Genomic DNA, 60,948 nt, shown 5'->3' on the forward strand with positions numbered 1-60,948 from the left:
TAAGACTAAAGCAAATAGTGCCATGCCCTTTTAGGCACTGCCCGGTTAAAACAAATGTCTACTCCACATTTAATTCTCACAAATGTATTTTATCATAATAATGCTTCAGAATTTGATGTATAGTGCAAAATGAGCCAGATATTTCTCATGACCTTAAAACTGAGCAAGATCCTTTAAATATATCAGATGAAGACGAAACCATACCAGAAACAGGTACCAGCACTGCTGGATTAGCAGAACAATTGCAGTATAATCTGGCAGCCTTCTTTTTGAAGTTGCAAACAATTCTGCATGTATCAGAAACCCTCTTGGAACTTCAAAGAAAATACACAAAGTTTGTGCTGTTTATTGGACATTGGCTAACCTTACACTCCATGCACCTAGTCATTTTATGTAATCCCAATGATGTATGCCAGTTTGGAGATGCAAAAGCATTTGTACCCTTCTTGAATGACCTAAAGACATTGGAAGAGGAAGGTGTCTATATCGAGACAGTTGGAAACTGTCTCAAAGGAACTGTCTACTCTGTTGTCGCTGATAACTTTGCTGCCCATGGGCTAGCTGGCTTCAATGAGAGATTTAGGTCTACATGCTGCTGCCGATTTTGCCTTGCTAGCAGGAATGACATACAGACATCAGATGCAACCACAGGAAGTTGCCAGATGAGGGCAAAAGAGCCTTATTCAAAGAACACATAACAGTGAAAATGAAGATGATTATGGTGTTAAAAATAGTTGTGTTCTCTTTGACTGTTTTATTTCCGTCCCATCACACGATTTCCACCTGACATCCTACATGATCTGTTTGAAGGTATTATTCCTGTGGAGCTTGCTCTCTGTTTAATAGATATGATAACAAACAAAATACTTCTCTCTGGAAGATTTGAATAGGGCAATAATTAATTTTCCCTACCAACATTATGACAAAGTTGACTGCATCCAATTCCACAAAATTTTCCCACTCAAGGATCAATTAGTGGGATAGGCATGAGAACCACACTCTCCTTAGACTACTCTCACTTCTCATAGGCTCAAGAATTCCAGAAGGGGACAAATTTTGGGAGATTTTAATGGAGTTAAAGGATATAGTAGAGTTGGCTGTGTCTCATACATTCACAGATGAAAGTATACAGTACATGGCTTGTAAGATTTCTGATCACAGGCAGCTGCTTCAGCATGCATTCCCCAACTTACAGTTGCGGCCTAAACATCATTATCTTGAGCACTAGCTTGAGCTCATAAAGTGCTTTGGTCCACTCATGCATCTGTGGACAATAAGGCTTGAAGGGAAGCACAAGGTTTTCAAAAAAATAGTTTGTGGCATGCATAATTTCAAAAACATTTTAAAAACCATGGCAGAGACACCAAAAAATTATGTCCTTCTACTTGACATCACCAATATTTTTCAAGCCACCAGTGCAGACATCAAAAATGGAATCTGTTTTTGTTGAATCAGTGCCTGCAGATGTACATGCCTTTATATCAAGCCTCACAAAAAGGAATAGTGTATATGGCACAAAGCAGGTAACCATTGATGGCACACCTTTTGTGGCTGACATGTTTGTATGTACAGGTGTCCATGGTGCCCTACCTGTGTTCAAAGATTTCAAAAGCATTTTACTTTAAGATTTTGAGGCATATATACGCAAATGGTATTTTGAAAATTAGCGATCATATGAGCTCACAGTTCATGAAGGAAAGGGCCATACAGTGAAATCTGTATGTCAGCTGAAGGACCAAACTCCATTGCTTGCCTACAAAATATCAAGCAAACTAATTCTCACAAATAAACATTTCATTCCAGTTTCTGAGTAGAATAGCAGCACCAGATCCAGCAACCATATTGTCTGTCTTAACACCTGCAGAGCTTCATAGGTGAGGTCTGTCTTTATTATTTAGTGACATGGGGCAGCAGATATATTTGTAAATATTGTGGGTATTTTCACAACTATAGGCCAACATTTACTCTGTCTCTTTCTGTTTTGTGCTTTGTTACAGGCTCACCTAATGCAGCTCAAATGGCAACACCTTTCATACTAAGAGTCATCCTTAATGATGAAAATGCTGAAAAACTGATTTTGCCTTCTTGCCGTTAAACTGTTAATGACCTTGTGTTAGAGTTGACCCATGATTTTTGGCTGCAATTTCAAGACCCTGATTTTGATAATGCCCTCTGCAATTTAATGAATATAAATGACCGTCCATCTAAAGCAATGATAAGGATAGATCTCAGTTCAACCAATACCGATGACACAGTGATGCTGTCAGATAATACAGATACAGCAGAGCGTCTCAATAGGTGGCCAGAAGTCTTCTTTGTTCCAACGTTCTCATACAAGGTGGAGTTTACTTTAAAAGAGGGCAAATGTGCATTTGAGAAAGAAGGGAAATTTCTGAGATTGACCAGGACCAAAAGTATAATGTTCTAGAGGTGATAGCTGCTGAAATATATAGACACAAAGCATATCCAAGTGGCAAACAGATACTCAAGGCAGCAGAGGCACTTATGAGTAAATATCCATGCCTGAGAAAAAGAGGTTCTAAAAACGGATATGATGGCTGGAAGAACAGCCTACGCTTCAAGATGGGCAACTACAGAACAAAACTAAGCAGAGTTAGTATAATTTGGTATATGTGGCAGTCAATGCAGGAATGCTCAGCAGGAGCACCCCAGAAGCATCAGCATCCCGGTCCAACATAAAAAGACCCAGAAAAGGTCAACTCCCTTCCAAATTATCTTTCTTGGGAGAATAAGGACATATTGGTGACCCTGAGTCTAGAAATGGTGGTAGAGTTCTTGAAAACTACGGCAGAAAGAGACACGATTCTCATTCATTAACACATGCAACACACCTTAGCACTTAGGCATGAAGAGATTGTGAATTCTACTCCTCCCATTTCAGAGCTGAAAGACAGATGGCCTGCCCTTCCACATGATCACCAATCAGAACCTGCCATTTTCCTTATTTGCTGGACTTGATAAATATACACAACAGCTTCTAAAGCTCTACAAACAGAAGACACCTGGAATATTTGGAGACAGCTCTTCTGATGACATATGAGGAGCAGGTAAGATTGTTATACATTCTTGTATTAAAATTTGTACATTTATACTTTCTCTACCTTTTATTCATTACTTACCTTGTTTCTGCAAATATGCCATTGTTCTGCATAAAAAAATGATGGCTATCATTGTTTGCTACTTTGAAGATGTTTTTTTTTCCCCCCACAGATGTTTTTCCTATCAGGTCCTTAGGCACATGACACCGCTTACACCTCAGTACATTGTCTGAACTTAACAAAACAACATTTCTGCTGCATTAAGTTTAAACAACAATTGTTACATACTACTTGACATAGATGATAACTGTGGACAGTATATGAGGTAGTGATGACAGCAGATACTTTGGCAAAAGCACAATAAGTTGAGTCAGTAACCTATGTTTGGGCATTATTTAAATATCTCATTCATTAATATGATTTGGCCCATCTTGAAGTCATTTCATTTTTTTTCTTATATGCAAAGCACCACTTGTTGCTGTGGGACTGGGGTTTCTGATCTTATGAAGGACTGGTGCAGCTGCTGTTTTCACTCCAACAAAGCGGGAGCACATTCAATCACTTGCTTAAATACTGAGACTAGTTGAATAAACAAGTGGAATCATGTGAACTCCTGCTTGTATAGGGTGAAAAATTACAGCCACAACAGCCCTTTGCAGACAAGATTGCTGCTGTAGGATAATTAAAATATAGAAAGTTCTGCTCATATTTCATACTGGTGTTGAGGCCAGTGTTTTTTCATCTGTATGATGAGCCTGTCTTAACTGACAGTATGGTTTCTTCTTTTAGGAGGAGGAGTGTGAAGAATTCCACAAGGGAACAGTGGCACTGGTGGCTATGGTAGATGAAGACATTGTGCCTGCAGTGATTCCATTTCACCCACTCAGTGTATCAGTCATTCTTGAGGATCAGGTGGTAATGTCCCACAGATCTTGGGCAGATGCCCTGGTAATGTTGTTTGGCTTAATATATGCTCTACATTTAAGCTATCCAGAGAAGCTGACTGGCTTCTTTGAGTTCATCCAGATTGTCATCTTAAATCCTGATGATGGAAGAAAGCAGCTCAAACCGAAGTTACAGGCTTTGAGGAGTGAGCTAGATTAAAGTTCTCAGACTGGATATGTTGCGACAGGTCAGTGCTGTGTGAATGTAACATTTTGGCTTTTAGCACAAGTCCAATGGCTAAAAACAACTGACCTGTCAAATATGTTTTTATTGCCAAAAAATAATATACATTTTCTAGAGAACCACGTCATCTCAATGTTTTTGAGGAAAGCAAATATCACTGTATCACTGTAGGCCGATAACTTAAGTTTGAGCTGTCCATACTCCATTGGCAAATGATAATTTTGCTTGAGGAGAAGCTTGTGGTGGAAAAAATATTGAAAAGTATAACCTTTACTTTGAGTGAAAAAGCATCCCATAATGAACATTAATGAGAATGTAGAAAATACTGTGTATGTAAGATACATCTTGCTGAGAATGAACTTTTAGAGTTATTTTTTAAGTAACATCTAAAAAAATGTACTAAAAATTCTGCTCTTCAGTCTTTTGCATGTGTTCCTTTGTAAAACACTTTATTGCTGCTGGTTGGTACTTTGATTTTATCACTGTGAGTTTGTGCTGAGTTTAGCACGACCAAAGGAAGAGACTGTAATGCTGTTATTATTTAAGTTGTCAGGTGTTCATTATTGATTTACTTGTGGAATTCAGATATCAGTAGCAGTAGGCACCTTGCCTGCACTGAATTTTGAGACATAGTCACTGGATTGTTTTTATTTTTCTTAAAGCAGTAATGTGTCAACTTTTATGGAAATTTTATTTTTTACATTTTACCAAACCTATTTGCTTCACGAATTTCCAAAAGAAAAGCTCTCTTTTAATTATTAATATTTTTATCATTTTTTTTGTGACAGCTGGAATATTCAGTAATCAGACTGAATAAATGTTTACATTTGAATGTTTTGGTATTGATTCTTTAATAAATTATTTGCATGTACAGCTGCAAATTTTTTTAAGTGTTTGAATTGAGTTAATGCTAGTTAAATTATTTAAGATAAACGGTTTCCTTAAATGAAATAGGTTGCTGCTGTTTGATAAGAAGTTGTTGCAACTATAGCCTTTTTTTAGCCTTATAAATGAAAATGAGTTGGTTCAACTTGATTTGCAGTAGTCATGTAAGGACAGTTCACTGAAGTTAGTGTAATTTCCATAAGTCAGACACTTAATTTTAATGATTTACAACAACTATTACACACGAGTTCAGAATACTTCAAAAGAAACTAAGATTAACACAGTGAATGAAGTTCAATTTACAATTTACTTAATTTACCTAACTGTATAACAATAAAACTGTGCTTTACTCTTACTCATTTACATAAATGATTTATGCTCAAATTATTTGAGTTATTAAACAAATGGTTTTAGGCAATCAGTTTTCTCAAATCATTTGAGTTTACTTAACTCTGAGGTTTTGCATTGTAGGCTGTATAACACCAATCTTTTTTAATTATAACACTAAGTAAAATGGCTGATTTAAAACTTTAAAGGTGTTCACTGAACATGTAATAGTCAGTTAACAGAAAAATGTGTGTTACATTCTGTTCTTATTATTTGAAGTATACTGTAAAAAAATAAATAACAGTCACAAAAATAAATCCTATTTTTAAACGAACGTATACGTAAAATATCAGTTAAGAGAATAAATATTTTTTGTTGGAAATGGACAAGAAATGTACATTATAATTGTAAATTATTTATTTTTAAACCAATATAAATAAGCCAGAACTAAAATGTTTAAAAAAAACATGAATTTAAATGAAAAGTGAATTATGAATTTAAATTACACCTTACAAAAAACTGTAACTAAAGGTATTTTTTGTGCAACAATATAAACGAAATATAAGTAAAAAAGACCATTTTTGGTCCGAAGCAGTAATAAACATGGTAGTAAATGCAAGGAGAGTGGTGGAAAAGAAGTGGGAGAAACTCGGGGTCAGGGTGAGCGTCCAACATGAACTGGACGTCGAAAGGCCCCTTTAACCTTTCACGGAAAAATTCATTTGGCTCGGGCTCTCCGAACTCACAGAAGCTGTAGTTTCTAAACTCGCGCATGAGCCGAAAACAACATATTCAGTTTGGCCTCTAAAGATCCTGGACTCTACGACAGTTTGTTGTAATGCAGCGCACCATTAAGGTGTTGAGCTTCAGGCACGTTTAATGTTTTAACAGACTAAGCAGATCTTTATCTTTAAATTATTAACAGGTAATAAATTCTGAGCTTTGCCCAGTCTTCAGTGACTCCACGCTGGCCTGGGATTTTGGGGCTATAAAATCACAAATATTTTTTAAACACACGCTCACGAAGAAGGTGCCCTTTTGCAGGTTGTTGACGCTCACGGCAGCTCCATGGACATCAGGCTAAAGTCTATTGCGTCTAAATTCCACATTGACGGTGACCCGCAGAAAACAATGAGCCATTCGTTCAGTTCACAGAAAAATGGTTTGGTAGCCTCAATCACTTCATCTATTATTTGTTGAATGTTAAGTGTTGTGTTTCTAACAGGCACTTTTGTCATTTTACCTTAATCCACGTTTTAGATAATTGCCCCAAAACAAGGCATTTTCCTCAAATGTATTCAACAAGAATAAGTTTAGCCTACCCACGCCATAAGTAACTGAAGACCATTCAGTAAATCGGAATTACTTCACCCTCTTTTAATAGACTTTTACGCCGTAATAGTCCATATTTCGTTTATGAAATATTTGTAGAGATGTGTTTTTTCAATGTTTTGCTGAACTCTGCGTTAAGTCAAACGCTCCCTTTGCGTCACTGCTTTGAGGCGCTCCGCAGTCCTTCACTGTCCGTGTGACTTCTGTGGGATTCTGGACTAGTTTGTAATAATGCTATAGGAAAATCCGCACAAATGCCAATTCTATTCCAGGTGTGTCACTATTCAAATTGCCATGAAAGAGTTCTGTCAAACACCTGCACCAGTGTGGAATAATGCACATATATCACAAAATATTACCTATGCTCAGAGGGTGAAGGCTAGCACATGCTTCCTCCAAGTCACCAAAAGCATCACCACATCTTTTCAAACTGCTGCTAATACAGAACTGAGCTGTACGGCTAAACATGCTTGGAAGAGAGTGATATCTGCCAGTGCAGTTAAGTCGCCTAATGGATGCCCACATTGGATAGCATCTTGCCCACCCAGAGAGAGTAAGGCCAAATTTTATCACAGGTGGCAGTGACATTGCCTGTTATCAAACATGAGCACTCCCAATGACATGGCCAATACTCAGACTGTATTCATTTTTAATAATGAGATGGTATAAATCAGTATAAAAGCCACTGAAATGATCAATATTACAACTTCGTATTCCTCTTACTAAAAACCTATTCCTCTTTGAATTTAAATTGTTTACATAAAACTTTAGATGCCTGAAAAAGCTATTCTCAGCACTCATGTATCTTGACTTTTATTGTTAATCACTATGGCTAAATTTTCCACAATGCCAGTACGGACCAATTACAGTTAAAAACTTTTAGTTCGGTTAAATACAATACTTTCATGAAATACATAATTTCTGTAAAAAGTTGAGATTCAGTGTGTGAAGTCCACCAATAAAAGTACCTCATTTGCATATCATTTACATGAAGCACAACCCATTTCTCAGTAGCATGTGAGCCTATGTCCTAGTAATGCACAGCTTTCCCTACTGACCTAACTTTATACATATCTATATACACTCATGTTCAAAACCCTTTTTCAACGCTTCCCCATAGAATATTCACCTTCAATACATTTGGAAGGGTAAGTAATTCATATGTGAATATGTCAAAATATTTATTTAATTAGACTGTAATATACTTACTGAAAATTGACCATTATGCAATCAAATAAAGCATACCACCATGAAAAAAAAACTGTTGCTAAATTCTTTACACTGATTTCACAGAGCAGGAAAATTAAAGTATCTTTGGAAGTTATTTCGAAAAAAATAAAAAATCTGCAGGAATTTTCATTAAAGTACCCTGACATTTGGGGAAAACTGTGCAAAGCTCTGTGTGTACCCAACACATCAACAAACAGATATCAGTTTAGATCGCCAAGATTGACAACAGGTCAGTAACATGATTTGGTATAAAAAAAAAAACATCCCAGAGAGCTTTTCATCATGCACATCTGTGAAGGCACTATTAATGCTGAATGATATATACATGTTTTGGCAACATATGCTGCCATCCAGACAATGTCCTTTTCAGGGAAAGCCTTGCTTATAGTTAACTTTGGCATTGCTCCATATTAAAAGAGTCCAGGTACTAATATGGCCTGCCTGCAGTCCAGACCTACCACCCACTGAAAACATTTGGCAGATTATGAAATGAAAAATACGACAAAGGAGACCCTAAACTGTTGAGCAGCTGAAATCCTATATCAAACAAGAATGGGAAAACATTTCACTTTCAAAACTACTGCGGTCGGTCTTCTCAGTTCCCAAACAATAACAGAGCATTGTTAAAAGAAGAGGTGATGAAACACAGTGGTAAACCATGTCAAGCATTTTCAATGAAAAACAGGGTTTAAATGATTTGCACTTCATTGGATTTTGTTTTCATTTACATTTTCATAGCATCCCAATGGCACGTTTTTGGAAATGGGGTTTTACATTAATGCTTTATTTAAATTCTAAAACTACATCCTGACAACATATCCATTACAGAAAATGATTAGGCACTGTCAGAGAATGATACTTCATGTGGGCTGGTGCCCATTTTGTGTATAGGGATGGGGGGTAATATCTCTTCTGTTTTTGATGAAAAAACATTTAATTAAGTAAGTTTTACATAAAATCTTCTACACTTAGAACGATATTGCAGTGCCTTTATGCTGGAATGAATGACTTTCCCCTGTTTTGCTAATTCCTTCACTATTACTTGTAGTTATTTTGCTTTTGAATGTTTGATTTAACTTAAATAATTATCTCAATTTTGCTATCCTCCTTGTAAGCCAATAATATCAGACCTGGGGAAGATCTCTGGCTCTTTGCAGTAATCAGTAGCCGAGCTGAAAACAGGCTTTTGGCTAAAAGCTCACTAAAATAAATATTAGACCTTATTCAAAACATATCATATACAGAGTGAAATAATGTGAAACAGAGTGAATACATTCACCTACAATATGGATTTGTGGCAAATTATGGTCAATATAGCTGGATATCTGTTCATTTGCTTGGTTGCATGGGTGTTGCTAGGCCAATTTTAGGGGGCCTTTAGTCCCTTAATGTTATTCACACCTTTGTATGTAAATGCACATGACTAGCCCAAGTCATCTACAGTTTTTTCTTGTTAAGAGTATACTGTAAAAGCAGGGGACAACCTGGGGGAGGCGCTGCTGCTGCTGCTCTAATGCAGTGCTGCCTCTGCTATTCCACCAGAGATCGACTAATGTAACATTCAGCCAATCAGATCAGACCTCATACATTCTAAGCTAATCATATCAGACTTCATACATCCTAAGCTAATCATGTCAGACCTCATATGTTGTAAGCCAAACATATCAGACCTGGGGGAGGGGCTTTTGTTATGCACTGCAAAGTTAACTGACCCGAAGACAGGATTTTGGCTAAAAGCTCAATAAATAAACATTAGGCCTTATTCAAAGTCTATAATGTACAGAGTGAAACAGTGTTAAACAGAATTATTCACCTACAATATGGATATGTGGATATATTCTCAGTACAGCTGGATATCTGTTTTTTTTTTTTACTGGGTGCTTGTTGTTAACTCTAGCTAGCTCACTTTAGTTAACTTTGGGTTTAAGTGAGGTAAAAAGAAGTTAGGCCAACACTGACATTAGCTAACTAGCTGACAAGCCACCTAGTTTAACCCATAGAGTCTGTGGTTTAACCTCACTTCATAGAGTGTGAACGAACAAGAGGTATAGAAATAATGTTACTGACAGCTCTTTATAGTCTTTGTTTTTAGACTTCTAGTGTTCCCTTCACTTTATAGTACTTTATATTATACACTGACCGGCCACTTCATTAAGGACACATCCGTGTATCTACAGTCTTTGTCCATTTTATAGAGTGTGAACGAACAAGAGGAATAGAAATAATGTTATTGACAGCTCTTTATAGTCTTTGTTTTTAGACTTCTGTTCAGTATTTGGAAACAATGACACCAGTATTTGTTTCTCTGCATACTTCGTTAGCCCCTTTTTACCCTGTTCTTCAATGGTCATGACCACCACAGAGCAGGTATTATTTGGGTGGCGGATCACTATTAGCACTGCAGTGGCACTGATGTGGTGGTGGCGGTGTGTTAATGTGTGTTGTGCTGGTGCAAGTGGATCAGACACAGTAGTGCTGCTAGTGTTTTCAAACACTGTGTTCACTCATTGTCCACTCTATTAGACACTTCTACCTTGTTGGCTCACCTTGTATATATAAAGTCAGACACAATAGCTCATCTACTGCTGCACAGTTTGTGTTGGTCTTCCTCTAGTCCTTTACCAGTGCCCACAGGACGCTGTTGGCTGGATGTTTTGGGTTGATGGACTATTCTTAGTCCAGCAGTGACACCGAGGTGTATAAAAACTGCTTGATCCACTCCTACCAGCGCAACACACACTAACACGCCACCACCACCACATCAGTGCCACTGCAGTGCTAAGAGTGATCCGCCACCCAAATAATACCTGCTCTGTGGTGGTCATGACCATTGAAGAACAGGGTAAAAAGGGGCTAACAAAGTATGCAGAGAAACAAATACTGGTGTCATTGTTTCCAAATACTGAAGAGAAGTCTAAAACAAAGACTATAAAGAGCAATAACATTATTTCTATTCCTCTTGTTCGTTCACACTCTATAAAATGGACAAAGACTGTAGATACACGGATGTGTCCTTAATGAAGTGGCCGGTCAGTGTATAATATAAAGTACTATAAAGTGAAGGGAATACTAGTGAATATGTATGTTTGTATTATTAAAACAACAATATTATTCACCACTTCTATTTCCAGGGATTTACCAAGGCCATGCATACACTTGTTGCTATGTGAATTAAACATAATAAATAAAATAATTACATTAAAAATAAATAAAATAAATGCCATAACAGCAATATTACTAATACAGGGTTAAAAGACATGGCATGTGGATACATTTGTGTCTTTCTGTCTTGCTTTTGCAATGCTGAAATCTGATGAGGAAAGATTACTGATTGAGATGATTTACCACACATTTCTATTTAATATTCCAAAAGCCCCCAAGCAGAAATTGCATAAAAACAAGCAGGATTTGCTTTGTGAAACCCCTAACGGCTTCAATGAGGAAGGACAACTGTCACACTTCCGGGTTCTCCTCCCTTGTCTAATGCTCTCCAGGACTCCAATTCCCATAATCCCAATCCTGATGATGTCACTCCGTCCACCAATCACAAACAGCTTCCTCGTTCTCAGTCACCTGAGTACTAATGCTTTACACCTGTGTTTTAGGCTTTATATAGTTCCTGGTTTGTTCTCCTCACTGCGAGGTATTGCCCTTTTTTGGACTACTGAGCGTTTCTTTGACTGTTTTTCTAATCTTGTGTATCAGACCCTTTGCCTGTTTCTGGATATTGCGTTTTTGTGTTTGCCCTTTTGCTCTGGTTGTTTGTGCATTTTTGTGTCCTCTGGTTTTCGACTTTGGCAAGGCTTTTTGGATTCCGATTTTTGGATTTGCCCCTATACTGTCTCTCATTAAACCATTTCCTTTTTAAGATCCGCGAGCGTCTTTCTGTGTTTGTGCAGCATTACAACAACAAATATTGTGTAATGCTTATTACACAGTGGCGTCTGCACAGCAAGGCAATACGATGCTCAATCATCTGTGATTCAATCATAAAGGTTTTTTTTTAAGCTCTCTAAATGCATAAAGTTTCCCCAAGTCGGTGAGTAAGTGTGATCTAAATTTTGACCAAAATTATTGTGATTATGATTTTTGCCATAATGGAACAGCCCTAGGCTGTAGAGGATGTGTTTTTTTTTTTTTCACTTAGAAAATAAACAAAAAAAGACAATTTGACCAAAGGTGTTTATTTACATAACATCTGAGAACATCTGTCAAACACTGAACACACAGTTATTTAGCATCCCCCTCAAGGTCTTGATTTGGAAATGTGGAAGTCACTGATCATTAAGTTTCTGTAATCAGTAATTTATATACCATTTTATCTTCTTCCCATTGCTGCACATCTGTTACCCACCTTTCTAAGACTGCTTGAACAGCCAGCTCCATCTTTAGAATCAGAGAGATGTCATAATTCAAAATAAAAATGAATAAGACAAGGTATCAATTATTAAAAAAAGGGAAAATAGATATATGTAATATAATATCTGGCAATATCTCTGAACCAGTGTGGTGCCCATATTGAGAAAATTTCTTTGCTTCCAGGACATTGCTTGCATAGTTCATGTCCGTTCAACCTATAACAGTATAGAATACCAGGGGAAAAAAACATTAGTTTTCAATGAAAAAATTACAAATACATTTTTAAAAAGTACAAAGCTGTATAAGTACAAAGCTGCTTTGCTGAGGTGGTAATAGCTTTCCGTGAAAGGGAGCTATTCACCTGCTCCACCTCCTCTCCAACTGCTAAACCAGCACCCTCCTGATATGCTCCTCCCCACTGCACCTAAGAGATAGGAAGATGAAAAAGGTAAGTATATACTCAAATAATGTAAATGTGCATGTCCACTGAATTGTAAATGTCAAAACTATGAATCACCTCACATTTCCAAGCATTAGCCTTAGCAAGCATTTCTGATAAAAAGGGGCCCATGGACAGGAGATGCTGCAGCTCAGGACAGTGCTGTGTAACCTTTTGCAAATAAGGGAAGTACTTGCAGGCCACATCTGAACACAGAAATGTTATATTCCCAAGCACTGCTAACTTGGCCACTAACTTCTGCTGAAGAAACAGGGGGTACACAATTATTTCTCCTCTGTATATATTTAGTGCACCAAGCAGGACACCATGCTGGAAAACAGCAAGTCCTTCTTCATCTATTTTGCTGCTGGACTTCCGGGACAATTCTCTAGCCGCTGTCCACTCTGATGCTCCACACACCAGTTTCGCAGAAACCTGTTCAACACGTACATAAATTAAAAAGACAAACAGGGCATATAAAAGATTACATTGTGCAATAATCACAGTGCTACATGTATGTAAAAAGTCAAATTAATTTAATCACTTTTAAGAACACAATTTAAATTAGAAAATAAATTTAACTAAGTAAATAAATAACCTAACTAATAAATTACATGAGTGTAAAAGCGGGAAACTTCCTCATCCTTGTGAATGAACACTCCATCAAAAGATCCTTGTTCTTCCATACTACACAGAATGTCAAATGAAGTAAACCAGTGTTCAGGCTTAAGAATACAACTGAAGATCAAATCAATGGGAAAATAAAAACAAGTTGTTGTATCTTGCAAAACCTTTGAAGTGATAAATGATCCTCCACCTAAATGCAACACATTCTCATTCTTAACTTGCCCAGAACTTTCCTTTAATTTTAGAAAGTAGAAGGATGTATTTCACTAAAAAAGCAAAGAAAACATATTTATATATTTCCTTTTTTCTACAGCAAACAGGTTTTGGGCAGCAAAACACTGGCATTACTGCTACTGAGCACTGATTGGCTGGTGAGTGCAGCAGCTCTTTGGCTGTTCACACTCACAGACGTCATGGGGGTGCATGAGGCGCCATTTTAAACTCCTACAACTCAAGTTTAAAAGCTCTTACAAATATGTCAGCATTGTTAAAATGTTTTATGCTATTCAGTGTTCAGGAAATGAATGTATCATTTTACATAAAAAATGTTTAAGCACTGATAAACTATGGTTTTTCCATCTTAAACCATTCACTTTTTACTCACTGGGGTGCGCCCTCTAGTATTTAAGAAACCTGGAAGACATTACAGAGTGGTAATTCTCCTCTCCACAAGTTCTCTGGTCAGGCATTCATGCTAGTTAGCTACTCTAGTTACAATTACTTTACATTGATATATGTCCAAAAGATCTGTGATGAAGCAGACTCAGAAACTTGTAAAGGATCCATGTGCAGATTTATAAACAACAGGGCAGTCCAAAACTTGTAGTAAAAAGGCAAAGCAAAAAGGCCGTGAGCAAAAGCAGATTCCAAGAGGTCAGGCAGAAGTTCAAAACACCAGAAGGACAGACAAACAAACAATCAGTAGTCAGATTTGAAAGAACTGCCAATACTTCACACCAAGTGGCTGAATTGGAGGAGTATTTAAGGTGTGACTGATTAGGAAGATGATGAGGTGCAGGTGGCTTGATTCTGGGAGCAGGGCTAGTACTCAGGAGAGAGAGACTTCTGGTGGCCAGTTAGTTAATTGCTGACAGTACCCCCCCAAATGGGCAGCCTGGCCGCCTGGGTCAACCCTGTGGCCGTGGAGCAGGATGGTCAGGATGGTCCCAGTGAAAAAACTTGATGAGGGAGAGGTCCAGAATGTCCTCTGACATAACGGCACCTAGAATCCAACAGGACCCAGACCAGGTACGCAGGTGGCCATCAATGTCCAAGGGCGGCAGGGCCTCCACTGGGGTAGAAACCTGAAGACCAGTAGTAGAAACAGGCTTGAGTAATGAAACATGAAAAGTGGGTATGCAACTGAAGCCGATAAGAAACAGGATTAATTCTTCTGACAATCTTAAAGGGCCCTATATACCTGGGACTTACATGGTTTCTTCCATGGCAATGTCAATTTCAAATCCTTGGTGGACAATCATACCCTGTGACCTACTTCATATGTTGATCCTTCTCTGCAATAATGGTCTGCTTGGATGTAGACGAACATGAGCTTCCTCCGATGTTTGCTCACTCCTTGTCATCCAGTCGTCTACAGCTGGAACTTCAGATGGCTCTCCAGACCAGGGAAACAGAGTAGGTTGGTACCCTAGGACACAGTGAAATAGGGTTAGGCCTGTGGAAGTATGGGTTAATGAATTTTGTGCATATTCTGTCCAGGGTAAATAACAGCTCCAGTCATATTGGGAGTTGCTGCAATATGAACATAGAAACCTGCCAGTTTCCTGGTTGAGTCTTTCCATTTGACCATTAGATTGGGGATGATGTGCCAGTCATATTTGGTCCATGACTTCCCACCTTAAGGACACCTTACAGGAGGGGGATGATGCCTTAACTGCTAATAACTTTGTATTACCAACATCATAGTTTTGCTCTGTGGGAGTGAGTTTTCTGGAGTAGAATGCACGTGGATACATTTTCACAGGTGTACCGTGAGGTTGGCCAGTCTGTAACAGCTTTCACTTTGTGATTGTCCATCTGAGCCCCTTGAGCACTGATGATATAGCCCAGAAAGGAAATCATGGATCTGTGGAACTCACATTTCTCAAGCTTTACAAACAGCTGATGCTCTTGCAATTGTTTCAAGATGTGTCTGGCATGAGCAACGTGTTCTTTTTGAATAGATTAGGATGTCATCTATATATAAAATGACACATCGGTTAATCATGTCATGAAGTACTTCATTGATGAATGATTGGAACATGGAAGGGGCATTTACCAGACCGTAAGACATTACCATCTACTCACAGTGCCCACTTGTAGTGACAAAAGCTGTTTTACATTCATCTCCTTCGCGAATTCAGATTAAATTATAGGCACTATGGAGATCCATTTTAGTAAAGATTGTGGCTTGATGAACTTGTTCTAAGGTGGAAGGCACTAAAGGGGGAGGGTAACTGTATTTTACAGTAATAGCATTGAAGCCCCAGTAATCGATGAATGGCCACAACCCACCATCATTTTTCTCAATAAAAAAACCCTGCTGTGGCTGGGTACGTAGAGGGACAGATGTACCCTCTTTCTAGTGCTTCCTGAATGTATTCTTCCATGAAAACAGTTTCAGGAATGGAAAGGGGGAAGACTTGGCTCTTAGGAGGGGTGGTACCTGGCAGCAGTTCTATAGCACAGTCACAGGGATGATGAGGGGGTAATTGTGTAGCTTTTGTTTTGCTAAAAAACTGGATCCGATGGAGGTGAAGTATTCTGTGACAAAGCAGACACTTGTGAAGGATCCATGTGCAGATTTATAAACAACAGGGCAGTCTAAAACTCATAGTACAAAAGGCAAAGCAAAAAGGTCGTAACAGAGAATCAGTCCAAAAGGCCAGGCAGACAGAGCAAAGGGGACAAAAAGCAAAAGCAGATTCCAAGAGGTCAGGCAGAAGATCAAAACACCAGAAAGACAGACAAACAAACACTCAGTAGACAGACTCGAAAGAACTGGCAATACTTCACACCAAATGGCTGAATTGGAGGAGTATTTAAGGTGTGACTGATTAGGGAGATGATGAGGTGCAGATAGTGAGGTGCACCAGAGATAGCACCTATCTCTGGTGGCCAGATAGTGAATTGCTGACAAGATCATCTCCTGTCTAAAATTTTCCCATCACTTTGTTAGAAATCCGTTCCCTAATTGCCAGATTGTATATTTTGTATTGCTGTTGTAGCGAACACTGGCTGAAACGAACACTGGCCGAAACATGACCTCAAGTTGAATGTTTACTTAAACTCATCAACAACCAAAAGCTAAAAGCCTTTTGGCTCCAGCGAGTCTGGAGCTGGAGGTGTAAATCTGTCACTTATCACCCCCAACTCCCAAAATCAGTCGATTTACGGCTGAATCAAGGAACAGCACCCCTCTCTCTCTCTTGACCCAGGGGCAACAGGACCCCTCATTGGAATGCAGCTGCAAGGCTCACCAAAATCCTGTGAACAACTCAAAGTAACAGAAAGTACATTTCTAATGTATACATCCAACCCAAACTGTAACCATTCGTTAGATCTCTTTTCAACTAAACTAGACATACCAAGAACGGGACTGATACGACGACCTGGACTGGAGATTTCAGTTTCCTAAATTCCCTGAGGATCTCAAGCATGGACCCACAGCACCCCCAAGGGGTGAAAACGAGGATTACCACGCCACCACCTAAGGACTGTTACGCACAAAGGATCCCAGGAAAACTCATTGATATGCATGCTCGACTATCAACTTTATCTAACCTCACGAGTGATGATGCTTGTATTTGTATACTCAGTTACTTAAAGTGTATTCATCCTTTCTTTGTCAGACGTTAGGAATGTGTGGGATAAATGTCTGAAGTTACCGAAATAACCATTTAAAGTAGTGATTTTAGACCACTATGCACCTAGGTTTTCTTGTCACTTATTTTATTTAGCCCTCTATATTGTTACTCTTCTCATTTACTTGATATAGTCATTTGAAGTAATGATTTTACTGTGTTGGAAGTTCCTGCAACGGAAAGACACCCAAGGATTATCTATATAATTGTTTCTGCCTTTGCCATAGTTGTTCTCAGATAATGTGGGTAGAAACTACACGTAGATACCTAAAACGTTAGATTTGCAGGTTATGGATTTTAGTAACCTAATTGATCCGAAAACTGTTTTGTTTAATCGAATTAAACTTTTAAACCTAGAAGGAACAAAGGAGGGAGTTCCCTGGTAGGGCGCACGGAAAAACCCCCACCAATCAGGACCAAGAATTAGGAATAGCTAATTATCCGTTAGGTGAGAGAACCTATCAACACCTCTGCTCCACCCCTGAAGGGAAGGGCCAACAGTCGGGCAAAACCGGCGCGCAGTCCAACTTTAGTCAGTTCGAGCTCGCGTTCCAAAGAATTAGCAACTGCCAAGTCCATGCCAACCGCGGTTAGGAAATTAGAATTTAGAACGCTTATATCAGATCTGAAAGTTCGTGTCGTCTGTGTAGTGTCTTTGTTTGTACCTGTAAGTAACCCAACCTTAGAGAGGAAAGTGAAGATTCCTTTACGTGGCCAAGTAAGGAATTTCTTCAAGTTTCAGCTCTGACGAAGATAAGTAGTTGTTTAGGTTAATAGTCTCGAAATTTGACTGTATCCATCATAGCCACCTTGAGTCAAGGCAATCCGGGACGGCAGACCTGAGATTCCCTTCGAGCCACACCTCAATCTGCAGGCAGATTGACCCGAAGGGCCGCCTCGCTGTAGGCTACAGCCTCAAGAAGCAAGCCAGGATCCGGAATCCCTTCCTGGTCTACACCTCAACCGCCGAGCGGGTCAACACCGAGCGACCACCCAGATTCCAAGCTCCATCATCGGGTAGTCGAGCCGCCTTGAGCTGGTCATCGACCGCGGTGCATCGCCTGTGCGAAGCCCCACCGAGCCTCCCGGTCCAGCGACGGAACGTCAGCGTGTGAGCTCCCGCCGGGTCTCAGGCGACCCATCTCAGAGGACCAGTAGTCCGGGTTCCCGACTCCAAAGTAAGGCTATCTTTCATTTGTGCAGTCAAATTTCGACGCTATTTTACTTGATAAGAATTCTCTTTTAGATGTGCTGGTTAGGCTAAGTTAACCTATAGACTCTTTTGGTCCTTAAATTTCGAATTGCTTCCCAGGGAGCGCCCTCAGTCACCCCCTCATACCCGTTTAAACTGTGAAATAGGTTACGTTACCTGAGCCACTCCATTGTTGGTTAGTAACAGGACAAAGGTTACACTTAAGGCCAGAGCTAGGGTTAGGTAAAGGAGATAGGTTAAGCTTAAGGCCAGAGCTAGAGTTAGTCGTAGGACAATTGTTAAATCTAGGTCCAAAATGAGGGTTGGGATTAGGTTTTGGATTGATTTTAAGAAGAGATTTGTGGTTAGTATTGGGACAAAATTTAAATTCATGATCAGAGGTAGGGTTAGGCATAGGACAAGCATTAAACGTAAGGCCAGAGCTACGGTTAGGTTTGGGAAATGTCATAAATGTATATGACAAGGGTTAAAATAAAGGCCAGAGGTAGGGTTACGGTTAGGAAAATGGTTAAATGTAGGTCTAAAATGAGGGTTGGGATTATTTTTGGATTGATTTTAAGAAGAGATTTGTGGTTAGTATTGGGACAAAATTTAAATTCATGATCAGAGGTAGGGTTAGGCATAGGACAAGCATTAAACGTAAGGCCAGAGCTACGGTTAGGTTTGGGAAATGTCATAAATGTATATGACAAGGGTTAAAATAAAGGCCAGAGGTAGGGTTACGGTTAGGAAAATGGTTAAATGTAGGTCTAAAATGAGGGTTGGGATTATTTTTGGATTGATTTTAAGAAGAGATTTGTGGTTAGTATTGGGACAAAATTTAAATTCATGATCAGAGGTAGGGTTAGGCATAGGACAAGCATTAAACGTAAGGCCAGAGCTACGGTTAGGTTTGGGAAATGTCATAAATGTATATGACAAGGGTTAAAATAAAGGCCAGAGGTAGGGTTACGGTTAGGAAAATGGTTAAATGTAGGTCTAAAATGAGGGTTGGGATTATTTTTGGATTGATTTTAAGAAGAGATTTGTGGTTAGTATTGGGACAAAATTTAAATTCATGATCAGAGGTAGGGTTAGGCATAGGACAAGCATTAAACGTAAGGCCAGAGCTACGGTTAGGTTTGGGAAATGTCATAAATGTATATGACAAGGGTTAAAATAAAGGCCAGAGGTAGGGTTACGGTTAGGAAAATGGTTAAATGTAGGTCTAAAATGAGGGTTGGGATTATTTTTGGATTGATTTTAAGAAGAGATTTGTGGTTAGTATTGGGACAAAATTTAAATTCATGATCAGAGGTAGGGTTAGGCATAGGACAAGCATTAAACGTAAGGCCAGAGCTACGGTTAGGTTTGGGAAATGTCATAAATGTATATGACAAGGGTTAAAATAAAGGCCAGAGGTAGGGTTACGGTTAGGAAAATGGTTAAATGTAGGTCTAAAATGAGGGTTGGGATTATTTTTGGATTGATTTTAAGAAGAGATTTGTGGTTAGTATTGGGACAAAATTTAAATTCATGATCAGAGGTAGGGTTAGGCATAGGACAAGCATTAAACGTAAGGCCAGAGCTACGGTTAGGTTTGGGAAATGTCATAAATGTATATGACAAGGGTTAAAATAAAGGCCAGAGGTAGGGTTACGGTTAGGAAAATGGTTAAATGCAGGTCTAAAATGAGGGTTGGGATTATTTTTGGATTGATTTTAAGAAGAGATTTGTGGTTAGTATTGGGACAAAATTTAAATTCATGATCAGAGGTAGGGTTAGGCATAGGACAAGCATTAAACGTAAGGCCAGAGCTACGGTTAGGTTTGGGAAATGTCATAAATGTATATGACAAGGGTTAAAATAAAGGCCAGAGGTAGGGTTACGGTTAGGAAAATGGTTAAATGTAGGTCTAAAATGAGGGTTGGGATTATTTTTGGATTGATTTTAAGAAGAGATTTGTGGTTAGTATTGGGACAAAATTTAAATTCATGATCAGAGGTAGGGTTAGGCATAGGACAAGCATTAAACGTAAGGCCAGAGCTACGGTTAGGTTTGGGAAATGTCATAAATGTATATGACAAGGGTTAAAATAAAGGCCAGAGGTAGGGTTACGGTTAGGAAAATGGTTAAATGTAGGTCTAAAATGAGGGTTGGGATTATTTTTGGATTGATTTTAAGAAGAGATTTGTGGTTAGTATTGGGACAAAATTTAAATTCATGATCAGAGGTAGGGTTAGGCATAGGACAAGCATTAAACGTAAGGCCAGAGCTACGGTTAGGTTTGGGAAATGTCATAAATGTATATGACAAGGGTTAAAATAAAGGCCAGAGGTAGGGTTACGGTTAGGAAAATGGTTAAATGCAGGTCTAAAATGAGGGTTGGGATTATTTTTGGATTGATTTTAAGAAGAGATTTGTGGTTAGTATTGGGACAAAATTTAAATTCATGATCAGAGGTAGGGTTAGGCATAGGACAAGCATTAAACGTAAGGCCAGAGCTACGGTTAGGTTTGGGAAATGTCATAAATGTATATGACAAGGGTTAAAATAAAGGCCAGAGGTAGGGTTACGGTTAGGAAAATGGTTAAATGTAGGTCTAAAATGAGGGTTGGGATTATTTTTGGATTGATTTTAAGAAGAGATTTGTGGTTAGTATTGGGACATGGTTTAAATTTAGGATCTGAGGTAGGGCTAGGTATAGTTCTAGGGTTAAAGTCAAGGCCAGAGCTAGGGTTAGGTTTAGGAAAATGGTTAAATGTAGGTCTAAAATGAGGGTTGGGATTATTTTTTGGATTGTTTTTAAGAAGAGATTTGTGGTTAGTATTGTGACAAGACTTAAATTTAGGTTCAGAGGGTTATTTATATGACAAGGGTTAAATTCAAGGCCAGAGTTAGGTTTAGGAAGATTCTTAAATGTAGGTCCAAAATGAGGGTTGGCATAAGGTTTTGGATTGATTTTGAGATGAGATTATGTGGTTAGTTTTGGGAAAAGTTTAAATTTACGATCAGAGGGAGGGTTAGTTATTGGACGAGTGTTAAACTTAAGGCCAGAGCTAGGGTTAGAAAAATGGTTAAATGTAGGTCCAAAATTAGGGTTGGTATTGGGTTTTGGATTGATTTTAAGAAGAGATTTGTGGTTAGCATTGGGATAAAGTTTAAATTTACGATCAGAGGTAGGGTTAGGAATAGGACAAGGTTTGAAGACTCTACACTGAAGTTTTTCATGGACTCCTAACTACTACTACTACTACTACTACTACTACTACTACTATTAATATCAGGAGTATAATAATTTTGTAGGTAGTTTGACCAGAGGAGGATGGGTCCCCCCATGTGAGCCTTGGTTCCTCCCAAGGTTTCTTCCTCAGCTCTGAGGGAGTTTTTCCTTGCCACTGTCGCCCCTGGCTTGCTCACTTGGAGGATTTACATTTCATGTTAAAACTTTGTCTTTAATGGATTTCTGTGAAGCTGCTTTGTGACAACATCAGTTGTAAAAAGCGCTATACAAATAAATTTGATTTGATTTGATTTGATTTGATTTGAAGTCAAAGCCAGAGTTAGGATTAGGATTAGGGAAATGGTTAAATGTAGGTCCAAAATGAAGGTTATGCTTAGTTTTTGGATTGATTTTAAGACAAGATTTGTGGTTAATATTGAGACAAGGTTCATATTTAGCACCAGAGGTATTGGTAGAATTCGGACAAGTGTTAAACTCAGGTCCAGGGCTAGGGTTAGGAAAATGATTAAATATAAGTCCAACATTGGTTTTGGGATTAGTTTATGGATTGATTTTAAAATGAGATTTGTGGTTAGTATTGAGACAAGGTTTAAATTTAAGACCAGAGGTATGGTAGAAGTACGACAAGGGTTAAACTCAAGGCCAGAACCAGGGTTAGGCGTTAGAGTAGTAAAGTGTGCAAAAATAAATGTCCAGAATAGCGAATGTGTCCAGGAGTACCAAACCGCCCGCGATCCTAACTTTTCCATAGATTTAAAGCACAGAAATGTCCCAGATTACAGACATGTCCGTACTCTGGTTCTGCACTGATAGATGGTGTTATTTCACCCAATTTTTTTGTGTGCCACCAGTGGAGACTAATCTAATTATCAATATATCCAGGGCCTGTTGGTACTTCTTTCCCCTAACTCCTCTCAAAAGTAGGCAGGGACATCTGGGATGGGTGGGGCCAGATTACCAAAGTGTCCCATGACTCTTAGGTAGTCCTTTCCCCTAACTCCACCCAAAATGGGGGGGGGCATCAGGGAGAGTCAGGAGGGTTGGGCTGGAGTACCAAATTGTCATTTTGGTACTCCTTTTCACTAACTCGTGTGTTGATTCCCAATGTCTATTGGGAGAGGGCCGGCAAGCCTTGTCAAGTTTGGTGCTGGTGCGACATTCCCTTAGCTTGCCACACCCTCCCATATCTTAACCTAAACCTAACTGTTCAGCAGGCTGTATCTCCTTGACCTTTGACCCTAGGATCACAAAACTTGGATCCGGTCATCGTGCTGATGGGCTGTCAGAGCCTGTCAGCTTTGGTGGTGGTACACCTTGCTGTCTTACCAGAGCAGGGGAGGCCTTTTTATCTTAGGCATCTGCCCACGGCCTTAGACAAAGGCCCAACGACATGTCTGAGTTTGGCTCTTCTGCAAACCCGTGTTCCCTCAGTGACCTTGGAACACGAACAGCTTATCCTCTGTCAGTGTAACCCTCTGACAGCCTCTCAAGCCTACCTCAGAGCTTTGGGCTCGGAAAGTCCCAGGCATGCCTTTTGGCTTCTGGTGTGTTTTGGTGTTTGGAAGGTGCTGAAAAACTCAATGTTAGGGGAAAGAAGTACCAAAGCATCCGGGAGTACCCAAGCATCTAGGGATCAAATCTCAGTGATCTTTTGACCTAGATTCATCAAATTCTGATATGGGTAACATCCCTGTATGATGACAAACCTTATTGAGTTTGGTGCTTCCACAACATTGCCTTAGCTTGCCACACTCTCCCTTACCTTAACCTAAACCTAACTATTAAGAGGGCCATCTCTTCTCAACCTTTGACACTAGGATCACCAAACTTGGATCCGGTCATCGTCCCGATGGGCTGTACGAGCCTGTCAGTTTTGTTGGTGGTATGCCCTTGCACTCTCTTACCACAGCAGGTGAGGACTTTTTGTCTTAGGCCTCTGCCCAATGCCTCAGCGCTCAAAGGCCTGTAACTCCACGACCTTTGACCCCAGGGTAACCAAACTCAGACATGTGCTGAAGGCCCAACCAACATATCTGATTTTGGAGCTCCTGCGATCTCACGTTCCCTCGATGACATTGGAACACCTCCAAAACAGCTTATCCTCTGTCAGTGTAACCCTCTTAGAGCCTCTTAAACCTATCTTGGCATGCTGTTCACCTTCGATGGCTTGTACCAGTCAGAGATTTGACGTGAGGGCTCGGGGGGAGGTGCTTGATGACATATTGGGGCGCTGAGGTGGGCAAGGACAGGAAGTAGCTTTTGGGGAGGGCTAGGGGCAAGGGACCAGCAGATACTGGCTCAGTCAAGCCCCTCTGTGCGTTTCTGGTGTCTTTTGGTGTTTGTAAGGTGCTCAAAAAACAACAAAAAAAGCGATGTCTGACCAGAGGAGGTGATGTCTCACCAGAGAAGGTGAGGCCTTTTTATCTTAGGCCTCTGCCCAAGTCCTGAGTGTTCAAAGGCCCGTAACTCTGTGAACTTTGACACTAAGGTAACCAAACCTAAATTGAATGTTGTTTTCAGCCCATTGGGATGCAACACATATCCAAATTTGGTGACTCTAAGTCTACTACTAAGGTTGGCTTACTGCAAGTATCAGTGTTCTGAGGACACTTTGGAACTCCCAGGACGTTTTGGTACACCTCATAAGTGCAGCGGCTGTATTTGCAGCCAAGGCCCCGAATGGCCAGAACACAAAACAAAGGAGTCTAGCGAGTTGGGGGAAGGTCGTAGAACCACCAAATTTGGCAAAATTTATCAACACTCTAACATGCTAACCTCACCCAAAGTTCCCTAGCACATTTTTTAAAAAATCTTTGAAAAATGTTTATGGGATTTCGCATTCATTTTTTTTATATTTAAAAGGCCATAACTCCGCATAGGAAGGTGAGATCTGGAAAATTCTTTCACCATCTGGTCACATTTTATGAGTAGGTTTCAAGACCATATCCAGCCATTTTCATGATCCAGCCCCTTCGAAGTATCAGCCAAGGCCATCACATGGGAGGGCCTTCTCACTAATTTCTCAAAAAATTGGAACGGAGGCACCATCTCTTATGCAGTTGAATACAGATATTTTTACATGTTCATTGCAATTCATACCTCCATCACTAGTAGGGCCTGAGTGCGAATGCATCATTTACCAAAGTGGACATGGTTAGGAACCCAATGGATCCTAAACAATAGATTACCAATATGTCCCAGGATGCCTCTATGCTCCAATCTCTTTTTGGGTTGGTCAGATACCCTGTCACCTCCATGACCTTCACATTTACCGTGGAGTACCAAAGTGTTCCAAGACACTTCTATACTCTTTTTCTCTAAACTATAAAAAATGGACCCCTGACCTTCACCCCCACTGGAGTACCAAAGTGTCCCAGGATGCTTCTGTACTCCTTTTCCCTAAACTACAAAAAATTTACCCCTGACCTTGACCTTCACCCCTGATGGAGTACCAAAGTGTCCCAGGACGCCTTCATACTCCTTTTCCCTACAATGCTTAAAACAGGATCAGACTCAAGAATACCACAGCATCCTGGTGGTCCATGTGGTGATCAAAAATCTACCGGAGCTCATACAAGCCCAGTATGCTTGGTGGCAGCTGTTAAGGGCCTGGGGAGCCTCCTTGTCGAGTCTGAGTGCGATCGGATGATAAAAATTGAACCGGGCCGTAGGTGTCTGACGACCCCGAGAAGTGCTTGGAAGGGTGCTGAGATGCTCCCCATTTAGATTGGGAATGATCAGACTTGAGTTAGTGAAAAGGAGTACCAAAATGTCCCAGAACACTTTGGTACTCCAGCCTGACCCTCCCCAAAGCCCCTCTCCCACTGTCGATAGGAGTTAGGGGAAAGAAGTACCTATGGGTCCTTGGGGACTTTGGTTCTCCGGCTTGAACCTCCCTGATGCCCCTCCCCCCATTTTGGGTAGGAGTTAGGAGAAAGGAGTACCTAAGGGTCAAGGAAATATAACCACCTATAAGATGCTTTGGTACTAACAGGACACTTTGGTAGTCCTTTCCCCTAATATTTTTATAAGATGCAATAAAATTGAAAGATGCACACTTTTGTGTCGAGGGGCTCAATTTGAGCTCATCAGTCATGGTCTCCTGCCCTTAGGCCCTATACAAAGCTACTTCCTGCTCCGTTATGTGAACCAGCACATGTCCCTGACCTCACACATTCACCCTGACCTGATCTCACCCCCTCACCCCAGACCTTGGCCTTGGTGTCTGTGGCTTCTTGACACTTTGCAGTTGTTAGGCATTTGCCATTGTTTTCTTCAAGGTTGCTAAGCAGTTGCTATGGTATACTAGGTGTTTGCTCAGCAGTTCCCTAGTGGTTGCTATAGTATCCCTGGTGTTTGTTAATTTGTTACTAGGGGGTTACAGGTGGTTGCTACAGTCAAGTCATATCAAAAGTTATTTGTTTAACATGTTTTTACAACATGCGTTGTCACAAAGAAGCTTTACAGAAAAATCTAGGTCCATGAGCGTCGCTCAAGGTAAATCTCACCAACAGCAAGAGAAAAACCTCAAAATGGGAACCTATCCTCCTCTGGTCCACGCAAGCAAAACAGTAACATAAAAGCAATATGGACAAAGAATAAGATATTTCCATTAGTATAAAATATTTAAAAAATACAAATAGTTTGAGTATGTGCAGCAGCAGTATCATCAGGTGGGTAAGTATCATGCAAGTGAGATTAGCATAGAGTTGTACAGCAGGAAGCTCCATGGTGGTCAAAATAGTCCAGAAGGCAGACGAGCAGTGAACACCCAATCAAGGCAGATGAAGCAACAGCATCAGACCCACAGGATGGGCAGTTGTTTTGCTCAGCAAAGAAACACACAGGCAGTTAGTTCTGTAAATACAGACTGATTACAGTGTATAGTGTTAACAGAGTGCAGCAGAGACTCCGGCAGGCCGAGCTATTACAGTTTGCTAAAAGGGAGAGCGAGAAGGTAACAGAAACATGAAGGCAACCTGAGATGTCAGCGCCCCTCTGCTCCACCGTCAGCAAACTTGAGTGAGAGCATGAGAGCAGCAGAATCACAGCACCGACACCCCCACTGGCTGCAGCATTCTGGACTAACTGAAGCTTGTTAAGGCTTTTGCTGAAACATCCAGAAAGCAGGATTTTACAGTAATCTAGCCTTGAGGTAATAAATGCATGAACTAGCTTTCCTGCATCCTGTAGAGACAGTGCATTTCTTAGTTTGGCAATATTGCAAATACAGAGGTAAGCTATGCTAGTAATATTGGTTATATGTGCATCGAAGGACAGATCAGGATCAATTGTGACACCAAGGTTTTTTACAGATGTTCCTGATGCAACTGAGAAACTATTAAGCTGGACTAAGAAGAAGAACGGCTGTTTTCTCTGAGTTTACTTTTTTTTTCATTTATTTGTTTCCTATGCAAATATCAGCTTAGTTGTGCCACAGCTGTTTCCAAAATCTTTGACATAAAGGGATTATTTGAGATGGGTTTATAATTTGATAGCTTGCAGGGATCAAGATTAGGTTTCTTAGAGGTCTAATTGCTGCTAGTTTAAGAGTTTGTGGTATATAATCAAGGCTAAGGTTTTAGGGGATGAGGACCTCTGGTATTCAAAGCCAAGAGTGCAACTGAGAACTTTTAGGAATTGGAATATGCAAGTAGATGTTTTTGAAGAGGACATAATTTTAACTAGCTCTGTTTGTTGAAGTTAAAGGAATCCAACCTCTCCGCAATAGTCACGCTGTATTCAAGATCTGGATTAGCTTTGTAGTTCAGCAGGTTTGCAGAGGTTGACTGTGCGTTTTGAGTTTTTCGCCTGATTGTTTCAATTTTGTTATTGAAAAAAATCATAAGATCATTGCTGCTGTAGACAGATGGCATCTGGGGTTCAGTAGCTGTTTGGTTCTGAGTCAGTTTAGAAATTGTGTTAAGTAATAATCTTGGATTCATATTCTTATTTTCAATCAGAAAGAAGAGGTGTTTGAGAGGTTGATCGTGCTGCAGTAAGTGCCCTTCTAAGACTCTCCTTCCAGGCGGAGTGGAATACTTCTAATGTAGTCGATCACCATTTTTATGATCTACACACCATGGGGCGAGCTTTTGTGCCTTATTTTTTTACTTTTTAATGGAGCCACATTATCTAGAGTAGAACACAAAATATCCTCTGAGCACTCGGTCATAACATATAATTTGATAGGTTCAGACAGACAGCTGATAGGAGCTGATAATTGTGGGAGGTTTCTGAAACAGCCACTACCTATGGAGAATGTTATAGTCTGCTTGACATGATAGTGTGGCCATGAACATGTATTATGACTAAAGCGAATTTCAGATGAGATTAAGTAGTAATCTGAGACAGCTGTGCTCTGAGGGAGAATGGCTAAAGGATCTATGTTTACACCAATAGTCAAAATTAAGCCAAGACTAAGGTTGCAATAATTAGTGGACCCCTTCATATTTTGAGTGGAACCAACAGAGTCTAAGATAGATACAAACATCTTACTTAATGGATCCTGTGGTTTGTCAAAGCAGATATTAAAATCTCTGACAATTATTATTCAAGAGTGTTATTAAACTTGATAGAAAGGCAGGAGATCCTTGTAAGAACTCAAAATATGGCCCTGGTACCCAGTAAATTGTGTTGAAAATTGTAAATTAGTGAAAATGAATTCTTATTTGTTTCTCAATCACTTTTATTATGAAAAACACTGCCAAAAGAAGAGAATTTTTGCCTGCTTTCTGGTTCATGCCTAAAGCTTTTGTATAAATGATCACTATACCTCCACTTGGACTGCTTAAACAAGGGCTGTGTACATAATTGTAGCCGAGGGCTATTCAGGTCTAATCTAAATTTCTGTGACACAGACACAGAGCATCAAGAGCATGATCAGCAATAAATAATAAATAACAGCTTTAGATGTAAGAGATATTTTGTTAAGTAGTCCTAGTTTTAGACCAAAGGTGCTGTCATTGCAAATTGGTTGAACTGGTATGATATTGATTAGATTAGTAAAACAAACCTTTCAAGGTTTTCTGACATTTTGTTTCATTCAGTGAACAGATAAGTCTCAGTTGGATAGAACCTATGTGGCATCTCAAGGCAGCTAGCAGATGATTGGTTTAGTCTGTCTGTCTGCTGCCTGGTCTTGGCTCTCATTTGTCGGCAACTAACCACCCTACACTGACAAATATCTCAGACATTATCTAAGACCAGGCTTGCCCTCAAAAGTAAACCAATTATCTAAAAAGCCCATAAGGTTTTCTGAGCACCACTTGAACAACCAGCAGTATAGCAACCATAACCTGCTTTTATGTCATAGGGCTTCTCCACCTGAGCCCTCCAGTAAAGTTCTCTGCTGGTACTACTCTGGGAACCCTCCCATTCTCCCCTTCAAATGTTGGATGATGTAATACCTTGGCAATGTTACATGATAGGCTCTGCACTTTGTTGTCCCACCAGGGGTTGTCAATTTGTTCTCACTAGGTCAAAAGGTGAAGAATATGGCCCTTTGGTGCTGTGTGGATGCTTTAGTAATATAAGACCCTAGCTGTGAAGTTTGGGACAGCACCCACACAAAACATAACACAGAAACATGCATAGGAGATGACGACCATTCCCATGCTAGTCCCGTGTTTCTAGCTCTTCTCAGAAGCTACTTCCTGTCTCTACCCACTTTGGGGCCAACGCTCAAATATATCATCAGGCACCTTCATATGTCCACACGTCGAATTTGGGACCTGTACAACCCCCCAAAGCCAATAATTAACCCCATGCCAAAAATATGTAAGGCTGTGTCAGGAGGCTCTTGGCTTGGTACACTGCATCAAGTTTAAGGTTGGGGTGGAAGTGTTTGGCCATGTCACAAAATACAAGGTTGCAGGAGCGTGAAATTTACATGTGTCAGACTTCCCAAGGGCCTGACCAACATATTCAAATTTCAGGGCCCAGAGTCAAAAGAGCAAAGAGACATGGGCCTCTAAACTTGCATTTTGTGGCTGGTGGAGGTAGGTCATACAGCACATCCTATTTGGGATTGGTATGACCCTGCCAAGGCAAAAAATCTACCCTATGACTCGGTCAAGTGGCTCTAGGGTTGGTACACTGCTTGAGAATTAGAGTTGGAGTGGGAGAGAGGCAAGTCGTAGGGTCACCAAAGTCAGAACACATTGTCTCATCAAGACACTACTCATATGTCAATTTGGTGACCCTAAGCCTAGAGGTTGCAGAGATATAAATGTAGACACTGTGGTATTATACACACACTTTCATAATACACAACCCTAACACTGAAATTTGGCACAGTACCAAAACACCAAATGACATAAAAAATGTGTAGGGAAGATCAAGATGAGCTCTCCATGCCAGTCCCATTTCCCTAGATCCTCCCTCGAGTTACGTCCTGTCTCCACTCACTTAGGAGGCTGATATTCGAATATATGGTCTGGCATGCCCCCCCTCCCTGAGCCCAATTCTTAAAATTTGGGATGGATACAACCCCAGGAAAATTGGCAAAAAAACCTATCCTGGGCATTGGATTAGAGTTGGGGTGGGACAGAGGTGGGACAAGGTCGTAGGGTTACTGTCATCTCATCAAGACACTATGCATATGTCAATTTGGTGACCTAGGCCCAAAGGTTGCAGAAACATGGCCCCAGTCTCTTTGGTACTATGTGGACCCTGTGGAACTTTAAGGCCCAAATATTATTTTGTTCAGCATCAAAACATCCATCGACACCAGAAAGGCACCAAGCAATTCAAGATGAGCACATCTGTCTGGATCTCATGTCCCTAGCTCCTGCCAAAAGATGGCCTTCATGAATTTCCTGCCACACTGTTACTACTGCAATTGCATTATAGGGTTGTGTGGCCGCTTTGATACTAGTCCCTGAGTTTCTAGGCCTCTAGGGTCATATATGGATACTTTAGAACATTATTGTTAGCAAATTGCTATGTCCACCAAATTTTATGTCATGCATTAGCACATTTTGACAACAGCCCAGTATGGTTAAATTGGCATTTAAACCTGCTTTTTTTTCAAGGGTAAGGAACCAGTAGCACCATAAGGTCTGAGTAGCACCAAATAGCTAATACCATTAAACAATGTTCAACATACACTAAACTGTGATACATTGATGACTACACTATACCAAATATTGTGATGGAGTTTGGAGCAAGACATTGCTCAATGTGGGCTGGCCACTTTAATGCTATTTAGACACGTTGGTGCTATTTGACCCAAGCGCTGTAGCAAACAAAACCAAAATGCATGTCTAATCGGTGTCATGAGTAACAACAATAGAGTCTGCACAGTTACATTACATGTCTGTTTATCCAATGCTTCATGTTTGCACAAACACACACTAAACTCTATGGAGTCATAACGCCCCCACCCCACAGTAAATTCTGTAAAGGCATAAAGTACCCCTACCCCCCCCACACACACACTAAACACTTTGAAGGCATAAAGTACCCACACACACACACACGCACACAAAATTCTCTGGAGGCACACACCATGTAAACTCTGTGAAGACATAAAGTACTGCCCCACAACACACAGTAAACTCTGTGGAGACATACAGTACTGCACAGTAAACTCTGTGGAGACATATGGTACTGTCCCCCCACACACAGTAAACTCTGTGGAGACATATGGTACTGTCCCCCCAAACACAGTTAACTCTGTGGAGACATACAGTACTGCACCTCACCAACACACTTTAGGCATGTATGAGCTCACTGTTCAAACATGCAGCTTTTCCTGAGACACACACACACACACACAAACTTTCCTCAGCTCCTTAAACTGGCAGAGGTCCAAAAGAGAGTTTGCACGCACACACACACACACACACACACATACACACACTCAGAACAGGCAAACACGCAATGCTTGCAGCACTGAGTGAGTGAACGAGCTGCCATGGTAACAAAACTCCACCCCTTTAGGGTGGGGAGCGGATTTTTAAGCTGTGGAGAAAACACTGCTCTACTTTTCCTACAGAAAGAGTGAGAGAGAGCAGGGGATAGAGAGACAGTCAGAGAGAGAGAGAGAGAGAGAGAGAGAGAGAGAGAGAGGGGTGGGGCTTCTCAGTCTGGAAACAGAAACTTTTTCCTGAAAAACACCGAACAAGCTCTGACAAGAGCACACACACACACGCTCACAGGGCGTGGTGCAGCAGAGTGTTAGACAGTGCGAGTGTGAGCTGTGCTGTGAGTGTGTGTGAAAATGGGTGAAGACGGAATTCAGATCGAAAGAAGGAGCATTACAGACGGACATGAGAGCCAAGAGCTGCACGTCCCGGACCCCCCGGACCCCTCGCAGGTTCACACCCTGTCCCAGCCTGAGCCAGATGGTGTGTGTGCCATCACGGTTCTGACCCTGCTGGACCAACTGGTGAAGATGCTGGATCGCGTCCAGGAGGACCAGAGCCGTCTGGAACAGCGACAAGCTCAGGTGGAGGGCGCTGTCCTCGGGATCCAAAACAACATCACCAAACTCAGCAAAAACCACAGCATCACCGCAAACACCCTCAGCAAGCTGCTGGACAAGAGCCGCAAGGTCAGCGTGCACATGAAGGAGGTCAGAGATCGCATGGAGAAACAGGCCGTCCAGGTGAAGAAGCTAGAGGCCAACCACGCGCACCTGCTCCACAGAAATAACTTCAGAGTGCTCATCTTCCAGGTGAGGGGGCATGTCTATAACAGAAGTGGGACAAAAATCAGTAAATAATATCGTGATACAGTCTCTACTGAAGCATGATCAGCAGACTGGAACCAAAATATCTAAACCCTAAACTGATCAATCAGCATGACTTCTGAGATTTACCTGAGGGTCACTACTGCACAACTCCTCTAGAGGGTGCTACTCCAACTGCAATAAAGGTAGAGTGAATAAAAGCTAGCTAAAGTGGAAAAAGAAAAAAATCAAATTAATAATTTTCAGCGTTAGTCTATCAAAACTAAAAACAGATGTGTGTGTGTGTGTGCGTGTGTGTGTGTGTGTGTGTTTGAGTGTGTGTGTATATGTGTGTGTGTTTGAGTGTGTGAGTGTGTGTGTTTGTGCGTGTTTGAGTGTGTGTGTGTGTGTATGTGTGTGTGTGTGTGTGAGAGAGAGTGTGTGTAACAGTGCAGCTCTACATTTCACAGATTTAAAACATCTCAGACATTTGACAGTTAGAGTCAAAGGTCAGGGGTTAAGCACTTAGCTTTAGCAACCTGGGTGTGGAAAATCTCTCTCACACACACGCAGACATTCTCTTTTTCATACACAAATACATGCACACATACACATTCTCTTAGGTACACAGTGACACACTCCCACTTACACACATACAAACACACTGAGTCTGTGTGTGTGTGTGTGTGTGTGTGTGTGTGTGTGTGTGTGTGGGTGGGTGGGTGGGTGGGTGTGGGTGGATATGTGTGTGTGTGTTTGAGAGAGGGAGAGAGAGAGAGTCTTTGTGTGTGTGGTTTGATGCTACATCAGTTTTGACTATGACAGTTCAGTAGAACATTAAATGATTTACTACCCATAATTCTGCTTTATTGAGCTGTACACGGCCTTGTAAATTTATGAAATGGTAATGAGGTAAATTAAAGTATTAGTCACCGAACATTGATTTTGTAGTATATATATTGGTTGTTTAGCATACATATATATGAGTGTAATTATTGGATTCTAAGTTTATGCATTGGTTATATAGCATACATTAATATATATATATAGAGAGAGAGAGAGAGAGAGATAACAAGCTAAATAATTCAATGCCAATTTTCTTGTTGTTACTAAGTAATAAGTTAGTAATTATAGTGATAACTAGTCATTAATAAAATGGTAAAGTAATGTTAACAATCTAGTCTAAAATGACTTTCTAATGGTTAAAAAGTAATTAATAATTGTAATGGTAACTTTTTGATACTAAAATGGAAAAATAATAAAATGTTACATTTCTAATTTATTAGACGACACTCACTGTAGCTTTTTTGTCTCTTTTTTTCTTTTTTTTTGCATTAATAGGAATAAAGTGTCCAGTTATTACAGCACAATATCCACTTAATCAACACATAATATTATGGTTAGTACTGTATACAGTTCAGTTAAGATTACACGGAGCAGTAAATTACTAATTTACTCGTTTCTGCTGAGATTCTTACCTATTACATGTATAAACTGTCAGTATGATGTGCAAACATAGTTACAGGCTGTAATTACAATAAAAAAAATATGAGAGCTGTAAAATGCAAACACACTTTATTCCATCTTGTTTCTGCAGCTCATATAATTTGAAAACCTCAGTTTTTTAGAATAATGTGGCAAATTGCAATTACTGTATTCTAATTTTTACATGTTGTTCCACCTACAGACAGTGTAGTTCTTCAGGAAATATGTAATAAATTTACTGAGATTTGACAGAATCAGGACTGGAAATACAACATCACATCTCCCTTCAGTGTTACCTGTTAGTTAAACACTGCTATTCAATTACAAAGCACAGATCTGACAAAAGTCCTGTGACACACACACACACACACACACACACACACAGGAGCAGTGAAGTGTATGATGGTGTATTTTTATTGCAGTATCTGTAAGGAAGCCTAATAAGGCTATCTTTCTATCTTTAACTCGGTGTGGGGGTGGGGGGGTCGTTTTCTACAGTTTCTCATTAGGTTGAAAGAATAACTGGTATTGTGATACTGAGTCTGTTCTACAGTTTCTCATTAGGTTTTAACCAGTATTCTGTAAAGCTTTTACAGAACTTGTAACAATTATATAATAATAAAAAGTTTATAACATCTATTTAGCACCTTTAACAATCCCAAGGTCGTTTTACATAAAAAACACACAAAACATTTCCAGGCGGTTGCTACAGTGTCCAAGATCGTTGCTAAGGTGTTGCTAGTTGGTTGCAATGGTGTTCCAGGTTGTTGCTAAGCAGTTGCTGCTACTCTGGTGGTGGTGGTCTGTTTCTCTCAGAGTTATGTAAGAAGCTGCTGGGAATTCTGTGTGTAATTTAACTCAGACTGTCCCCACTCCGTAAATCCCAGACAAATCCTTGATTTTTGCTGTACAGTCTTTCAAAAAAGCTTTTTAGTAAATCTCAGTGGTTAAATATAGAACTATGACAACTCAAAAAAGCACATGGTTCTGCGTAGCTGCAAAACAGGATTCTGCCATATGAGTAATCTTACATTTTTTTGGTATAATATAGAACCCTTTTATGAGAAAAACAGTAAGAGTATTTTCCTTTACCCTGCTCACCCCATCCTAATCTGACCCACCCACAGCAGCCCTCCACCTCCCCACAGCTGGCCGGTGGAAACTCTGAACTGCTTCCTTCCCTCCGCTCTCCATTCTTCTGCCATTCTGATCATTTCCCCACAGAAGAGTGTGTGTGTGTGGGGGGGGGGTGGCGCATTTTTGACTCGTTCACTGCTAACAGCAGATTAAACTCTAAACAAATATCAAAGCATTAAACCTGCTGTGAATCTATCAGTAGATGCCACATAAAACACTCAATGAATCTATCAATGAATGATTAATAAAGCACCAAGTGAATCTATCAGTGAACAATCAATAAACACATAGTGAACTATCATTAAAGCACTCAGTGAATCTATCAGTGAACGATTAATAAAGCACCAAGTGAATCTATCAGTGAACGATCAATAAACACATAGTGAACAATCATTAAAGCACTCAGTGAATCTATCAGTGAACGATCAATAAAACACTCAGTGAATCTATCAGTGAACGATCAATAAAACACTCAGTGAATCTATCTGAAAATGATCAATAAAACAGCCCCCAAACTCTAACCTCAACTGAACTAATGAGTCATTAGTAAGATCTTAACAAATTAATAATAATGTGATGCACACTGAGTGTGAGTGTGTGTGTGTGTGTGTGTGTGTGTGTGTGAGTGTGAGTGTGTGAGTGTGTTATCAGAGTAAAAAGTGAAATCAGTTTTCTTCTGGAATTTCAAACATTTCCAAAAGTAAACACAGTCAGAGTCGATCTTTAAACTTTATAGTTTTGTAACACATTTAATCACATTTTTTCCATTTTAAAGTAACAGGAATAGTTTCCATGTGGAAACGACCCACAATCTCCAGCTTCTCCTCCCACATGGGCCCGGTTGTCCAGGCAACCAGATACAAACAGACACAAAACAGTCCTGGAGCAGAAACTCCTCCAACTCAGCGCTGGCACATCCCTCACCGAACACATAAACAGAAAAAAAAATAAAATTCAGTTAAAATGTGATTTAAACTCAGTAATACAGAATTCAGTTCCGTTTCATTATAAATACATAGTTCATAAAGAGGATTACATACAGATTAACAGAGAACTGCAGACAAAACTTACACTAAACTTATCACACACACGCACTCACACACACATATTCATTTATACACACTCACACTCTCACACACTGAACATTCCAACAATCAGGCGTCACGTGACTGAGCTGTTTGTGGAATGAATCATCATCGGTTAGAATCTCGCTGGGAGCTGAAACTAACAGTGTCTTTAAATATGATGTGCTAATTGCCATCAGCCTTGTTGATTTTAGCGTCTGGTTCTAGACAAATTCCACCCTAGATCAACTCTCACCAAAGGAAAAGTGAATATCTAGAAATAACATCATAATCGAATTACTGAGCCGCTGAGGAGTGAACAAAACTGTCCAGCGCATCCAGCATCGTACAGAATTCATGTTTAGGTTAATTTATGCTTCCAGATTAAAAAGATCTGACTTGAGAACAGATTCTACGAGCTGCTGAGTTCACTGTGCTGGAATATTGTACATGCAGAAATAAGTGCACTGGATAACTAATGCTGATTATTACCAATAATGTTAAAATATAACCATTCAGGTATTCTTCAGTGGTTTCTTCATTGGGTTCTTCATTGGGTTCTTCAGTGGCTTCTTCATTGGGTTCTTCATTGGGTTCATCATTGGGTTCTTCATTGGTTTCTTCAGTGGGTTCTTCTTGAGTTCTTCAGTGGGTTCCTTAGTGGGTTTTTCAATGAGTGTCAGGAGCTCTAATGTGTGCCCAAGAAAAAAGAAAAAACACACACACACACACACACGAAAATGCTACCCCCTCCAGCTGCACTGTTTACGCCAAACAGGAGGATCTCTGGGCTCACGCTGCTGTGCTAAATTCTGAAGTCCGATACATGGTGCACTCTGAGATGATGTTCTGCACAGCAGTGATGGTTTGCCTGGTTAAAGTCCTTCTGTTTGATCCTCTCTCTGCTTTTCTGTTGTTAAATTTATGCTGTTGGATTGTAGTGAAATCTCCATAACGAGGTTAAGCCCCCTCAAACCTCATCCCCAAAAAGTCCTCTAGTCCATGTTTTTTTAATGCCCAGAATACATTCAATAACGCATGCAAATTTTGCTAACAGAACAGTTTTTCTCTTGTAAGAAGAAATATTTATGTTTGCTACATGTAAAAGTGTTTTCCACACACACACTAACATCTCCATACTTATAGATGCAATTATAAGATTTTTAGTTTAAAACATTCCAGAACTAAACGCAATTATCAACAGAATGTGAAGAAATAACTGTTTTGATGTTATGTCTGTGTATCATGTTGCAAAGGTATTCACTGAAGTTAACATGCTAACCAGCTAGCCCATCCTGTCTCATAATACCACTTTGTACCTCAAGAGGAGATAGTGAGTCACTGTTGCAGCAAATCTATCATCAGTCCAACATGAGAGAATGAAGATGTAGCGCTGCCCTGAGGGAGTGTTCTAACCGCTTATCAGTCATGTTAAAAGTACCACTAATTGTTTAAATTTACTGAAGTTAATGTTTTAATATGTTTGCTAGTTAGCTGTTTGTTGGTTTGCGGTTCAGACCAGTTAGAACAGATGAGGCTGATGTCAGCTTCTTATTCACCAGCTTCCTATTCGCCAGCTTCCTATTTGCATTTTTCCGTTCCACCTTAAATGGTGCAGTAGTATTCTGGCGCCCAGTGCTGCTGCACCGTTTTACGTGGAATGGGAAAATGCAAATAGGAAGCTGGCGAATAGGAAGCAGACTTCAGCCTCATTTCGAATGGCTGTATGTGGCTAACTCATTCAGCTGATCATCTACCAAACTGAGGCAATTTTATGTAAAAAATAAACCAGGCATACTGACCTTTTTTTAATTCAAAAAAGACATTTTGGGCAGCTAATGAATTTACAAACCATTCCTAAATACATTTCAAATGGCATCAATATACGGTTTTCCTGTGTCTCATTAGAAGTAATTTACTACTATAGTCTTCTTAAAAACTGAGCTAAGCAAATAATGTAAACTGTAGGCTGACTCCACACATGAAGACTACAATATAGCAGTGTTATCTTGACCAGTTCTCAGCAGGGTTTCATCAGTTTGATAACTGGTGATTTCTTGCTGCTTATTTGTTTGGAGTATAAATTCAACAGCTTGTATCATCTCATAAATTGGTCCATTAAGTAGGTTTGTTGCGGAACTTTTCAGCCATGTTTCAAGTTTCAAGTTTATTTGTCATTTGCACAAAATGTCAGGACATTCATTCACTGAAATGCTAGTGGTGAGGCACAGGTAATCACTCTACAGCAGGGCAGCATTATATACACTGATCAGGCACCTCCTTGTTTCTACGCTCATTGTCCAGTTTATCAGCTCCACTTACTATATAGGTGCACTTTGTAGTTCTACAATTACAGACTGTAGTCCATCTGTTTCTCTGCATACTTTGTTAGCCCCCTTTTACCCTGGTCAGGACCCCTATGGACCCCCACAGAGCAGGTACTATTTGGGTGGTGGATCATTCTCAGCACTGCAGTAACACTGACGTGGTGGTGATGTGTTAGTGTGTGTTGTGCTGATACGAGTGGATCAGACACAGCCATGCTGCTGGAGTTTTTAAACACTGTGTCCACTTACTGTCCACGCTATTAGACACTCCTACATTGTCAGTCCACTTTGTAGATGTAAAATCAGAGACGATAGCTCATCTGCTGCTGCACAGTTTGTATTGGTCATCCTCTCATCCTTCATCAGTGGTCACAGGACGCTGCCCACAGGATGGTGGTGGTGTGTTAGTGTGTGTTGCGCTGCTCTTAGTGGATCAGACACAGCAGTGCTGCTGCTGTTTTCATTATGAGGTCACATCTGGCCCCAATAGTGCTCTACTTGACAGCACTTTTTGGTCTTTTACAGGGGTGTGTTTGCAAAACTTCAACACAAAAGTTCTGTGTGTGTTTTGTGTTTCAGGACGAGACCGAGATTCCCTCCAGTGTGTTTGTGAAGGACCCGCCGCCATTCCCCCGTGATGCTGAGAATGAATCTGTGACTCTCGACCCCAACCGCTCGCAGGAGGAGCTCCATACCATCCAGCTTTCCTCTGATGAAGAGCTGGGGCCTGAGGAGGAAGAAGAGGATGAAGAGGAAGAATATTTGGGAGTGATAGAGCTGGCTGGAGAGCATGTAGAAAAGTCTCGTGCCGAGAAGATCAAGCGATCCAGCCTCAAGAAAGTGGACAGCCTGAAGAAGGCCTTCTCCCGGCAGAACATCGAGAAGAAGATGAACAAGATCGTTTCTCCAGAGAAGCGTGAGAAGATCAAGAAGAGCCTGACGCCCAGCCACCAGAAAAACCCTGGCGCCAAGAGCTCCTCCTTCAAGGTTTCCCCACTCTTTGGCAGGAAGAAGGTGAAGGAAGTTAAGGAAGAGCCCGAAGGGGAACAGCCTGCAGAGGCTGAGAGTTCCTCCATCGCTGCAGCAACCATTGAGCTCGACCCTATAAACAGCCCTGACCAGAATCTGACCTTCACTCAGGTCCACTCCCAATTGGCTCCCGATCAGCAAGAGTTGAAAGCCACCTTTGAAGCCATGGAGAAGGAGGAGGTGGTCATGGAGAAGGAGGAGGAGGTCATGGAGAAGGAGGAGGTGGTCATGGAGAAGGAGGAAGTGGCTGAGGGGGTGAGTGAGGAGTACGCTCTGTCCGCCACACTGCCCCAGGATGCCTCCCCTGGAGAGATCTCCCACAATGCTCTGCACAGAGAGGAGGAGGAGGAGTATGAAGATCAGGAGAAGGAGAGATATGAAGGTGCCGTTCAATCTGGAGGGGGCGCTGTGGAGTCTTAAATTTCTTACACACACTCACACACACTCCTGTTCTCAGTCGAGCAATACAAACACACATTAGATTCAGCTCTGACTGTTTAAAGCGATAGATCAGTTCAGATTACCCCAGTTTCCCCCACTGACCCCCCCCCCACAACTGACCCCCTCTCACTGACTCCCCCACTGACCCCACCAAGAAAATACTATTGATGATTGAGATGTGTTTTGAGATGTGTTTGGTGTCTGAAGTTTACTTCTTTAATGTTAGAGCTCTGAGGCTAATGTAGCTAACAAGTAATCAGCAATAAACAAGCCTTGGCTGTTTGAGTAAGGGGGGGTCAAAGGGGCTGGGGGGGTCGACTGGGGGAATTTTTTTATCACTTTAAGAGCTGAAGGATGAGCACACACCCAGCTCTGCCTGCACACCCTGCAACTCTTCTCTACCCACAATGCATCTGTTCTGGAATGTTCCATGAAAGCAAGCTGGACTTCATCCTGTTTCCTGTTTACAGAATCTACAGCATCGCAGCGCCACCATCAGGACAAAACACAGAAATGAGTGTTTAAGTGTCCTGTTATAATCTGCTTCAGTCTTTAAGCGCGTTGTGCTTAATTAGCATCAAATACTGTGAATCTCTGAAGTTCTGAATATTATCAAAGTCATGTTTAACAGCCAATCAAATGCGCTGGAATAATAACAGAAGGATGTTTGAGTGTCCTATCAGACAGTTTTAAACTGTATTAAACTAAATTAGAGTGCAACAGAGTGTATTTTGGCTGTTTACGATGTTTCAGTGATGTTGATGTTGAGAGCAGATAGTTCCTTAAACAAATATGGCTGTGTAGATTAAAAAGAGACAGAGAGAGAGAGAGAGAGAGAGGTGGAAAAAAACATGAGTTTGGCTGTTGCATAAAGTCAACGTTTTGTCAAATTAAAAGCCAATTTACAACTGTCATTTTGTGGAAGAAAAGGGTTTAATTAAGAAATTTATCCACTAACAGATATAAAACCAGAAAATTAACAAATCTATTAGAGCTAAATCTGTTTGGAGAGAAACGTTATGATACAAACATTTCATATTACTAATGAAAACATCTTTAATATATTTTTATCTCTGCACTGAGTGTAGGCGTGTGTGTGTTTCAGATGTGAAAATCTTTAACTTTAACTCTGATTCTAACACTTTTCTTCCTCACACTTAGAATATTTGAGCTGTATTTGTGTAATCGAGCTGATCACTGACACAGCACTGTATTAGTGAAGCTTTAATGTTCACAATTATATTATGAAAAATTACTGATGCCAAAGAATCTGTTTGAATTCAGAATCTTCACCTTCATTTATTACTGAAGCACCTGTTTCTGTTTATTCTCACAGTGAAAAATGAATAAAACTTTCTGAAACTCCTGAGTGGGATTTTTTCCTCAACCAGACTGACCGTGTGTGTGTGTGTGTGTGTGTGTGTGTGTGTGTGTTTACTGAGATAAAATTTTGGGTCAGTAAGTTCAGTGTAAATCAGTTCCATTGTTATAGGTCAGATATCTAGACATCTATTAAAAAAGAAAATTACCAATTACCAATAACCATTTTTAAACTAATACATCTGTATATGTAAACATTACATGTTACACATATAATAAAAGTAAAGTACGAGTGAAATTCCTTAATCACCTGTCCAGTGTAACTGTCAATAAAACTCAGCAGTGATTTCAGTGTCAGTCAGTAAAACACAGTCCAGATCTTTCCCGGATGTTGTATGTTCAGGCTGGACTCTGCACTTTACCGCCTCCTGCCGATCCGCAGCGGAATATGCTGGCGAACAAAGACAACATCAACAAACATGCAACATACTGGAAGAAACTAAGTGGCGCGTTAAAATGGCGTGTTAATGAAGTCAGCAGTAAGATTTAAGCATTAAATGCTTTCGAGGAATAAAACTAAGAAACAAAAACGAGGCTGTAGCCAGCTTCTTATTCGAATTTTCCCGTTCCACCTTAAATGGTGCCGCGTACACGCTGGCGCCTCAGGCGTTATAATAACAATGCTGCACCATTTAAGGTGGAACGAAAAAAATGGAAACAGAAGCTGGCGAGTAAGAAGGCAAATTCAGCGTCCTAAAACAAAAGTCAGTTTGGCGTCTTTTTGCGATGTTGTGGTTGTGGTTTTGGTAACAACACTAAACCGTGTTATTGCCAAGATTACATCGTGAGTATTTGAAGCCGCGGGGGGAGCTGCTCGGCGCGGTCACGGTGGCCGAGAGGTTAAGGCGTTGGACTCGAAATCCAATGGGGTTTCCCCGCACAGGTTCGAATCCTGTTCGTGACGATCGACTTTTTGCCTACAAAACACTTTAATTCAGTTCACTGAGTAAACACAGCCCTGTCATATCGGCTGATTTAGAGGTAAATTTACGCTATATATATATATATATATATATATATATATATATATATATATATATATATATATATATATTAAACAGCCTGTCGAAAGTTTGAGGACGTTTTTTAAAATTCTTTCAAAAGTAAAATAAGTAAACTGGACTGTAAGTGGAAAACGAACGATGATAAGTGGAATTTTGTCTAATAGTCTGCTTAAACACCCGTGGGCTGCCTGGAAAAACGCTGAGCAAAACATCAGTGGACCACCAGCTTTGATCCTCATGCTATGAGGGAACTTCTTTATATGAGGATCAGTTTGTAAATAATAATTTGAGTTTAATTTTTCAGACTGTTGTTAGAAGCTCACGCTGAGATCTTTGGCTTTATTGCTGAGGTAGAGCTTTTATCAGCTGCTCCTTAAGTTTTGTAGTTTATTATGAAGAAAGACACAACGTTTCCACAGATTTTTGTTAAATAAATACAGTCATTGCTAAATAAGCTGCTCCTCTTAGTAAAACATTTGAAACAGAAGGCGGCAGTTTTTACTTTCTCTGTGTTAACACACACATTTCACACACCTCAGGGCTGGATTAAGACCCTGTGCTGTTCCTGCCCTGCTGAAAAAGGACCATTAGAAATCATTAGGATTAAGACCTAGTTTCGCTTTCTAATGAGAACTGACTCACTGCAGTTGCAGTACATTTAGAAAAGAGCCCAAACAAAAATGCACCTGCGACTCTATGATTTTCTCCCACACTTCACCAGTAAGCGATCAAATGACAACACACGCAAAAAGGTGCAGAAAACAGTGTGAATGAAGCTCTAGTTGTCACCCAAGGCAACCTCTGAACCTGTAGCTCCACTGCCGGAATCTGCCCCACTGCAGTAAGAATGCAGTTTCTGGAGAGTGTTGTAAGTTTGCTAATTCCCCGTCTCTAATCCGCCCTGTTAGTTCGGCTCTCCCTTGGTTTTTTGTTTGGTTAAAATGTAATTTCATTTCTTGAGCTCAGTCTTGAGTCTTTGTCCACAGCGGCTGGGCACTAGTACTTGAGGGTTAGGATGAGTTCCCGCACAAGGCCACTCAGTCCTGTTACAGTGTTAAAACAGAAAAAATAGTTGTTAAATTACCAAATTAGCTAGCATAAGATTAGCCATATTTTTTACATCGTTTTTCTGAGCTTTTCACAGCAACGTTAGCTACTTCAACCCGTGTCAGCTGAGCTGCAGCTTCCCAGAAACGTTAATGTTTTGGCCATTAAAGTGACATGAAAGCAGTTCAAGTGTACAAGTTAGCTAATATTGGTTAAAGAAAAAAAAATACTAATTGCAATCTGTAAGCGTTTCTTATTTCCTTATTTTTCATCATTAACAGTAAACAGAAAATGTTTTGTGTTACAGCATATATCTCCAGGCTGAAGTGCATAACTGGATGCACTTAACATGTTTTGTTTTTTTATCATAACGGTGTTTTAAGTTCGAATTTATCAGTACAGCTTGTCTTGCTATAATAAAAGTAAACTAGTGGTGACTTTAACCTTAGCAGTTGCTACCTGGGCTCTTAGTAGGCAAACTGCTAAGGTTTTGCTCTGTTTTCCAGATATCATATATCTGAATCTTGCAGATGTCACATCCTCCATCTAAAAAAATCACAGATTATTGGCATATCATCAACATTTTTTTGTGTTAATGTCACTGAATCCGCAGGTTGTCATTAATGGCTGATATCAGCCAACCAACACACAGTGGCACTTATAGTTTCAAAATAATGAAAAAGGAAAAGGGTCTAAAGGAAAAGTTTGGGCGCCCTGCAAAGTCAGTACTCCGTAACGCCCCCATTACAGCCTGTAAACATTTTTTGTAGCGGCCAATAGTCTTTCAGTTCTTGTTTGCATGATTTTCTGTTTCTAGTTCTGTGAAATTCTTTGGCCGTCCTGCACGCACTGCTTTTTTGAGGTCAATCCACCGGTTTTTCATGATGTGTCGGTCGGGGGACTGTGAGGGCAAAAACTTCAGCTTGCGGTTATTGAGGTTTATTATCCTGTTGTAGTAGCCGTCCTCTCTTCACCCCTGTTTTTTACAGACAGTGTGAAGTGACGAGTATACGAGAAAGGCAGAAATAAAATTTAAAAAATAAATGTCGTAGATATTTTCAGTTTAAGTTTAGGGAGACATGATCAGAATGATTCAGTTGCAGGATGAGCAGAAGGTTAGTGATAGTTTAGTCAGTTTAATTATTCTGATTTCCTGAAAAAAATAAAATATAATTACCATTGAGTTATGGTGAATATTCTACAACACAACTGCTGAGATGAAGTGAGCACAAACATGCTTGTTAGGACAAGCGGGTGGTGAGGAAGCTGAATCAGTGCAATCAGTGCCTATAATTTCTTGTTTTGTACGACAGCAGAGAGAAAAGATGAACGTTTCTGCACCTCTCTGCTTCTGAAGCGCTCGTGTTCTCATGATGGATTTGGCAGCATAAATAAACAAGAACAAAATTACAGTCCACACGAATCGCTGTCTGTAAGTTACTCTTTTACATGTGTACACTAGCACAGAGCTACATCAGAAACAGCTATCATAGACAGAGAGTGGATTCAGTCGTTAGACCTGGAGGCTCTATATCAGCAGGGGGCGCTGTTTATCCAGCACTGAGAAGGCTGCAAATAATATTTACAAATCCTACCGGTAATTTGATCAAAAAATATAAAAATATTTTAAATACAAACACTGTATGTTATTCTCTTTTGCAGTTATGTTCCAATTACTCCAAACCAGAGCCTAACTCTGCAGTGTAACAGGATTAATAGATAAACCTTGATTTATTCCAAGTTTACGATTAATCCTTGTTGGTTCAACAAACACTAAGATTCATCATTCAAACAAGCAGGCAGGTAAACACTGGGCAATTTCTCAATAATAAACCAAAACCTGCCCCTCAGTACCGGCCCCTCTGGAGGTCTCTACATGCCAGTCTGTGCATGTTTGTGTTTTGGCAAATGTTTGTGTGTAATGTTCTGAGAAATGTTTATTTAAAAAGAAACATAAAATGAAGCTTCCATAGAGTCACCGCTGAGAAAACTTTGACGGATCCATTTGCAGATCCACCTGCATCAGTGAAGTTTAAGAACTAATAACTTCTCAGGTATAAACCTTAAACTGTAGCTGAGCTCATGACCGCACAGTGGACACCATGAGTTTCTCCCTCAGGGGTGCTGGCTGGGCAAGTAAAGATTCGAGGCTCAGTCCAGTTCACTATAGAATTGGTCTGTAAAATTGTCCCCCAGAATTTTTTTAATTAACCTGTAAAATGTGCAGTAGCTACTTTTTTATTTAATATAAGGATTTATACACGTTAACAACATGATTCAGAAATGTTTCCAGTGCTGCATAAAAAAAAAAAACAAAAAAAAAGAAGAAAACGCTAAAATGCTTTACAGTTTCTCATGGAAAAAAACGTGCCAAAAACAGAGATGATGCCTCAGTGACACCTCTGCACATCTTCTCTCCCTCAACCATCTCTTCTACACACATCCTCTCTAACGTACTGCTAACATACAAACTATTTATTTGAAGCTTTTATACATTTTTGAAGCTGAAAAGTCTTTCAGTCAAATTTTTCTTGCCTGAAATCAAACAAGAAACAATATTTACATATAAAATATCGCAATTCCATCTGGCTGAAGTCCTGATAAACACTGCTGGAGATCTGCAGCCCAACTAAGTATCAGGTAAACATTCATTTACCCACAACGTCAGGCTGAGTTTGGGCTGCTGTTAAAATTAGTGATTTTTTTTATGTACCCTGTAAAAACGCACTTGGATGAAGTAAGAAATGCAGCTGCATGAGTTTTATTAAGTTAAAGTAATTTTCATTTTACAGATTACAGATGAACGTTTTACAGAGATTTCAGGCTTTCAGCAATTCTCTCTCTCTCTCTCTCTCTCTCTCTCTCTCTCTCTCTCTCTCTCACTCTCACACTCTCTCTCTTTCTCTCTCACTCTCCCTCTCACTCTCCTTCTCTCTCTCTCACTCTCTCTGTCTCTCTCACTCTCTGTCTCTGTCTCTTTCAGTCTCTCTCTCTCTCTCTCTCTCTCTCTCGCTCTCTCTGTTATAAATTAGTGTAACATCAAAATGATTTTGAAGCTGATATTTTAAAGTAAAACTGTTAAAAAAAATGTTGCTTTAAAACAGAAGTTAAGACACTGTTGGGGTTTATCCTAAAGTTAGGACAGTATTTAGGAGATTTAGTCTAGTTAGGATGTTTGTGTAATACTGTTTTCATACTGGAGTTAATGATAAGATTATGAGGTTATGTGGAGTGATTATGTCAAACAACATGTACACAGTTAGAAATAAAGATTCTGTGCAGGTAAATTTTCATTCATCAAGGTACAAACAGTGTAAATGTTCCCTCAAAGGTACAACAGTGGTTTTAAGGTCCAACTGTGCATCTTAAATAAGTTTTTCCCAGTGGAAAAAGTACGTATTTGTAGCTTTTAAAACAGAACAATAAAATAAAGTGCCTGGAGATGAGGGGTGTGTGGAGTCAATACAACTTAGAAAATATAATTTCAATGGATTATGATACAATTATGTTCCCTGACTAAAGGTACTGAGATGTACCCTTGTGTGTCCCTCCCCAGTGACAACAGGGGGACTGCCCCAGTGACATTTTCAGACCTTTTTTCTAAGAGTGTACTATAATGAGATACTCATTATATATTTACTTCCTTAAGAAACATTGGTTTACCTTTAAATTACATTATTTATACTGCTTTGAATCAATCAATCATGAGATAATCATTACCTTGTTACAAAATGAGCTGTGAAACACTCAAGGGCTTCAGTGTCCAGAAATGTTTGCTTCAACCAAATGACCGCAGTAATACAACATAGTTGAAGATTTCATGATTTACAGTGCATTAGATTCAAGATAAGTGTCCTCTAGAGGCTAAACAGGTGAACTACAACAACATAGCAGTGATATTTTTTTACACTTTGGATCCGCTTCCCGTTCCTGCTCATCAACACAAAGCACACCGTAGAATCAACAGAGACCAGCAGAGTTCATTTAGAGTTTTCCAGACTCCATCATCTCTACAGAGCATGGAGCGATTTTCACAGATAAAACATCTATTTCACAGGATTTTAGTAACAGTGAATATCAGGGATGTTTGTGGTTTATCTCAGGGTGGTTAAGAGATATAACAGTCCTACTCTCCCCCAGTTCTGTGTTATTCTACCTCCTAAATTATGATGTCAAATGATTACATTTCACTCAATGTAATCACTAAATCTTTCCGCTAATCATGCGATCTGAGCACTCAGATCAATTTGTTCATCATAATCAGGAAATTCATACTGCATTTTCATACGCGTCCAGGAGGAACGTCGCTAACTCTGTGTCCAGCTGTTTCTCTTCACGTATAATAATCCTCTCTATCTTTGAAAACTGGTTTCAGACTTCCTGTATGTCATATGGACTTTAATTAAACTCTGCGTTTGACTCTCATTTATGTGTCTGAGTGTTGCGGAGCATCTCACAACAACACATGCAGCAGTGATGCAGTGTGTCTGAGGAGGAATCAGAGCAGAAGAATGTTGGTCTGTTACCTGCAGCTCCTTCTGCTGCTGTGGTCCAAACAGCCTGCTCAACCTCAGACAATACCAATACATTACAGAGCTCAGTAACACTGAGATTAATAATTGATCACATTGATTTATCAGTCTGCTCGGGCTTTAGCAGAGCTCAGTAACACTGAGATTAATAACGGATCGCATTGATTTATCAGTCTACTCAGGCTTTAGCAGAGCTCAGTAACACTGAGATTAATAACCGATCACAATCTACTCAGACTCACTGTCTCACAGTAACACACTTGGTTTAGTCAGTTATTAGCACCTCTTACTGCTCAAATTATGATTGATTAATGTGTAAAATAACTTCATTATTAAATGTGATGCTTTCTTAAAGAGATTCTCAGTATTTTTTCGGATTTCTGTTCTGTGGTGATAAGTGGCAGGCCAGAGTAACGGAGGTGAAATGTCCCCAGGCGATCAGTACTGGACCAGAGGGGGCGCTCAAGAGCATGAAGAGCTCAACACGCCCACCAAGAGAACACAGATACAGTCTGAGGGCAAAAAGGCAGGAGCTCGCTATTACACTAATTATTACACTAATTATTAATACAGTAATTAATATTGCACTGATTATATTTGTCCTTTGAAAATGACTCAAATAAGTCATTTAGGTCTTTAGGTGAGAATTACTAAAGTCTAAAATACAGAGATCAAATCTGCAATACCTCCACAAATATACAGGCATAATGCAGGTTAGTGAACAAACAAACAAACCAATAAGCAAGTAAATTAATAAATAACTAGCCATCAGTTGAAGTTTGGACTCTGTGTTTAATCATGATTTCAGTTTCATGTTGTGGGAAAACTGTTATCACTTACAGACAGTTACAGCTTCTGCTCCACCCTCTGACGTCTGACCCCTCTCTCAATGAGGACGAGCTACGTCTAAAGATCCCTCTGAATATTCCTGTTTAATCGTTATAAAATATTTATTATCTAAGCAGTCAAACGTTACACTGACCTTTACAATTTATAACAAAAACAGTAATAATAACGTTAAATTATGCTATGCTAATTTCTGTTTTCCAACCCAAAATAAATTACAATAAGTGATAAAACTTTAATATTTCTTAAGATGATTTAACTCTCACGTCACGACTTCATCAACACAAGGAGCTGATGTAGTTTCAGGGAATTTCTGCACATGATTTAAAACGAAAGAAATGATAGAATTTTAGTAAACAAGAAGGTTTCATTATTTATTTATACATTAAGTGAAGGTTTTGTTTCAGTCTTGCTCTTTAACATCTATAAAATGTCTAGAAAATTGTTGATTTCCTCCTTGTGCAACATGCTAGTTGTTTTTATCACATTTATTAATAACTTATAAGTTGTTTATAGGTTTCTTGAGATAAACCATAAAAGAAGGATCCTCATTCAGACAATGTCTTTATTATAACCAAACAAAATAAACACCTTCAGATTGTTTCTTCAGTAACAAACATGCTGCAGAATATTAAACACACTGAACACTCGTAATATCAACACTACACTGAGGGTAACAAAGTGAGGAAAATCTGGAGGATCCGTGCTTTACGCCTCTTTAATCAGGATGCCGTAAGGACGGATGGAGCTCTCCACAATCATCTTCTCCTCTTCTATTGAGGTTCCCTGACGAACCGGGATGAGCCAGTAATCTTTTGTTTTGGTGATGACCCTCTTCTCAGGGTTGATCCGGTTCTGCATGATGACCTTGTAAGTCTTTCCATTCTTGGATGTGAACTTCTTGGCCATTGCATATTTATCTGCAATACTAATATCAGGAGTTGAGTAGATGCCTCTCCCACATTCAGTGCGAGGTCCAGCTCTGTAATGGGTCTCAGTGATGCCTTTGGCTCCCTCAATGCTGGTTCCATGGAAGGAAACTGGCCACTCGCCATCTGCAGAGTAGCTCCTCCATCCTTCCGGCCCCAGCCAGGTGTTTCCATCAGGATACTTATCCAGAACCTTCAGAGCGAAGCGGTACCACCCCCAGGGCCGTGTGTACGGTTCTTTACCACGGCAACACTCGGAGGAGCTTCTGCTTTTGCTTCTGAAATCGTAATCAAACTTCGGGTCAAAGAACTTATCCACGTTCACGAAGTACTCTTTCTGTAAAGCCGAGATTTCAGACTTCACAGATAACTGACTCATCAATGAAGTCAAGGTTGGTACCATAAACTGTAAACACGTTTTAAAGACAACATGGAGAAAAATTTCAACAGTCAGTTCTACAGCTGTGGAGCCTTCTTGGAGTTCAGTGTGAGGCTTCACGGTGATCCCAGTGAGGGCAGAAAGACCCTCCAGAAGAACTTCTCTACTGATCTCAGACATGGTTCACTTCTGTCGAAGACTGAGAGAGTGAGTGACAGAAATAGAGCGGGTGAGGCGTAGGACGGCCTCTTTTAATCTACCGAGAACTCAAGGAAATGATTCTGAGTGTTCACAAACACGCACAGCGACCCAGCAGCACACAGTGCTTTTACTTTCACCTTAACAACAAACTTAAACACTATGTGAGTTTAAAGGTTACAGCATTTCTATGAAGGGCCAGATCTGCCAAAATGAAAAATAAAACAAATTAAAGATAAATGACTCAGTAAATGAATGTATAAATTAGCATTGCAAAGAATAATGATGATAAATCTAAAAATAAATAAATATACATACAAATGAATATATGAATAAATAAAACCTTACATAAAGTAATATGTCTGCATTTACTTTAATTTAAATTATTTTGTAATTTCCCCTCCTCACCAATTTTTTTTAATTTATTTCCCTATTTAATTATTTCTGTATTTCCTTGTCCTTATGATAATAAAGGGGCTGTCAATCATGATGTCACGATATTCCTTAATATGTGTATAATTACAATCAAACTAAGCAATATATACCTTTTTTAGTTATTTTTATTTATTGAGTCATTTATTTTTTCAATTAGGCAAATCTGGTCCGTCATACATATTAGTTCATCTTTAAGTCATAAAACACTTTTAATGATGATGATTTCAGTGGCGTTCAGTGATGATGTCCTACACATTTTCCCATTTTTATAAGCTGATAGTTCATAGTAATGAAGTTAAGAGTTATTAAGGGTTCATCCTGGACATAAAACGTACACACTGTTATTTTTGTCACTTGACGTCATGTGTATTTCAGTAAAGTGATCTTTTGCCAAAACTTCATGTTCATGTTTTTCTTCTCAATAAAATCCTCAGAATTCCAGTATTAAACAGTTCTTACAGTGTTTATTTGTGTCCAGCTCGACTTGTACGAATATACAGTATGTGCCATTTTGACACTGTAGATGTAAATGTAAGGGCTCAGCTCGTACCACCGTCTGCCAGCAGAGGGCGATGACGGCGAGACGCCACCAACCCCGTGGAACTCCAATTCCTTGAAACCCAAAGGCTGATTACCACCAACCAGGCACACCTCTGCGTGACAAACAGCACTCAGTAGGCTTGTTGAGATGAACTGCGCCTCGCCTCTGTGGTTAGTGAGAGCAGCCGGTTGCAGTTGGGGGAGGAGGGTAGAAAAGAGCAGTCAAGTCGGACAGTCGCCTCATGAAACCCACGTGAGCTGTGGTGAATCTCGCGGTGTTTGTGTTCTTCGTAGCTGATGAAGTGGATGCAGTAGAAATCCCTCTGCTATTGCTTGAAATCGAGTCTGATGAACAACTAAGGTGAATCAACGTTTGTTTAATCGTCTGTAGGCTAAACAAAATATTCTTAATCATTGTTGTAGGTTAAGCCCAGTGTTTGTTGAGTACATAGTTGAGTGTCAAAGTAAGTTTCTGTAACATCTGTAACCACAAATGGTTTTATTCATCATTCATTCCTCCTGCAGATTGGTGAAAAAAATGTTTTAACAAACTGTTATCCATCATAATGAATAGCCTTAATATTTGTCAATAACTATTTGAATTAATAGACCTAAATTAAGTAGTCTGTTTTTCAAGTCTGTTTTTAATCATTTCACATGAAAACGTGTGAATAAATAATTCCAAATATATTCATTCTGTTTAAGGTAGAATGAGTGAATATGATAAACAGTGTATATAAAACGTCTAGAAATAATTAAATGGAAATTAAGCATTACCTTAATCATTAAGGTTGCATATACGGTAAATAGACTGCAGTTATATTGTGTGAAAGTGGCTTTAAGTCCAAACTGTCTAATTAAGAATTCTGTCTATGTGAGGACTTAATCACATTTCCCCTTCTTTTGGCTTGTTTCAAAAATGCAACATTTTATAGAGGATGTCGTCCCTCTCTATGGCCTCTCAGAATTTAGAGGCCATGTCAAACTCTCCAAAGGACAAGTAGAGGTGTGTAAAGTATGTGGAAGCCACATAACCATCCAAATGGTTTTCATGTTATTATGATAACCTTCTTTCTCCCGTGTACTATTTAGGATCTGATAAATACACTTGGCCCTGTTTATATGAATCCACGGCAGACAAAATTGCCACTGACAAAGAGCGTCTGTCTATGGACGCTGTCGAACCAGGAGTCATATAGGCGTATAGAAGACTGATTCAATGTCAAAATGTCAAAAAATTCAGTCTTTTCAAACATCTTCATGAGTTTTGTACTCTGTGGTAAATACACACATAGCACACCACATTTCCTGGCCAGTAGGACAAACCCTGCACAATTCTATGTTGGGTTTTCAAGCAGCTGGATCTATGCTGAACACTGTCTGTGCAGTAGATAGATGCCATATTCGTATTCAGAAGCCACTCTGCAACAACCCCCTGGGACCTCAGGAAACTTTGTTCTCTTTTTTTAATAATGACTATAATCAGATACTGCACCTTGTTGTCACTCTTGGCTTGCCAACAGGTTGGTTGGGGATAACAACTGCTCTGAGCCTAGCCTGGCTGGAGGTGGTGGCTGGAAGGTGTCCCCCATTGGAGTGGAGGACTGGGTGAATGTTGCTGGAGATTTGTTCACAACTGTAGGTGTAAGGGACGAAGGGGGCCTGGTTGCACAGGTGGAGCTCTGGGTGAAGGTTGCTGGGGATGTGTCCACAACTGTAGGTGTAAGGGATGGAAGGGAACTGGTTGCAGGAGTGGAGCTCTGGGTGAAGGTTGATTCCAGAGTAGAGGCTGTAAAGGCAGTCAACAGGGCCCTTATATAAAATTACTACAAATAAAAAGCATTCAAAATCTTGGATGTCAATTGTGTAATGCTTTTTATCTGGAAAAGTACATCCCAAAAAGTATTCCCAAAACCATTGCAGTTGCATCATACTTTTATTGTTCACTCGCCGTTCTTCAGCCTTTCCGCAACAGTTTTTGGTATATAAGGTTTATGAGGTTATTTTTACCTGGCTGTCCTTCATGTTGTGATGTTATGGCACATATAACATGAAACAGTGACGTTATGTACCAAGGTACATTAGAGAAATAGTGTATACCTGCTCCAAATGTGTAGATTGTTATTCTTAATTTGTTATTTGATACACTCTGATACATTCTGATACACTCTGTTACACCCTGATACAGTCTGATACACTCTAATACACTCTGATACAGTCTGATACATTCTAATACACTCTGATACAGTCTGATATATTCTAATATACTGATACAGTCTGATACGCTCTGTTACACTCTGATACACTGATACAGCCTGATTCACTTTGTTACACTCTAATACACTCTGATACACTCTAATACACTCTGATACACTCTAATACACTCTGATACAGTATGATTCACTTTGTTACATTCTGATAAAGTCTGATACATTCCCTTATGCTCTAATACACTCTGATACAGTCTGATACACTCTAATACACTGATACATTCTGATACAGTCTGATTCAGACTGATACGCTCTGATACAAACTGATACAGTCTGATACACTCTGATACACTGATACACTGTCATACAGTCTAATACGCTCTGATACACTCTGATACAGACTGATACACTGTCATACAGTCTGACACATTCTGATACACTCTGATACAGACTGATACACTGTCATACAGTCTGACACATTCTGATACACTCTGATACAGACTGATACACTGTCATACAGTCTGATTCGGTCTAATTCAGTTCAATACAGTTTAATATTGTCTGATACAACACTTGGACTGTTATTATTACGGTGAGTGTGATTGGCTGTTGAACATGGTTTAAGTAAAGCACACACTGTAAAGCTTTATAACAGACTGATCATTCTCAGAGATTCATAGTATTTGACGGTAATTAAACACAATGTGCTTAAAGACTGAAGCAGGTTTTAAAAGAACACTTAAAAAGTCATTACTATGTTTTGTCCTGATAGTGGCGCTGCAGTGCTGAAGGGGTCTGTAAACAGGAAACAGGATGAAGTCCAGCTTGTTTTCATGGAACATTCCAGAACTGATGCACTGTGGGTAGAGATGAGATGCAGGGTGTGCAGGCAGAGCTGGGTGTGTGCTCATCCTTCAGCCCTCAAAGTGATAGTTCAGCCAAAAATTCCCACAGTGGTTCAGTGGTTGCTGTGGGGATGGAAGAATTCTTGGCCTCAGCTGGCTATTCCCCTTCAGCTACTTCCTACAGTTCCTGTAGACTTTTTAGGGAGGGAAATTTCTATAACAACCCAACAGCTTGTGAAGGTGGAGCTCAAAGTAGGGTGAAGTCAGCTTCTTATTCACCAGCTTCCCGTTCAAATTTTCCCATTCTTTTCCCATACTTTTAGTAACTTCTTCATCCTCTCATGTTGGACTGATGGCAGACTCGACACTACAGTGACTCACTATCTACTATTGAGGTACAAAGTGGTATTACAAGACAGGAAGGGCTGGGGCTAGCTCATTAGCATGCTAACTTCAGTAGATATCTCTGCAACATACACACTGATGTAACATCAAGACTGTTATTTCTTCACATTCTGGTGATAATTTTATTTAATTTTGGAAAGTTTTAAATTAAAAATTTTACAAATTGCACATCTAAGCATGTAGATGTAAAGCGTCTGTGTGGAGAACACTTTTACATGTAGTAAAAACTGTCGTTAGCTAATTTTGCATGTTATTGAACGTACTCTGGGCATTAAAAAACATGGACTAGATGAATTTTTGAGGACAAGGTTTGGAGGGGACTTAACCTTGTTATGAAAAAAATTCACCACAATCCAGCATCATTAATTTAACAATAAACTAATGACTACAAAGAACTAAACACTAAGTGTGCTGCAGTCACTGACCAACATGCCTTATTTAAGTCATACACTCTAACGACAATGACAGTTCTCTGGGAGAACGATCAGCATGGCAGAAGAATGGTGAGCGGATGGAAAGGAAGCAAACCCCGGTTAGCTGTGGGTGGGATAGGGGTCTGTTGGGGTGGGTGTGATTAGGAAGGAGTGGGCAGGGTAAAGGAAAATACTGTTACATAAAAGGGTTCTATGTAGCACCTAAAAATTGCAGAACCATGTTTTGTAGCTATGCAGAACAATTTAGAGATAAAAGAGTTTCCATTACAGAGAAGAAACATTTAAGCATATATATAATATTTAAGTTATTCATTTGACCAAATGAGAAACTGTAGAACAGACTCAGTTTGTATCACAATACATACATTTAGTCAGTTATTCATTCAACCTAATGAGAAATTGTAGAACAGACTCAGTTTGTATCACAATACATACATTTAGTCAGTTATTCATTCAACCTAATAAGAAACTGTAGAACAGACTCAGTTTGTATCACAATACATACATTTAGTCAGTTATTCATTCAACCTAATGAGAAATTGTAGAACAGACTCAGTTTGTATCACAATACATACATTTAGTCAGTTATTCATTCAACCTAATAAGAAACTGTAGAACAGACTCAGTTTGTATCACAATACATACATTTAGTCAGTTATTCCTACAGCCTAATGAGAAACCGTAGAACAGATTTAGTTTATATCACAATACCAACTTTTAGAGCCAGTTATTCATTCAACCTAATGAGAAATGGTACGACAGTTGGTTCGACAAAATCGAGAAAGATTTGCTACTCAACTTTGACTTGAACAACACAGTAACACACAATTTGACTCAACTTTAAGCCTAATGACTCTAAAAAGTGGAAGAAACGCAGAGTCTGACTGCAGACGGGACTCAACACAGCCGCTTACTGTTCATCTGAATGGATTCATTTCCTGCCGTAAATCTGATAAGCAACTCAGTGAGAGCTCGTTAATGAGCTGATTAGTTGGTTCAGGTGTGCTGGAGCAGCGCCTGCTGGGAAACACTGATCTAAAAACTTCATTCCAGTGACAGATTCCTTTCTTTTCTTCATTCAGTATCCACTGCTTTATATTCACTGTTAATTCTCTATCCTCTGTTCATTTTGCTCATGTTATTGTTTGCTATCAGCATTTCTTCCTCTTGCTCTTAGGGAGTTTTTCTTGCCAGTGTTGTCCTTGGCTCATCAATAATTGTTTTAAAGGATTTTCTTTGGAAATTATTCAGGGGGAATAAAAGATCCCCAATTAAAGTATCACCCATTTCAGCAAAAAGTTTCATATATATGCAATATATATATATCCCTTGTGTGGGGTTCATGTTTTTATTACTAAGTGGGTCTGGTGAACCCACTGCATTATTGTTTTATTAAATTAATACAGCCATAACAATTTATGTAAAAATACCAGATGTTTAAACTATCACAAGTGGCCAGTGTAGGATTCTCCTTTAGCAGCTGTAGCGAGTCAGCAGCCTGTCCATGTTGTCCACCCTCACACACACACAAACACACTCACACACACACATATACAAACACATACACACAGACACACACACACTAACAGCAGGCCATGTAGGAGGAGAACAGAGTGAAGGACACAGTACCTCCACACTTTTATTCCCCGTGGGTTTACCCCAGCAACACATGTGTAATATGAATGTGTAGGGGGTGAACAGTGTGAAATCACTGAAAATGTGCTATTTTATATGTTCTTTACAGAAAATGAGCAAAGCCCAAGATATCTGGGGTTGAAATAATAATAAGTCGCCTCACACTATACTGAGGATTAGAAAGTGAGGAACATCGGGAGGATCAGTGATTTATACGTCCTCTTTAATCAGGATGCCGTAAGGATGGATGGAGCTCTCCACGGTCTTCTTCTCCTCTGCTGCTGAGGTTCCCTCTGGAACTGAGATGAGCCAGTAGTCTTTCTTCTTTCTGATTTCTCTCTTCTCAGGGTTGATTCAGTTCTGCATGATGACCTTGTAAGTCTTTCCATTCTTGGATGTGAAAGTCTTGCTAATCGCAAAACGTTCTGCAGTATGAATATTAGGACTTGAGTAGATTCCTCGCCCATACAACTGATGATCTCCAGCTCTGTAATGTGTCTCAGTGATGCCTTTGGCTCCCTCAATGCTGGTTCCATGGAAGGAAACTGGCCACTCACCATCTGCAGAGTAGCTCCTCCATCCGTTCGGCCCCATCCAGGTGTTTCCATAAGGATACTTATCCAGAAACTTCAGAGCGAAGCGATACCACCCCATACAGGATTTCTTTTTTCTCACTGTGTGAGGACTTGGTACTTCTAAAGCAAAGTGTTTGTAATTATCTATAAGGAATTTACTTCCAATATCTTTTATTAATAAAACAAATGGAAGTGATGTGGCAAGTGAACTGGAAGGCTCTCATTCACTGCTCTTGTTTGGAGCGCATGAGACATTGGCTGTCACTCATCTGTGATAAAATGCGCAGTTACGGTGAAATAAGATCCAGTGGCAATGAATGTCCACGCAGCACATTACAGTGGTCCTACCCGTTTTCTTTTATATTTTTTTGATTTTGTAACTTTGGTTTTGGTCTCATTGTAGAGAGTGGGGGCAGGGGATTGCTGTTTCAGTAAAATATCCTCGAGATGGGATGCTGTATCTCGGCTCCAAAGTGTACAACATAGTGCGAAAGCCCTGGTTCTCAATGAATGAGAACTGGCGTGCAGACTGCAGGTCACACAGCAACGCAGTCTTGCCTGGCTAGTAGCTAACGAAAAGGCAAAGAGAGATTTAAGATGAACATTTGGAGATGAATGGACTTATTTGCATTTATAAGCAGTGCAGTTGGTTTCCTGGAACGTTAAACCTGCAACGAGAGACTGTCAAACACTAAAAAGTTGCGAAGATGAAGTCAGCTTCTCTTTCGAATTTTCCCGTTCCACCTCAAATTGTGCCACATTTACATTCTGGCGCCTCAGGCAGAATTTAAGGTGGAATGGGAAAATTCAAACAAGAAGCTGGAGAATAAGAAATGACTTCAGCCCCGTAAAACAGTCGAATGTTGAGAGACATTTTACAAGAAACTGATCTAGTTTTGAGGAAAAGTTTTCTGGCGGAGATGGGAGGAAAGCTGCTATAGCTAAAGCTTAAAGCAGAGCAAAGTAAGTCTGCGTTTTCATTTATATTTTTTAGCTTATACTAGGTCATCAGCACATACTGAGACATATTGGACATAAAATGTTGTGGCTCCCAAGGTGGTTTTATTTTTTCTGAAAGGACAAAATGGCTCTTCTTAACATTTGGGTTGTGACGTCTGACCTAACCTGGCTTTTAATGCAGAAGGTGCCGGTCGGATTTCTCGCTCATCCAGTGGTGTTTTTTGTTATGTGCTGCACAGACTGTCCGCTGTCTGCTGCACTTCCACACTTCCAGGTTCCGCCTTTTGTGTTCTGTCAACATTATGTTATAAATTGAAATTTAGAAAATTGATTTTTGACATTTGTGAATCGATTCAGCATCGTCCATGTCCGCATCACAATGCATCTAAGAATCGATTTTTTCCCCCCAACCCTAGTTTGTGGGTAGTAAATGAATGAAGGAGAAAGTAGTTCCACTTCTGTAGTGACTGGCTAAGACTGAGCCTTTGGAACTGGAGAGAAATCGCATTCAGAAAAGTGACTTCATGTTTTTAAAGACTTTGACTCAGTAAAATCTGCACAATTTCAGACTTTCAACAGTGTTTATTTGTGTCCATTGTGGACATTGTAGGTGCCATGTCAACACTGTAGATGTGTCTGTGAAAAACCCCGAAGGCTGACCTCTAGGGGGGTCGGGGGGTAGGGGCAGTGTAGCAGAGCTGACAGAGCTGACCCCTAGGTGGAAGAGAGGAAAATTTGACTTTGTCATACATTTTAAAATTTGCACTGACCTCAAAAAAGATTTTATCATGAGTTCTTTTTTATTTTTGAGAGATTCTGCGCTGTATTGAAAAATTTGTTGAAATGTTTTTTTTTTTTCTCCTTTAGTGTATTTTTTTCATTTACAAACCTAATTGCAAAAAAAATTGGGACAGTATAAAAAATGTAAATAAAAACAGAAAGCAGTGATTGGCAAATCCTTTTTGAGCTGTATTCAATGGAAAACAGTACAAAGACAAGATATTTGACTATTTCAACTAATTAACTTCTTCTTTCATATTTATATGCTTATTCATTTGATGCCTGCAACACGTTCCGAAACAGTTGGGACAGTACCATGTTTACCTTAATGTTAAATCACCTTTCTTTTTACAGCATTCAGTAATCATTAGGGAGCTGAGGACACTGATTGATCTAATTGTAAAAGTGGGATTTTTCCCATTCTTGCTTGATATAACACTTCAGTGGCTCAACAGTCTCCACAGTAATATTGCTTCATAATGGCCAAGGTTTCAATGGGAGACAGTTCTGGACTGCAGGCAGGTGTAACATGTGCATAATGTTTCTTGATGTTGAAGCAATCATGGACATCCCTGAAAAAGACGGCGGCTAAAAGGCAGCATATGTTGCTCCAAATGTGTTCGGTGTTAATGGTGCATTCACAGATGTGCAGCTTACCCACTAATACCCCCATACCATGACAGACACTGGATTTAGACATTTATGGTGGTAACAGTCTGGATGGTTCTTTTCTTCTTTGGCTCGGAGAATATAACATCCATTATTTCCATAAACAATCTGAAGGTTGACTCATCAGACTGCTTTACACATTTCCACTGTTGTGATATGCAGTCATTAGCAGTTCACTAGGTGGCAGTAGTTAGTAACAAACTGAAAGGTTTGCCTCTCGAATCTCATTCCCATCCTCTTAACACAATCTCTGTCTTATTCTTTTGCTGACATTGCTATTTACTGAGAACTGAATGTATAATTATACAATATTATATAACATACAAGCATATATATATATATATATATATATATGTATATATATATATATATATATATATATATATATATATATATATATATATATATTATGTTTCTTAATTCTTTAACATTCAACTTTGTACTTCAATGAACTGGTGTAGTATAAGGGTATGTCACATATGTATATGGTGAATAGAAGTGTGGTGCGTGGGTTGCCAATAGAAATGGCGGTACGATGTGGCTCGATGAACTGCATGAAAGTATGTGAGGCCTTGTATATGCCCTAACAGCACTGACTCTTGGGTAAACATGTAGCAAAGGCTGGCCTAATGTTTCGTATGTCAAGAACTGCTTTGGTTTTCTCTCTCTAGTAGATCGCCTATATTCAGCATGGGTGTCGGTGGATGTTGATGGCCCTCCCTCCAGTTCCGCTTCATGTTCACTCAATGTTCACTCAGATTCAACTGGATCAGGTAATGACTCATCTTCAGCCTGTTGGATCGGCTCCCTTTTGCCTTGCCTGAGTTCGTGTTGTCTCTGTTCTACTCTTTTGTCTTTCCCATAGGTGGGACTCTCATCTCTCTGAGCTGGATTTCTCTGGACCAAGATAGGTATTTCATGGTAGGTATCTTTCCCTCTTAATTCCTGCCTAACAGGCATTCTTAACCAGTAACCTCCTGAGCTTTGTTCCTCCTCTGAAACAGTTGCGTCACTGGTGGGAACCTGTTCTCTTGGGTTCCTACTGATTCCTACTGGTCTCTGTCTTGGTGGCATGCTACTTGTTCTTTCACCACATATATGGTCTTTTCCCAGTTGGATCTTAGTTTACCAGGGCCTCCACGCTCACAAAAGTTCCTCACAAGAATCTGGTCCCCGGTTTGTAGGACTACACCCTTTGTCCTCTGGTCGTAATAGGACTTGCCTCTGGCACTGGATTGTTTACTGTTTTCTTCAGCAATTTTGTATGCTTCAGTCATCCTCTGAGACCACTGCTCTGCATAT

General features: G+C 39.8%; 1 protein-coding gene, 1 long non-coding RNA gene and 1 other non-coding gene across 3 annotated transcripts; all 3 read left to right on the forward strand.

The window, feature by feature from the left end:
- Positions 1-31,645: 31,645 nt before the first annotated feature.
- Positions 31,646-41,212, forward strand: cavin2b (caveolae associated protein 2b). The gene is made up of 2 exons (XM_036571498.1): positions 31,646-32,366; positions 38,953-41,212. The coding sequence occupies exons 1-2, from the start codon at positions 31,911-31,913 to the stop codon at positions 39,820-39,822; spliced, it is 1,326 nt and encodes a 441-aa protein (XP_036427391.1). The 5' UTR covers positions 31,646-31,910; the 3' UTR covers positions 39,823-41,212.
- Positions 41,213-42,045: 833 nt separating this feature from the next.
- Positions 42,046-42,127, forward strand: trnas-cga. Its single transcript has one exon. It is a non-coding gene; the product is annotated as a tRNA-Ser (tRNA).
- A 9,107-nt stretch (positions 42,128-51,234) lies between these two features.
- On the forward strand, positions 51,235-60,730 carry LOC118808656. The gene is made up of 3 exons (XR_005007295.1): positions 51,235-51,494; positions 60,318-60,419; positions 60,512-60,730. It is a non-coding gene; the product is annotated as an uncharacterized LOC118808656 (long non-coding RNA).
- Positions 60,731-60,948: the final 218 nt, after the last annotated feature.

Source organism: Colossoma macropomum, unplaced genomic scaffold (genome assembly GCF_904425465.1).
Source record: "Colossoma macropomum unplaced genomic scaffold, Colossoma_macropomum, whole genome shotgun sequence".
NCBI classification, from domain to species: Eukaryota; Metazoa; Chordata; class Actinopteri; order Characiformes; family Serrasalmidae; genus Colossoma; species Colossoma macropomum.

What these genes read in the sequence shown, in the direction of transcription:
- cavin2b (XM_036571498.1), top strand. Translation starts at nt 31,911, where the DNA reads ATGGGTGAAGACGGAATTCAGATCGAAAGAAGGAGCATTACAGACGGA. An exon ending in TCAGAGTGCTCATCTTCCAG is followed by an intron (nt 32,367 to 38,952) that starts GTGAGGGGGCAT and finishes TTTGTGTTTCAG; the next exon opens with GACGAGACCGAGATTCCCTC.